The sequence below is a fragment of the Nicotiana tabacum genome, chromosome 23, assembly GCF_000715075.1.
Source record: "Nicotiana tabacum cultivar K326 chromosome 23, ASM71507v2, whole genome shotgun sequence".
Lineage (NCBI taxonomy): Eukaryota > Viridiplantae > Streptophyta > Magnoliopsida > Solanales > Solanaceae > Nicotiana > Nicotiana tabacum.
This window is the reverse complement of record NC_134102.1, coordinates 134845978-134906925: the sequence shown is the minus strand read 5'-3', so window position 1 is coordinate 134906925 and position 60948 is coordinate 134845978. Positions and strand designations below refer to the sequence as shown.

Genomic DNA, 60948 nt, shown 5'->3' with positions numbered 1-60948 from the left:
AATATGTAACTTGCCCAAGTTTATTCGCCTAATTCTGAAGAACGAAACAAGAAAAAGAATCTTGAGAAATACTTATTTAAATCAGAGTCTGAATTTTTTTCTTTTTTTGTAACACAGTTTCTGAATTCTGACTCAATGTTTTCAACATTTACAGACACATACTTTTGTCTTCATGTCTGACACACAATAATAAAAAATGAGAACAGGTAATTAGAATAATTGTACACTAAACAATAATATAAACACTATTAATTTTTATTTTTAAAATGTGAATACAAGATATTGTTAAAATGTGAATACAAGATATTGTCATAAAGGAATTCATGGGAGTAGTAGTGGTTGAGACAAAACAGTATATAGTTGTGTAAGGTAACATAAGTCAACATCATTTTGCTTAATACAAGCAAACAAAATCTCATTTCTTCCTCATTTGATGCTCCTTTTGTCTCTCACTCTTTGTTTTTTCTCTCTTTTTTTCATCTCCAAGGAATTCCAAGAACTCAACTTTGCCTCCTAAATTTTCAGTTACCAGTGAGATTTAATCCAAGAACTTTCAAGGGGTTAATGTTAATGTCCTTTTAAGACACTTTCTTGAATTTTTAGAAGGAAGAATGAACACATTTGAGAAGAATGGTTTTGTTTGTTCTAATCACACTTGAGTAAGTATTGGATGAATTGCAGTTCTGTTTTTTTAGTGGTGTACGGTCCAACTTGCGTGCAAGTCGACTGGTTAATTAGGATACTGGTTATCTCCTACAGGTATCGAATAACTCTGCACACAAAGAATTGCAGTTATGGTTTTGTTTCATGTTTATGAAGAAGTTTAGAAGCTTTGTTTCAGCTTCAAAAGCTAAATTGATTTTTTATTTTATTTCCAATTTTCAGGCTATTGAAAACTGATAATTGAGCAAAGTTCATTTGATATGGAGAAGAAGAGATCATCAAGAAATCAACAACAGACAGAGAAAAATCAGCTTAATTGTATGTGGGGATTGATCAGCAGCCTTTATATTGGTCAAAATCATAGGAAACAGAAGCTGCTTTCAAATGGGAAAACTGCAGCTAAACATGTTATAGGTAAGTGTGGTAACAATTCTTCAATTTCCTAATTCCATTGCTCATTCTTTTCTATCACCAGCTGAGAATGCAGGAATCACGGGTTCGAGCAGTGTAAACAGCCTCTTGCAGAAATGTAGGATAAGACTGCGTACAATAGACCCTTGAGGTCCTGCTCTTCCCCGGACCCCGCGCGGCGCGCATAGTAGGAGCTTAGTGCACCGGGCTTCCATTTTTCAGTGTAGTTTAACCTCTTATAGCATGTTAGTTACCATTTTTATCGGCTTACTATGTAATGTCTATCATAAAGATTTACTTGTAATTACATTATAAGTGATCTGATTGTGTAAGTACCTTTTACATCGTCTTAAACTTTTCTTAGTGTGATGTGGTCTGTATAATTATGTTAGGATTAGATGTCAACAGTGATATTAATCAGTCTTGGAGGTTCTGATCTTTGCTTTTACCCTTCTGCAGGCAAGAATCCAAGAAAGCTTGATGCTTTAACTTACTTCAGTGACCAAATTTATGGCTTTGAGGTAAGTCTCTAGCATAGAATAAGTCACTTTCTAGACTCAGCTCTTATGTCAAAGTTTCTTTGGACACCATTTGGCTATATTGCTCGGACTCTCCGAAATGTCGTCGGGTGCGTGTCAGATCTCCAAAAGTAGTGTATTTTTGGAGGATCCGACATAGATATGGTAGTATTTTGGAGAGCCTGCGCAACATAGCCATTTGGAGAATAGACTCTAGTACATCCTTTTTCTAACTGTCATAGAACATGTGGTGATAGAACTTAGGCAGTTCTATTAGTAATGTTCCTGCAAAAAAATGTAACTTTGGAGTATAGTTTTTGTTTTTTGCATGGATAGGGTTAGGAATTATTCTGATTGGCATCTCCATAGAATTTTATACCTTAAATTCTGAACAGTACGAAGGGAAGCCTTGGCGTAACCGGTAAACTTGAGTTACCATATGACCAGGAGGTCACGTATTCAAGCCGTGGAAACAGTCTCTTGTAGAAATGCTGGGTAAGGCTGGTCCGACACTTCCCCAAACCCCGCGTATAGCGGGAGCTTAGCGTCTCGGGCTTCCCTTTAAATTCTGAACAGTATATTATCCTAAATTCAGAAAAGATTGCAACTTTTGAGTAAGAGTGATAATTGCAGAGTTGTTTGCCTCAGGATGGAGCTGAAATGGAAGCTTTAGGAGTTCGCACGGGTGATAAAAGGATGAAGAATTTCATTCAAGAAGAAATTTCCGGTAGCATGCAAAAGAACACTCAAATCATAGCTAGAAATGAGCAACATAAAGAAGTAGATTATGGACTATTTGATCATATGATAAGTAAATACAAGCCATCATCAAAGAAGACCCGTACAAATCAATCACCTTTATACGATTGGAAGGATACTGAGACGGGGGATTTTCAGCAGGCTTCTGGTTCAGCAGAAATGTCTATCAATAAGTTAAACTTGGCATCCATATTAGAAGCTATTTGCAGTCAGATTCATGCAAATAATGATCAACTTGATGAGATCAGTTTGCAAGTACTTCAGACGAGTGCGAAAGCATTTATCGATAAGATGTTCATAGACAGGAAGTATATCAGCAAAGGTAGTTTGAGTTATGAGCCTGAACAGTTCTCCGACGCATTAGAGATGTTAAATTCAAATGGAGATTTGTTTCTGAAACTCTTACAAGATCCTAATTCACTTTTAGCAAAGCAAATCAGAAGCTTGCAAAATGTGCAAATGGCAAGAAATTCAGTCAAGTCCTTTATGAGTAATAAACTATCAGATGATCAGAGTAGTGATAATGACATTTGGAAGAGTGAACAGAAGCATCGGCGATCTGGGGACGCATCCAAAGAAAGTTCCAGCCCCCGGCCTTCAAGTAAAATAGTTGTTTTGAAGCCAATTCCTAGAACTGTTCGATGTTCTGAAAATGTTGCCTGCCATTGCTCGTCTATGCAGTCCCATCGAAGCACAAGTAGTAAAGGGGAAAATGTCAAGCGCACGAGCTTTTCTCTCAAGGATATTAAGAGGAAACTGAAGTATGCAATGGGAGAAAAATGTAAAGAGAAGCATTTGAGTTCAGTAGGAAGTACTTTACATAGGCTTCATAGCATTAGCGACAAGCAGATCTTAGGAGTTGATAATGAAGGGGGCAGTTCACGGCTTACTATTACTGGATCCATTAACTCTTCCACTGAATCAAACACCAAGAATGAGGCAGAGAATAAACAAGAATCCATATCAAGTGAAGCAGCAAAAGACTCATTTCTGACTGAAAGGGTGCGTAAAAAGTTGAACGTATCAACCATAAGCTACACCAAGAAGAAGGAACTGGATATATCCATAGAGGCAAAGAGACATCTCTCTCAAAGATTAAATTATGTCAATACTGCAAATGAAGTTGTGATGAGCAGACAACCCACAAGAACATTGGAAAGGATTCTTTCCTCGCCTGAACATGATCGTTTGTTCAGCTATAGTTTAAAACAGGACAGCAAAAGTAATCCTGCACAAATTAGGCACAATGGTAAGTTTTTGTTCCATTTACTTGAGAGTTTTTTGATCTTCTTATGCACATTGTCCTTTAGAATTCTAAGTTTTTAACATTCACCTCCGGCAGATACACGTATAGTGGAATTCCCCCTTGAACCAGCCCTTACTGTTATTCAAAGTCCTCAAAGAGACAAGCGTCGCTGGCATCTAAATAGCTCAATGGTGGTAAGTACTGCATCCTCTCCCACAAAACATGATTGGAATATCGCAAGAATGTTTTGGTATTACTTGTTTTCTGTTTACTTCTGCCTTTTCACTTAACCTAATAACAATAGAAGGGACTTATACTGTTGCACCAACCTCTTCAGGATTCACCTTCAGAAGTTTGGTCTCCTGGTTCTTCAACGGATGTTTCGTCGTCGAGTCCATCTAGCATTTTCAAACTAAGGGTTGTTGACAACAATATGGACAGAGGAGATTATTCAAGTCCAGTATCAGTCCTGGAACCAGTTTTCGCTGATGATATAGCCAGCCCTTCCGGAAATCAACCATGTAAGTAACACAAATTCACGTATAGCCACTAAACTTTATCCACTACAATAGTAAAGTCAAAAAATTATATATTGTCCAAAATCTTCCTATCTTCTCATTCTATCTTTAGACTGTAGTTTGAAGTAATTCATGAATATTTGCAGCTGACACTGCATTACAACCACGTCGTATCAACTTTGAGGAATGTTCGAACAAGGAATTCCCTGAAAATACCATACTGAATCGCGCTGAACCAGATGCCCTTCGTATTTATATTCAGTCAAGTTTGCAAGCACTTCACTTGAATTGCGAAGAACTATGGTTAAATAAGCCTCTTTCAGAAGAAATGTTCGATGCTACGTTATCTGATGAACTGGAGACATTAGCACTGCAATGTCATTCTGAACCTAAACTTCTGATGGACTACACAGATGAAGTCCTACTAGAAGCATATGATTTTCGCTTCAGATTTCCTCCGTGGCTATCGTTCCTTCAACCTAAAATTTGGTTCTTTCCACTGGAAAAAAATCTAGTGGAAAGTTTAATGAAAGAAGTGAAACAACACCTTGTGCCAGTAATGGAACAACTAACACTGAATGACTATGTTGAGAAAGATTTGGCGAAATCTGGTTCATGGCTCGATATCAGAAACGACGCTGAAGATATTCTGACTCAAGTCACAGATGATGTTCTTGAAGAATCAATTATGGATATTGTTGTCCAACTTTATACCTCTTTCTTGTGTAGCTAAATTTTGCTTCTTTTTCCTTTTGTTTGTGATGAGCATTTGTACACCTTAACTAGTATCTGCTTGTTTATTGATACAGACATAAGACATTATATAGAGTTCCTTTAAAAATGTTGAACTGGAGATTATAGTTGATGTAGTTAAAATACCTTTGTCTTGAGATCAAAAGCAAGAACATATTAGAATCCAGGCATTCTACAGTACTTTTGCTTGTTTGGATGGTTGTTACGTCTTGTATTGTATGTTATTGTTAATTTAAATACAATATTTGTTTTGATTGTTACTTAATTTTATTGTATCGTATCGTTAAATCCGTCGTTACGTAACGATGAAAAGTGCCACTTTACGTAATGACCGATTTGGTGTGGTCGCGTCGTTACCTAATTTTTTTATCATCTTGTCCTTTCTTATTATTAAATAATCATATTTTATCTTTTACCTTATCTTTTTATATAATAATTCAACCTCGTGCTTATTTTTCTTTTATAATATTGCAAGTTTATTCTACATATTGTGGTGTATAACATTATGAAACGACGGCAAATAATACAATATATCCAAATATTATATACATCAATATAATACAATACAATACAATGCAATACGATACATTATGAAATCGATATATAACAACCATTTAAACAAGTTGTTAGGTACAAAAGTTAACAACCATTCAAACAAGCTGCTAGGTACAAAAGTTTGCTTTATGGATAGTGAAATAAAATTCTTACTGAATGAACAAAGATTCTTAACCAATTCTTTTACTGCCTTTATCATAACTAAAAATCATATTTCAGTGTTAGCTTAATGCCTTAAAAAATTTTGAGGTGAAATTCCAACATTATTAGCTATATTAACATTACATGAAAAGTACAAAAGATGTCTTGTGACATTTTAAAAAGCACTTAAAATAAAAGTAGCGGTCACTATAACCAAACTTAACTGCTGAAAATGGAAAGAAAGATTGAGTTTGGGACTAAAGTCCTGCTTTTTAATTCTGAAATTTTAGTACATTCGTTAAATATAGTTCTGATGCAATAATTTTTGAATTTTTGTGGAGGAGCGCTTTAACCTCAATGTTGGACTTCCAAGGTGAATCCATATCTAGTTGGGTCTCAATATAGGTACTAGACACCGGATAGTAAATCAAAAGAAAAAGTTTTAAATTTCAAGAAATATGTTACCAAAATATTAAATTTGTGAAGTAGGACTCTATTAAACTAAATTAGGTGATTTTTTTTTTCAAGATGGAGAAATAGATAGAGACCTTTACTTTTGGAGTAGGTTATCTGGAAGTCAAGATCTTCATAAAGGAAGGCCTTAAATTTGTAGCCTTTATTTTTTGATAGCCTCTATTCACATGCAAGTTGACAATTTGTAAATTGACAGCTTTTCACTCTATTGTGATGCAAGTTGGCAATTTGTATATAAAGTATCTTCCAAACCTTATTTGGCTAACATTTTCTAAGGAAAATTTGAAAGAATAAAAAAAAATATTTTCACCAACAAAAGGAAATGTTGCATAGTGAAAAAGTTGGTTATTTTTCTGAGATTGTTCAAAAAATAACTTCGCTTGTGAGCTTTACAATCCTGTATAAACGTACATTGCTAATTTCTAATGCGGAGAAATGATGAGAATTTGTGGTGCTTAACAACTCGTAAAAAACATTAATTCTATTGCGACCCTACCAAGTGAAATGTTACATAGTGAAAAGGTTGGTTATTTTCCTAAGATTGTTCAAAAAGTAACTTCGCTTGTGAGCTTTACAATCCCGTATAAACTACATTGCTAATTTCTAATGCGGAGAAAGAATGAGAATTTATAGTGGTTAACAACTCGTAAAAATATAAAACTAATATGTTAAGACGTGTCTAAAAAGAACAAAATTAATATTAAAATTCATATAATTAATACTAGTTTGTGGTTGATGTATAGTTGTTGTATTGTCTTAGAAAAAAAGATTCCTAAATTATTTTCCAGATATTTTATGGCCAATGCTTTAGTCTTGCAAGCATGGTGCATGTCCAAAATGAATATGTGATTTTAAATCTTGCAAGCATGCTGCATGTCCGAAATGGATATGTGAACAAAATAAATACGTTTCAACTCTAATATTATTTTTAAATATTGCACGCATGCTACATGTCTGAAATTAATATATGACCAAGAAAAGAAAAAAACAAATCCCTTTGCAATCATTGGCCAAAGTTCCTGCTTATAAATGTTGGCTCCTTTCCACTATTTATCCTTTATTGAAAGGTGGAAATAAATAACCTAGGACCCATTTCGCTATATATTTTGACGGTTTGTTTTGAATTTTTTTTAAAAAATAATGTTTGTTCATGGAATATTATCAATTTTTTTTTAAAATTAAATTAAATTTTTAAAAACTAGCGTAGGGCAGTTTTTAGTAAAAATTTTGCTTCCAATCACAGAACTTTAACTTTTTTAAAAAATGCATGTTCAAACACAATTTCAACTCTCAATTTTTTTTTTCAACACAATTTCAAAAACTCGTTTTTTAAGTTTCAACCAAATTTATGTTCAAACGCTAGCCTAATGTGTTTGTCTCAATTGAGATTTAAACTTGAAACCTCATGATTCTCCATTAGCATCATTGATTACTATACTACATCCTTCGATGCAACTTCAATTTTTATTTACAATTGAAATTAAAATAATGAATCAAATTGTTACACAAATACTCCATTAGTCCCAAAATACTTGTCATATTTTTGTTTTCGAGATTCAAACAACATAAATTTTGACTTTTATTTTAATAATTTTTTATTATATTAATATGAGAAAAAATATAAATTATAATAATAATACTTTTCGATAATTTTAAATATTTTAAATATTAAATTTATCTAATCCAATTTGAAAGAAGTATTAGTCAAATTGACTATCCAAAAACAAACAAGAATTTTGGGATGGAAGGAGTAATTTGCAAATAATATTTTGTAATCAAGAATATTTACCCCAAAAAACATAAATTTGGGTCCATATATAAATATATATTACCTTCCCGCCATCCAAAAACCCTCCCATAAACCCTAGCCTCCATTTCTCTCTATCTTTCTTCCTCCCACCCACCACCCACCCTCCCCTAGCAATGGAACCTCAAACACAGGCGAAGAAATCAAACCTCGTACTAATCCTAGACTACGGTTCTCAGTACACTCACCTAATCACCCGCCGAATCCGAAGCCTATCAATTTTCTCACTCACCATTAACGGCACCTCTTCGTTAGACTCCATAAAAGAACTCGACCCACGTGTCATTATCCTCTCGGGTGGACCCCACAGCGTCCACGCTGACGGCGCACCGTGTTTCCCACCTGGGTTCATCGAATACGTCGAGTCACGTGGGATTCACGTGTTGGGTATATGTTATGGGCTGCAGTTGATTGTTCAGAAACTTGGCGGGGTTGTGAAAATTGGAGAGAAACATGAGTATGGGAGAATGGAAATTGAGGTTGGAAAGAATGTTGTTGGGGGGTTGTTTGGGAATACGGAAATTGGTGATAAACAGGTGGTTTGGATGAGCCACGGTGATGAGGCTGTGAAATTGCCGGAAGGGTTTGAGGTTGTGGCGAGGAGTAGTCAGGGTGCTGTTGCTGCTATTGAGAATCGGGAACGGAGGTTTTATGGGCTGCAGTATCATCCCGAGGTAAAATGTTTGTCCAGAGTTCGGGATTTTACTACAACTCATTTGATGATTTATTGGGTTTGAAGTCGATTGTTTGTACTTATTTAGTGAATTGTTAAAATACGTACTTGTTTCAACTAACATATAGACATTGTTGCGAACCTTTAGTACTAGAAAATATCATCAATATACAATCTTTATACTCTATCTGTGTACTATATCACCCACTTTGTGCAAAAAGCCTGCATTGCTTGTCCTGAGGTAAAATGTTTGTGGCTTTGGCTGCTTTTAGTATGTAGGACTATGTTTTCCATGGAAAAGTTTTTTATTTGGAAATTTATTTGGATGATAGATTATAAAGATAGTTTTTTTAGTATCTTGATGATAGTTTTGAGTACTAAAGGTTTGCTACAATGTCTAAATGGTAGTTAAAACAAGTAATATTGAGTGGGAAATGGATTATTATTGCTTGCTACTTAGGCCGTCTTGCAGCTGAGCTCGCTACTGGACTGTTTCTTTGAGGCGTAAGCTGGATTATATGTTCTCTAGTTCTCTTTTATTTGTTCTGTGATGAATTCTATAAAGCATTCTGTAGGTAAAGATATCATTTCATACCTAGTGGCCTGTCTAATCCAGATTATGTAGGTAAAGGTCCTTTCTAACTCATCAAAAGAGGAAAATAATCTTTCAGTGTCAGATTTTATTTGCTTCGCCTCATATTAGAGCTGCTTGTTTCTTGAACATTGAAGCATTCATTTGTTTTTTTTTAAAATTCAAGTTGACGACAGTGACTAGGTGCTAATTGTTGTACCGTAGAATTGTGACTGAGAAAATTATCGGGCTTGCCATTGCTTGTCTTTGATACGGTCTTTAGATTTCCAATGAATGGTCCATAAACATTTTGGACTTATTATGAAGACTGTGTAGCCATAGTTCTCTTGCATCTCTTACACAGCAGTTAAACATATCCCTCATTTTATCTTTATATCATAATTTCTTACTGCTTCATGGTGCATACAACATGATAAAACTACCATATTTTTAGTTTATTTTGCTCTATGGAACACATTTGGTGAGATAAATTCAACATATGTTTGATCGTTCCTTAATATGCGTAATTTGGCTACTGGACTTTACCCTCTCTGCTTGTCATTCTGCTGTGTTTCATATTTTAAGGAGCTGTATCAGTTGGAGAACTACTCAACAGAAGTGTTATAACCAAATCATGATGTTTAGATGCTGTTTTCGACCCTTCCTTGATATGCATAATTTGGCTATTAGAGTCGATCTCCCTCTCTACTTGTCGTTTTGTGTGTTTTCCCCTTTTTAAGGGGCCAAAATGCTTGGATGGGTGCTTTGCATAGATATTTTGCGATTAACATGATAGGAGCTTTGCAGTTTAGGATTGAGGCACAGTTGAATGAGTTTTATTGACCGATGCGTCAGATTCACTTTATATAACTTGCTAAAGAAACAGATGTTGGGACCTTCAATTAATTTCTGGAGAAAACAGAACTGGGGAAAAGCCTTCTTAAGGTAGGGGTAAGGTCTGCGTACACACTAACCTCCCCCAGACCCCACTCGTGGGATTACACTGGGTTTTGTTTTTGTTGTTGTACAGAACTGGGGAAGAGATGGAATGAAGAATACTCATAAGAACGTGCCATGACACTAGTGAACATGAAGAAGTGATGGTTATTTGGTCTTCATTGGTACATAGGATAGGACCCTCATCTTAGATCTTTCTGTTTGTTATTTCTGTGATTACCATATTATTTGGAATATTTATTTCTGACCTGATATGTTTCTAATTGTCTATTTCTGGAATCTTTGAATTTGTACTAGAAAATATTTCATCTGCACTGACCACATGAATGCTGTACAGGTAACGCACTCGACTGAAGGGATGAGAACATTAAGACACTTTCTGTTTGATGTATGTGGCGTTACAGCTGGCTGGAAGATGGAAGATGTTCTGGAGGAAGAAATAAAAGTTATCAAAGGTATGGTTGGACCTGAAGATCACGTGATTTGTGCTTTATCTGGTGGTGTTGATTCCACAGTTGCAGCTAAATTGGTACACAAGGCTATCGGGGACAGGCTTCACTGTGTTTTTGTTGATAATGGTCTATTAAGGCAAGTCTCTTGTCTAGCCATTTCCCTGCAAGCTGTCAACTATCGCATCAAATAATAGTACCACCAACTAATTCAAACTAAAAAAATCAGCAAATCTCCTTGCAAAAATCGGTTGGAGTTTTCCGTTAATCCATTAGTACTTGCTTCATATCCTTGACAGTTTGAAATTGGTTTTGCATCATGTTTTTAGGTATAAGGAGAGAGAAAGGGTGATGGAACTCTTTGAGAAGCGCCTTCATTTGCCTGTTACCTGTGTCGATGCTACAGAAGAATTTCTCAGCAAACTAAAAGGCGTAACAGAACCTGAAATGAAGAGGAAAATAATTGGGAAGGAGTTCATCAACATATTTGATCTTTTTGCCCATGATGTGGAGGAAAAAGTAGGGAAAAAACCTAGTTACCTAGTCCAAGGAACCTTGTATCCTGATGTAATAGAGTCTTGTCCTCCACCTGGAAGTGGAAGAACACATTCTCATACAATCAAGAGCCATCATAATGTTGGAGGTCTTCCAAAGGACATGAAGCTGAAGCTCATCGAGCCACTGAAACTTCTATTCAAGGATGAGGTTTCATTTTGTCATCTAAAACTTTTGCATGCATCTCTGCACTATTTTTTCCCTCCCATTCCAAATTGGATTATATGTTGACCTCTCTTGTACTCCACTTACCTCACAGGTTCGTGAATTGGGAAAGATTTTGGATATATCTGAGGACTTTCTTAAACGCCACCCGTTCCCTGGGCCCGGACTCGCTGTGCGAATTCCAGGTGATGTCACAGCAGGGAATTCCTTGGATATTCTTCGTCAGGTATTGAGTTCTCCAGTATTTAGTATCAAATTTCTCAATCCTTTCGGTTTTGGTTCCTTTTCTAAAGAATTTTGTTGTTTAGGTTGATGAAATCTTCATTCAATCAATCAGAGATGCTAAAATCTATGATGAAATATGGCAAGCTTTTGCTGTCTTCTTACCAGTGAAAACTGTTGGAGTACAAGGAGACCAAAGAACCCATTCCCACGCTGTTGCACTTAGAGCAGTCACAAGTCAAGATGGAATGACTGCAGACTGGTACTTAATTGTTCCCGCATATTTTTGGTTTTCTATAATTTGCTAGTTACATGCCCATTTTTCTTTGCTCAGATTTTCCATGTTGGTTACTTATAAGTACAAGTTTTAGGCTTAGACATCATTGACCTACAAGTTTTTGCTGTTTTGTTTTTGCACTTCAATGGATATCAAGGATGTATGATGTGTTTCAAACACTTGTCCTTTCTCTTTGCTTGCAATGCCGGCTGTTTGCCTTTAGTTAGTAAACAAGTAGAGTGCCGTTTGCTCCACATTTCAGAACAAGTAAAAATCTACATTAGTGACTTGGACAAAAAGGAAAAAAGTGGCTTAGACAAATCTTGTTTGTCGATGATCTCAGATATCAATCTGTGTATTGATGCATACCAAGCAAACACTGGTTATAGTCCAAATAATCCTATACCATGACATATCTGAAATAGTAGTAATTGGCGAAATAAAAAGACAGACTTATACAAACCATCGAAGCAATTCCATCTTCTACGGTCAACAATGAAAACCTTTTGTATTGTATCTTGGGACTTCTCTGCTTGTGAAAGAGTCAATAGAATACCCCGCTCTGTATGCTGTTATATTTATATGCTGTGCTAAGTCTGTTTCTTTATTTGAAATTGTAATTTCTTTATAGGTACTACTTTGATTTCAAGTTCCTTGACGACGTATCAAGAAAGATCTGCAATAGTGTTCGTGGTGTAAATCGAGTTCTGCTGGATATTACATCAAAGCCTCCATCAACAATCGAATGGGAATAATTTGTTATAAAGAATGCTATATTTGGTGACCAAAGTAGGATTCTTTTGTGATTTTTGGTGCATAACAAAAAGGAAGAAAATCATAATAGAAATTTAGGTCCTTTTGTTATGTGGTAGAACTGGTTCTTGGGTAATTATGTGCAATGCTCTCAACAATTTTGTATGTTTATGGGTATGATGATACCAAATTTTACTCAGATCTTGGTAGTACATTTTTCTTATCCAAGTATAGTAACATGTGGCCAGGCATCAAAAGCCTATTCCACTCACCTTCCTTTTTCCCTGAAAGATACTGAAACAGATCATTAGTATTGATATCAGAGTTATTTAGGCATCATAGTAATCAAGATATGAATCTGATTGTTAATTTAACATGCGACATAATTTAGAGATTTATATTAAATAACAACCCATGGCCAAATAGCAAATGGATTATCGTTATCATTGATATGCTGCATATTTTCAAGTTATGAACATGATATTAATGGTTTAGTGGCCCCTAGGCGAATCCCACATCGATAATATGTTGAAGAGATGCTGGGTATATAAGTAAACAAGTCTTAGACTCTAATAACGCGTTTTAAAGTCATGCGGGTCTGGGTCCAAAGTAGACAATATCACTAGTGGGTTGACTGTTACCGGTTTCCTATTTTAACAAGTCCAACTTCAATTGGAAAAGCTGTAACCATCCCTTTCCTAGCTTCTTTTAAGTTTTCTTTTTGGTGTTTAACTTTTGTGGGGTTTTACATGATAAAGGGAGTTTTGTGGCCCTTCTACTTTTCCACTTTGGTTCTTTTTTCAGATTTAAAGAAAAAGGAGGGACGCGTGAGGCCTTCACTTTTCAGGTCATCTGAAAGTAAACAAACTCTACCTTAACTTTAATACACCAACGTTCTGAACCTATTTTCTTTTTGTCCGCTTTAAAAAGAATGATATCTTTCTAAATTTAGTAACAATTTAGCTTAAATTTACAATTCTATCATTAATAAGAAGCTTTTATAACCACACAAATACGCTAGATCCCTTTTTGACTTGTTTAGGACCACAAATTCTAAAAGTATTCATTTTTTCTTAAGCTTTGTGCCTAGTCAAATAGATTCACATAAATTGGAACGGAGGGATACTAATTAGTATCATTTAATATGACCCTTTTCACTAAAGTCTTTCAATCAAGAACTTGCCATTGACCCCAATCTATCTTAGAGTTGCATTCTACCACTTCATTTACTACCTCCTTTTGTCTCAAATGTAAATGAAAGAGCTTAAGCATGTTTTAAACAGTAAAAATGCTTTAACATGAATCTAACTGCTGCTGAATTTCAAGTCTCAATAATGCTGAATGACTTGGGCAAGTAAAAAAGGGCAGCCCGGAGCACTAAGCTCCCGCTATGCGCGGGTCCGGGGAAGGGTCGGACCACAAGGGTCTATTGTACGCAGTTTTACCCTGCATTTCTGCAAGAGGCTGTTTCCGCGGCTCGCATGACAGCAATTTTACCAGTTACGCCAAGGTTCCCCTTCACGCTTGAGCAACTACTGAACCCTTTTCTATTTCTGAAGTGACCTTTCAAAGGGAGGAGTGGGGAAGAGGGAAAAGCACTCACTGACAGAAATCAATTGCAAGATTGAGCAACTCTACTTTCATGAACTTCTCAGAGGACCACAAACCAAGTGATGATCAAGAAACATGATACATTAGAAGAAAGTTACTCCAAATTACTACTTCTCTGTAGGCTGTCAAATCTATGCAAAATGCATTTCCAAAGTAGAAAAATATACACAAGCTCTAACTATCCTCTAAGGACATGCCTAATCGGCCTCGTTTTCACATGGAGATAATTCACCAATCTTAAATGATCATCAAGATTTCCAGACTACTCTCTGAAGTACTTCTCTAATTGCTCCAACTGATACAGTTTTCAATCCATTTGACTGCAAAGGGAAAAAGATCAGAGAAGAATGAATGCACATCTTTACTTGCAGTTTAACCAAAAGATACAACATATTAATCTTGGAAAAGCACACACGAGAGCTAATTTTTTAGTTAGTATTCCATGACAAACCTTGGATTCAATAGCAATGGATAAAATCCCATCAATCTTGGAAGATTGAACCGTATGGCAATCCATTTGTAGGTCGGTTAGTGCCTCCATAATCTTAAGCAACAAGCCCTCGCTCCAAAGACACCTCATCTTGAATGAGACTTCCTTATCGATCATATTGATGACAATACTATCAGCTGAACTACCTTTCAGTAATTCATTACGGCTTTCAAGTTCAATTTCATCCAAATCACATGCCTTCCTCTTTAGTGACGATCCCTTGACATCATTGAATTTGCTAGTGCCACAATTATCAGATGTCTGCTCTGCAGTATCATTTGTTTTTTTTCCTGATCTTGCTTCCAGCTCTTGAACTCTCCTCTCAAGCTCTTTCATGTATTCTATTGTCTCGTCAAGTAGTGATATTTTGTCAACCTGCAACCACAAAGGCAAAACACAATTCGTGATCAGTTTGCCGTCAAACAGCAGCTATCTAAACTTGAGAAGATCTACCAGTACCTTGCCACCAGTTGGCAGCATTGATGCAAGATGCATAAATCTCTCGTTTATCTTTTCTCTTCGCCTTCTCTCTGAAATAACACGGCTTCTATCAATGTCATCAACCTCCGGTCTCCAAAGGCAGTTCTTTTTACGATTCTCTCTGCTGAATTTATGTGTAACACCACCATGCATTCTAGGAACTTCAAGAAGTACCTTCTTCAATAGTTTTTGTGCAGTTCCTATTCTTGGCGTTTCAGTATCATTCTTCCAACCAGCAAAGCTTGACTTTTTGTTAATATTTCTAAAATGTGGTCCCAAAGTTAATTGGTCAGAGCTTTTTAAAAGGGTAGAAATGACAGCTTGATATTGAGCGTCATCTCCTTGGTGATCTAAAAGATGCAGTTTATTCTGATTGTGCTCTTGACGGTCTATTGGGCAAGGCTTAGTTTCTTTTTCTCCATTCGAAAGAGGGGACAACTTTTCATAATTTTGAGAGATGCAGTCACTGGAATTCAAAGAATTATGCACACCGTTACTCATATTATCATCCACGAACTTCCAGCTTTGAGCTTGTGAAGTTTCCCCAATAATGCCTACCGCCATTAAAGAATCTTCTGCCTCTTGATTGGCCACAAAACCATTTGAACTATCATGCGGCGAACTGTTATTCATTTCAACTGGATAAGCTTCAATTTCAAGTACATTACAATCAAGCTTTCGGCTAACGACATTCGTGTCATCTTTTGCATCGTTGGAGACATAATTTGGCCTCTTCGGAATAACAGAGTGATCAACCTCAAAGGTATTTTTAATATGCTGAATGAGGTTGGGATCTTCTAAGACCTGTAAAAAACATGTTACAACAAGGCAATATATCATTGAAAGTAATTAGTGATATCGTGCAAAACATCAGGACGACTGAAGAGACAAATTGAAACTAGCTTACAAGCTCGGTGACTCCCAGCTCAAATACGCCTCCTAAATATGGAAAGCATACGACAGTCTACAAGTTGCGAAGAGAGGAAAAAGTATTGATCAACCACATACTCTATGGAAAAGGAATGAATTACATAATCAGGAGCTGATGCATACTCCTATTTGTTAGTAGAGAGTTGTTTCATGCATTTGACAAATTTTAGGAGAAACATAACACAATCCAAAATTATTCGAGCAAGGGTAAATATTTGAATTTTTGTGTGTACAATGCTCCCTGTGTGTGTGTGCGCGCACGCGTGTGTGTGTGTGTCTGTGTGAGAGAGAGAGAGAGAGAATTAATACCTGGATAGATGCACTCTGGTGAGACGAAGAGGATTTGATTAGTAACATGGAGAAACCAAAAGGAAAGAGATTCAGAATTTTTCAATTAAATTGATATCTGAAGGTGTGCATTATCTGGGTTTAACTGAAACAACTGACCAAACAAAATAATCTGTTCTTTTGGTTAGATTTTTTGGGTATTTCAGCTGGTTTCAGTTTTCATTTATCAAGTTCTTAGTTTTTGAGGTTCGTTTTCTTTTCTAAGCTTAAAGACACAAACCAAAATGATCCACCTACTCCAATTCTCTGATCAGTTTGCCAATCTACAAACCAAAAACGAACTAAAATAACCCAGAATCGAGGAAATGCACACCCTTAAGGATATCGTTTTAGACTGACGTTGCAGTTAACGCTGATTTATGAACTATACTTGCCTTTGCTAGCAGAGAGCGAGAAAATACTCTACTCTCTGCTTGGTGAGCATTGCATAGCCAGATTGTTTGATTCGTCGCTGAGGTCTTCCCTGGCAACCTGTGTAATTATTTTACAGCAATTAAAATAGAAACTACAATGACCGAGTTCTGCCCTGCTGTTTTAAGAAGAAGAAAGATATTGACCATTTACTTTCCTATCTACTTTTAAAAGAGAGCAACACTCCACTTGAACATCAAGTAGGCAAATGACTTCAGGAGACAACGAGAAGATTGTTATTCTACATTAATTGATGAGGTTATGAACTGTGTGTTATCCTTGTTTATTGCAGCTGGATTATAAGTCCTGACCAATACATAAGAAAATAAATAATGGCTGCACAAGATTTGGAGTTTCAAGAAATTTACCCTTGGCCAACATTGAAGACGAACGACATGCATACTAAGAAATACCACTCTGTATCAGTGAGATCTTCTGGAGATAATGCAGCCGAGGGCCTTTTGGCCTGTGGTTGTAAGTCTTCTTCACTTTCACCTGTTAAGAGTGAACTATAAAGTTCTCTCAATTGCTCAGTTCTGTGCAACCCCAGCTGGTCTTCATTAACTTCCCCCGCCTGAACTGTCTTCCTAGTCTTGATATCCCCATTATAGTACCCATCACTCCATTCCAACACCCTAGAAGATAATATCCCACATATTAAGAACAATATCTTCAAAACAAATCTACAATGATACATGCTTCTAAAAGGGATATATAAGGGGAAATCTTAGTAGCTTAGATGGTTGGCTACCTGAACTTTCACCTTGTTGGTGAGAGTTCGATTCCCCACCTCGTAATTCCCTTCCCTCATTTCCCCTTCCCCTACCCAAATTTTTTTTTTAAAAAGGGATATATAAGAGGATCCTTGGCGGATAAAGTCCACTACACTAAGCCCCCGCTATGCACGGAGTCCTGGCACATTGAATCTCTTATACGCAACCTTAACTTGCAGTTCTGCAAGAGACTATTTCCGCAACTTAAAACCATGAAATCCCGGTCACTCGGCGACAACTCTTACTGTTGTGCCAAAGGTCCCCTTCTTGGGGTGAAAAATATCAAGAAATAGTAACAGGAGTTGAAATCAAATTGGCATATCTTATTTCCTAACAATGCAAGAACTTCAACTAGGAACCACCTATATGAACAAAGGGGATACCTTAAATACCATCATTCTTCACCTAAACCTCAAAACTAGTCCATATTCTAAAGATTTTCTCTACAATGAAACTCAAGCAAAATATGAAAAATAAGTAAAGGCAAATGATAGCACTTATTACCCTGGTTTTGTAACTGGAGTTGACCAGAAGATTGCATAGCTCCATTGAATTCCTCTAATAGCAAGAGCAAGCTGCTTTCTCAAGTTGTTTGGGACTCCCTCTTGGTCTTGGTGTCCCATAGCCATTTTCAAGACTCTTAACTTTTTAACTCCAAAATGACAATAAAAGAAACTCAGCTCCAAGAACACACTAAGAACAACACCAAATTGGAATACACCAAGAAAACAGAAATCTTGAACCTTGATCCCAAAATGGGATCTTAAATCTCAGAACCAAATCTATTTTGGTCCATACACTGATACACTTCCAATTTTTTAAGTACCTGATTTCATAAAACCAAGGCTAAAAAAACCATTTTTTCACAAGGATGATGCTAATGACTAAGCAACCTATTGAGCTAAAATCATATCAAGATAGTGACATGCACAACTTGGCATGTATTTACCAACCAAAACTCAAGCTACTTAATTGCTATTCCCACACAAATCCTTAAGTTATTGAAATGTACAACAAGTGGGATTTCAATGGTGGAGTAATTATGCTAAAGAAATGTACTGAAAAGGTGGGAAAAAAAGTTGAAAAAAGCAATAAAAATCAAGTCTTTAAAGTCAGAAACTGAAACACTTTGGACCTACAGTGAAAACCAAGAAGTGATTAATCTTTTTTTTTTCCTGTGTATATGCACCACAAAAGAGTAAACCAAAAAACATTAAAATTTGAAAACAAAAGAAGCAGCAACACCACCACCAACAAACCAGTATAATCCCGCTACTACAGACCCTCGTCTTACTTCCTCCAAGAAGTACCTCCTTGCTATTCGAACTCTCCCTTCTTCCTCCAAGAAGAAAGTACGTCACCTTGCTATTTGGTTGACTCGAACTCACTTGCTTAAAAACAAAAGAACCCCAAGAAACAAAGCTGGTGGTTAGTGATGGCTCTTTTGCGGAGGAAGAAAGTAAGCAAAAGATGAGTAGACAACATTTATGTGAAAAGTGCTAAAATAAAATGACTGTGACTTGGACTAAGACCAGTGGTCACATTTTTCTCCTTTTTAAAAATAATTTATATTTTAAATTAAAATAATTTTTTTTGTAGTTCTATATTTCTGCTATAGAAAAATGTACTAACAACTTTTATGAAAACCTTAATAATGACCATCAATTAATTGTTACATTTATCATTTTCTCAACAAAAACAAAAAAAAAAAGAATTTATCTCAGTCCCAATAATTTTAGATGTGAATGTGGGTATAAATTTTTCAAGTATTTAAATAATCAAATTTACATATCTAAAAATTACATAAAAAATACTAGTATAAGTCAAGTAATAATTAAAAATACTTTAAAAGGTTTGAAAAAATTATAATTAAAATTATTTGGCTCCTCAAATAGTAACAGCTTCACTCTAATCGCTCCTTATATTTTGATACTTTTACCTTATGTTACATTTACAATATATTACAAAGAAGTCTATTTTCGTTATGATCGATCCACATCCTAGTGTCGTGTGCTGAGTTATACCTTTGAAGCGAATAGAGTTATATGTTATAAACATTACAACTAATCAATTAAGAGTACTCTATACATTTAAAAACCTTTTATTCATTTCAAACTGCACAATTAAACATAGAACTTTTGGGTGGCAAGTTTTTCTATTTTAATATAGTGTAGTTTTAAATATGTGGGTCAGTCTCTTATAAATGTTAGCATGTTTTTGAGAAACAAAACGTATACATTATTCTCTCTGCTCCTTTAGACTTTAATCAAGGAAAGTAAAAAAGACAGAGGATTAAGAATCAAGAAAACGTGAAACACAATTTTTTTGGAAAAATGAAAAAATAAAATAAAAAATGGAAAGTGGTAGTAAGAAAAATACGCATTCGACCTTAGTGTCTACAAAAAATCACCTAGCTAATTCCGTTATAACTTATAAGAGTTACAAATTAAAGAACAACCACATACTATTACTTAATTATGGTGTAGCAAAAAAGCTTAATATTCAAGATATATTACTTGTATTCATTTATTTAGTGCAAATATTGAATACAAATAATGTTTTCTAAATAACAATGATAAAATGTTGTGTAAAAGCTATGGACTCATGTGAAGCTGCAAATGGGGGCCTACCATTGCTTAGATTTGAGAGCAGTGGCGGGACCACCTTAAGCTAAGTGGTGTCAATTAATATTTTTTTTGTTAAAAATTATATTGTATAGTCAGATCACAATTTTATTAATATGTATATATAAATACTATATGTTAAAAGTTCTTAATTTTTTTTATATTTTGATATCGCTTATTAAAAATTTTCACTCCGCTACCGTTTAAAGCATGCACATTACAACTTTGAAAAAGTCACTGACGCACATGTATTTTCAAGATTCAAGACTAAAAGAAATTATTATAATGAAATTGAGCTATCACGTACAATGTTAGCACATCTTAATTATTATGGCTGTCTGTCAGTAACAAATTTAGAAAAAACAAGTTGTTATATATTCATACCATTTGTAATATTTTTTCTGAAAAAGCTTTTTTTATGGTAAAGTCATATCACAGAAGTCGAACATGTTTCATTCATTTTACTCGTACTATTAGCCCGTTTGGACATAAAAAAAATTTCTTTTTTTTCAAAAAATTTTTACTTTTTTTCGAAATCAGCGTTTGCTCATAAAATTTTTAATTTTCACTTGAATATGCATTTTGAAAATTTTCGAAAATTTAAAAAACTCCAAAAAGCTGTTTTTCAAAATTTTCACTCAAATCACTCACAAAACTTCAAAAACAACCCAAAATTATATTCATGTCCAAACACAACTCTAAATTTCAAATACCATTTTCACTTGAAATTTTTTTTCCCCCTATTTTAAAATTTTACAATTCTTATGTACAAACGCCCGGTAATTTATTCAACTTAAAAGCACACGCAAAATCAAAATGACGGTGGAACCAACCAAGATATATATCGTCCCATTCGACCTTAAACTTAATGAGTCCAAGGTCATAATTATTTGACAATATGGGTAAAACTTATTTTCAAGATTTTTTATAAAAATATATCTATGATATAAGTAAAAAAAAATTGAGTTCAATTGAACATAAACTCAACACCAAAGATTACCCTTGCTTATTAGATTATGAGAATTGTCACGACCCAAAATCCACTGTAGGTCGTGATGGCGCCTAACGTTGCCGTCAGGCAAGTCAACGGTGATTAATTAACTTAGTTACTCATTTTATTATTTTTAAAATCATGAATCCCATTAAATAAGCAGAGTAAAATTTGGTACTCGTAGAAAACCCGTAATTTTATTTTCCAATTTCCGTATAAAATATAAAGTACAAGGTGGAATGATAATAATTATGTGAACTACAATAATGAACATCCATTAGGAACTCCCAAAATCCGGTGTCACAAGTGCATGAGCATCTACTAGGAATATAATAAAATGCAACATCTGTTTGGAATACAAGTTAGACAGGAGAATATAAATAACTCTGATGGAGACTCTGTATGATGCGGATCGTAACATGGAATGCAACTCACCGTAAAGTCCCTGCAACAGCCACACATTTGCGCCCAAAAAACCACCATGCATATATATATATATACCCCCACAATACGTGCAGCAAGTGTAGCATGAGTACGTAAATCAAAGCGTACCCAGTAAGTATCTAGCCTAACCCCGGAGAAGTAGTGACGAGGGGTCGGTACCGACACTTACTAGAGGTCCAATAAAGCAGTATGTTAAATCCTAAACAGATATGAAGCACCACAGTAATAGTGGAATAAAACGATAACCAACATAATCTTTCAAAATTTCTTTTAACGATATGAACTTCTCAATCTCGTATCTTATCTCAGCAGTTCGAAAAATATCAAGTGTCAATAGCAAATAAATAAGAAATACCATATAAAATGCAAGGCATCAGTGGAAGGATATTCTCGTGAATATTTGGACTGCTAACGATATAACACACGATTATGCCGAGGTCGTACGGTCCGATTCCATAAGAAATATGATAATACCGAGGCGAACGGCCCAATCCCATAATAATATGTACACTGTCGAGGGTCGAGTGGCACGAACCATAGATGCATCTATTATACTGGCGAGGCGAACGAACCTCTCCCATAAGAGTGTGGTACATAATCCTGCCGAGGCGATCGGCCCGATACCATTAGGGCAAGAAGCTTTAACATGTCCTTCACCCCACTCATGAATAAACGTGTGAGTTATGAACTTTAAGGAAAGTTTTGCGATGAAAACGCACAACGCGGGAGGAATTCATAAGGGAAGCACAAATTATTCTGCGGATTATCAAGTAGCTCGTCACATTTCTATAATAACGAGTCTATCACCCTATGCAAGTCTAGTCTCAAGTCGTAGCGCGAAATAAAGGAATTAAACGAGCAAAGATGACTCAAATAATATAATTATAGCATGGCGTGAACCTAAGTCTACTCGGACATAATCAGGAATTCTAGCATGCGCACGGACACTCGTCACCTCATACGTGCGTAGCTCCCTCAATATGTAGCACATAAGAATATAATACTTACGGGGTAAATTTCTCCTCATAGGGTTAGACAGAACATTTACCTCGCTCCGAAGTTCCATAACCGGCTCCAATGCCACTCTAACACCTCAAACCGATGCCCGCCGCTCCAAAACTAGTCAAACAATGTATAAACCAATAAAAATATACTCTAATACTCGTAATAAATCAATTTATAAAAATTCTCAACTCAACTCTAAAAGTCAATAAAGTCAAACCTAGGGACCACGTGCCCAGAACCCCAACAAAACTCACAAAATCCGATAACTCATTCAATTACGAGTCCAACCATACTAGTTTCACTCAAACCCGACTCCAAATCGACGTTCAAAACTCAAAAATCCACTCTATGAAACTTTAGACAACAACCCCCAAATTTTATTTTTAAATCATCAACCAAATGCCAAAAACGATGATAGATTCATGAAATATAATCAAAACCGAGTAAAAAATACTTACCCCAATCCATATGTCGAAAATCGCTTCAATCCGAGCTCCATAGCTCCAAATATGATAAAATGACCGAAACTCCCGAAATATAGCTTCTTCCCAAGTATTTACCCTTCGCGATTGCGAAACAAAACTTTTCTCAACTCAAAATTGCCCTTCGCGGTCGCGAAAAACCAATCGCGATCGCGAAGAACAAACTGCCCAACTCCTCCAGACTGCCTTTAGTATAATAGTCATAACGTTTTGTACAAAACTCCAAATGATAAATGATTTAATTTTTTGAAAATTATACACCAAGAGCTACAACTTTTATTTTTGGATCATCTCCGAATTCCTTATAGATTGCAAGATATGAGCTTCCAAAGTTAGCCTTGTGCAGCAGAAATTTCTTCTTCACGAACGTGAATCTGTCTTCGCGAACGCGATTCACAGACCCTTTTCTCCCATTTTTCTCTTCGCGAACACGATCCAATGTCCGCGATCGCGATGCACACTGCTGTAACAAAAAACCAGCCATTAAAAATGGCCTAGAAACGGACTGAAACTCACCCGAGCCCCTCGGGACCCCGTCCGAACATACTAACAAGTTCCAATACCTTATACAAACTTATTCAAAGGCTCGAAACGCCACAAATAATATAAAAATCATGAATTGACGACAAAAATCTTTCTTTCAACTTTCAAAATTCCAAACTTCGACGAACGCGTCCGAATCATATCAAAACATTCCGGAATGACGCCAAACTTTACGCACAAGTCACAAATCATGATACGAAACTATTCCAAGGCCCGAAATCCCAAACGGGCATCAATATCACCAAAGTCCACCTCAAACTAAACTTAGGAGATTCTAAAATTTTCAAAATGTCAACTTTCCACAATAAGCGGCAAAATACTCCTGGGCGGCCCGATACTCAACCCGAACATACGCCCAAGTCCTAAATCATCATACGAACCTATTTGAACCTTCAAATCCCGATTCCGAGGCCGTTTACTCAAAAGTCTAACATTAGTCAATTCTTCCAACTTAAATCTTCCTAAATTAGAATTTTCCATCTGAATCAACTATGAACTTCCCGAAATTCGATTCCAACTATGCGGACAAGTCATAAAACATGAAGTGAAGCTACCCAAGGCCTCAAACCGCCGAACGACGCGTTAGAGCTCAAAACGATCGGTTAGGTCGTTTCAAGAATAATCAATGATCAAGATGTTTATCATAATTACTATAATGGAATATTTTAGTTAAACGTAAGTACATGATCCTTTTAGTCGGTGTAAGATCTTGGATCTCGATTTAAGGTTTCACTTCAAACCAATTATCACTATGTTTGGTAAGCACAGAATGGAATCAATGCAGTGGATTTTGCAATAGATTCAGCAAAAGTTAAATGCTACGGTATATTCCCCACAATGAGTTGGAGTTTTGGACTCATCAAGAGAAATGACAATAATGTTTGGTGAGAATTTGCCACTATGTCGTTATCATGTTTTATTTTAGAAATTATAACTCTTATTTGCCCAAATAGTACAAAAACAAAAGAGATTCTTGCTATAGTAGTACGTTAGTCCCATTGGACATGCACACCACCACATGCTCACCACATGTAATACTGTTTGAATTGTCTTTAAAAATGGTCAAATTAGCTTTTATTATTATTATTATTATTATTTTTTTTTAATAGTTTTATCGTGACAAAGTCAAAAAATACTTAAAATAAGTTGAATACTACTTAAAATAAGCCATAAGTAATAAGCTTGGTCAACCCCAACTTATTGTCTTTTGACTTAAAAGTTATTTCTGCTGAAAATTTTACTTTTTTAAGCCAATCCAAATGGGCTCTTATTCCTTAGACTGCTAGCATTTCATGTTGTTTTCTTACTATCTTGCCGATGTTACTGGTTGTCGTTATTTGCTTCCTTCCGCCTATTTTTGATAATGCTTGTTTCTATTGTTGCTTTTCATCATTTGGTAAATACAGAATTGCCGTACCGAAACCAAAAATTTTGGTATTTGGTATTCGGTATGGTATTTGGTTTAAGTTTTTTTTTTTAAAAAAAAAATTGGTATTAGGTATGGTATTTAGTATTTTAAAATGAAATACCGACACTGTACCGAAATATATATTACATTACACAACACACATATTATTAATTATAACATAAATATAAAAAAATCTAAAATTTTACTTTTCTTTATTCTCTAAGTTTATCAATTAACTCTAAGCAAGTAACAAACATTTGTAATGATCAAATTTATTCCTTTATGTACAATTTTCTCTCGCTGGGTTGATATTTATAGATTTTGGACAAAACTTTTGTCAACAAACATTTTAGTTTTGTACTTTTGAGTACTTTAGAATTAAGAATATTACAGTCTATGACTTTATGCACTAATTAGTATTCAAACCTAATAAACCGAAGTTATCAAACCGAAATCGAAAGGAGAAAAACCGAACCATACTGAATTTAATTAGGTAAGGTATTGGTATAGCATTTTAAGAAATCGAATACCGAAAATACCGAACCGAAATATCTAAATATTATACCGTACCAACCGACGAACACCCCTAGGTCTGCGTGCACACTACCCTGCTTAGATCCCACTTGTGTAAGTGGAATGGGCTTGTTGTTGTTGTAATAGTAGTTTAATAAAAAAAGACTAAAATCCCACGAATCTTAGCATTCTGAATGGTCCACTTACCATTCTTCAGCAACCAATAAATCTAATGTTTTTCCCATAACAAATTTACCAAACAAGATAAAGAGTAACAGAAAGACAACTCATGCAATGATCTTGCGAGGTAAATTGAGGACTAACAGTAGGACAAAGAAAGCTTTTGATGGGTTATAGAATGTATCAGCCTTGCAATTCATCCGATTACACAATGCTTATTCTTAATTCTTCCGAACAAGAAGCAAGACTTCAATAGGCATCACATCATAAATAAAGCACCAGTGGTGGCACCAGAAAATATGTGCAGGTCACCTAGTCAATATTGTTCATTGTTCATCAAGACCGATCCACTCATGGGAAACGAACTAGCCTGTTAACAGCCGAGTCCAATGCATCTACATTTCTCCGGATGATTTTCCTTCGGAGAGTCAAGGAATCACGAAGAACAATTACACCATGATATCTGGATTGCTTCTAAGCAGTCACCTAGGGATTCTGGTTTAAAGCAATAAACTAATAACTATTTTTTGAATGGGATAAAAGGGGCAGCCTGGTAACACAAAGCTCCCAGTATGCAGGGATTCCGAAGAAGGACAAGACTACACTAGGTCTATCGACGTAGTCTTACCTTGCATTTCTTCAAGAAGTTGTTTCTACTAAAATCTGTGATCTTCTGGTTACATGGTGGCAACTCTTATCGTTGCATCAAGGCCCCCCTTCATTTATTTGAAAAAGAAAAAGCAATAAAACAAAAACTATGAATTAACTGGCTAATTTCCAACTGCAAGGACAAGAATAAGCATTGCATCCTATTGCCAGATTTTAAACAAAGAATTTGGTGGTTGTGCATACGGAGACTTAAGGAGAAAAATTGTTTATATCAAACCATAATCACATGGAAAGGATACAGCTGTGTTGCAAGATTATCAATTCCTTTCATTTCCTCATTCAATCTGCAAAAGGAGAGAGCTCTGAAAGATAAGCCAGAATAGTACACACTTCGCAAGATTTTTCAGGCAGGAGAGAGAGAGAGATGTAATTTTACCTTTGATACAAAAAGTAAAAAATATACCGGATTCAAAACATGGAAGTCCTACTTTCCCTCTTAGAGATTGAAGAATGCGGCTTCCCCAACCACGCACAAATGAAGTACCATAAATACCAACGAAGATATGATCTAATCATAATAGGTGCGCTAACTTGGTGCGTCCTCCCAACTTCCTTAAAGGGAGGCCTGATAGTTTTTCTACTTTTAGGAAGATACTATAGGGGAATTAATTAAAGAACTACGAAAATACTACCTCAGACAAGAGTTTATATATCGGTTTCCTTTAGTTGCTGCATCAAGTGCTGCAAGATAAACAGGCAAAAGTTAGGATGAGTGAAGCTCACTAGCTCAGCTTTGGTATATTACTTAAAACAAGTGAATCTGGTATTACCAAAATGCTGAGTGCATTAAAGAAATAAAATGAAGGAGACATTTTGGAATTATACCAAATATACTACTCTAGAATAAAAGCAATCAATCATGATAAGTGGTACTCCTATTAAGCTTTAGATTTTCTTTATTAAACAGTTGAATACACAACAACTACTACTATGATGCCTCATTCCCAAACTCAATTGAATAAACAATAAACAAATATAAGCAGATATTTTTCTAAAACAGAAACTATTAATGTTAAGGACTTCAAGGACGGAAGATCAAGGGGTTAAAAGATATACCACATTCTTGAACTCGTCCTGCAGCATCACCAAAGCAGTTCATGTGATCAATAGAAGTACTAGTAACCTGCAAAATCACTATGGCTCCTTTAAACATGGATAGAACACACACACACATGACAAAAGAAAAAAGAATAAACAAAGAAAGAAAACTTCTAATATTAAGTCTGGAATGAAAGACGTCTACTAAATTGTAATGCTTTTCGGCACGTTGCCATTCATACAGTTTGGTACTATGCCATCTATTTTCCTTAGGGTTGCACTTTGCCATCCAGATTCCCCAAAATGTGCACTAAGTCATTGGATAACTTTTTGGCAGAAAATTGTTGGAAGATTGTCATGTGACAGTCTCATGCCACAAGGATAAATAGGTAAAATAGAACTAATTCCCACTCAATAAGATTGATGGCTGAAGCAAAACCTTTATCTAATTCTTTTTAATTATAAAGTAATATTTTTATTGATGTCCCGGGGGAAGAACCCTGCACATGTAGTATACCAAAGTGCAGAATTATGGTTCTCTACTAAAGACACTCAATCATTTATACAAACATGAATCTCATGGGCACATGCCCAAGTCCGGGTAAACTCGTAATCCTTTCTCTCCAAAGTACCCACATAATTGCCAATGAAGCAACATTCCACGCTTTACATCTCATTCTTCTTCTCCCAAATGCCCAATTACATCACGCCCTTTACTGTTCCAGACATTGTCCATACTTCCATACTAATTCATCATGGAATTGGAAACTATGCATGAACTTCCCTTTGTTGCAGTCTAATACTTTGATACAATGTAAGGCCATCTCCACCCCCCCCCCCCCCCAAAAAAAAAACACACACAAAAAAAAAGAAGAAAAAAAAACAATTGTTACGAAAAGCTTATTTTTTTGAGATGAATTGTTACGAAAAGCTTATTTTAGTGAAAATATGCCTATTTGATGTATTTAACCTTAATGTTAGGATATGATAGTCGCATGACCTGATAACTAAGCGCAATATCCCAAGAGAAGATGGATAGCAAAGTACAGCCACGGGGAGCATAAACAACAAAGTGCATACCGTTTAAACTACAGTAGAAAAAGTGCCAAATGTGATGCTAAATAGTGATAACATCAAAAGAGTAAGAATTCAATGAAATGTTAATGAGTCGCAAACCCGTGCTGTATACCTAGATGACAACTGATTCCATTTAAGAAAATTGACTAGGGAAACCCAAAATCAAACAGCAGCAAAGAGCCCAGACCACCATGTTGCTCGTTTCAAAATTAGCATACCTTTCTAATCCAACTACAACTACAACTACTACTATTACTAATTTTCTTCAACCCAAACAAATTTGAAAGTAGGCTATCGGCAGAGACGGATCCAGGATTAGAGCTTTATGAGTTCAAATTCGAAATTCTACCATAACTCATTTGATTTACTGGGTTCGAAATCTATTATTTGTTCAGCACAATTACAGGGTATGAGCTAGGGTTCGGTGATCCCATAACTCTAACACTACATCCACCCCTGGCTATCTGAATCCTCAATATCCATTCAGCTTCATTTAGATCAGTTGCACTCAATACTTAACAATTTGTGGGCTCTCTAAAACTAACCTCACAGTTATCCCTCCACTGATATACAATCTCAAACCGATTTTTTCTTTTTTTGAGTTTAGTTCTATACATTAATAATGTAACACAATCAGGTCACTAATAAGTTAATTACAGATAAAAGCACTAACTTTAGGAAAGTAGCTAAAGAAATTAAACAAGAGAGACTATTACTCCAATTATGGATACCTCAGATAGAGTAGAGCGTAGGGAAGCAAAAAGAGAAGTGAAGCTCTCGGCGATTGCCATAGAATCTTTCTCTACTATTTGTATTGCTTTCAGGATCTCTTTGCCATTTATTTGAGACTCTGCATTTTGGTGATCGCAACATTCTCCTCTTTGCTGTTGTTCTTCATCTTGTTCTGATTTGGTATCGTCAGAATTCAGCCGATTCGTCTCCTTCTCTGATTCCATTTTCAGATTATCAAACCGGGTCGAAGAATTTAACAACTGTAAATTCCGATTGAACGAAGGGGCAAAGCTGCTCAGAAAATTGGGGGTGTTTTACACTGTATAGCTACTTTTTTGCGTGTATTTAAATGTTAGTCACTTTTTGAAAAATTACAAATTTAGCCAATGGTTTCTTTAGGCGGTTGACACTCGTTTTTTTATTCTTCATTCACTATGCAATATAAGGGACAGGTACACATATAGCCATTTTCAGGGATGCTATTTAGAAATTAGCCACTTATTTTGTCCTGAAATTTTAAACTAAAAATCTTTTCAAAAATTTGAACTTAAAAATTTAAATTCAGGACGCACTAGCTAATTATTAAATAGCAGCCCTTTAGAGTAGCTACCTGGTGCCATTACCACGCAGTATGAAGGAGAGCCTCGGAGTAATGATAAAATTGTCTCCGTGTGATATATATATATATATCATGGGTTCGAGCTGTGGAATCATCCACTAATACTTCATTAAGATAAGCTACCTACGTGACACCTCTTGGAGTCCGGTCCTCCCGTACCCTACGTGAATGCGATGCACCGAGCTTCCCTATTCACTCTGCAGTATGCATTTGCTCACTCCTCTTTCTATCACCTTTCTTTCTTTTTTAACTCTGTCATTAATTATCCTAATTTTCGATTTCACCATGCAAATCAATATTTCTATCTCACATCAATATTACCACTCAAGGTAGTGATTGAAGAAGGAAAAATATGGCTCCTAAGTGAAATATTGGTGATATTTACAAAAACAAATTGAAGTTGTGACTAACATTTAAATTACAGGCAAAAATAGATATACAGTGCAAGTGATTCCCCTCCGGCCCAATTTTCTGAAACAATATCACTGGGCTTTGAAAGCAAGGGAAGAATGTTGGCCTCAACTTCAGCCCAAGATCTAAGCTTTACTTTCTTTTGTGATTGTCACAATAATACTCCCCCCTTGCCCAAGAAAAAATAGAGAATTTAGAGTGTAGGATTAAATAATGTCATCTTAAGTATGTAATTTTATTAGTTGAGCAATTTTCAAGATTTTATAACTTAGAGAAAAAATAATAATCGCAATTTTATATTGTTAGAACAATTCTAAAATGATAGTCAAAGAAAAAATAAGTTGAATATTTGAAAGTTAATAATGTTATGTAAAGGGGAATAGAGAGTACACATTTCTAATAGACAAAATAAAAATTTGAGGATAATTTATGTAACACTTAATTTATAGATCTAAAAACTTTATGAATTTTTCATAGTTAACATATTTTAAGACAAAGACTGTTCAACTCTGAAACAGTAATACTAATTTATTGTTAAAAAAATGCATATCTTTTCTCCCCCAAAAAAGGCATAGTCATTGGAGAGATTCTTTGCTTTGGTAGATGGAATAGAACAAAACCAAAAAATGAATAAGAAAAAAGAAAAAAGAAAAAAAGAAAAGGTGGCAAATATTGTAAGCCCATAAGGTATGCACGTTTGATGATCGTGACCGCAACAAATACTGAAATACTTTCCGGATCTGAGGGGGTGAACCCCACCTTAAAGTGTTATTGCCACGTGTAATATACTCTAAAAATGTCAAAACAAAAGTATAATATTAAGAAATAATATAAGGCGGGAATACCATTCCAAAACATAATTGTGGGCCACACGTAATATCGAATTTGAACTTCTGAAAAGGAAAGCTAATAAAGAAAATACAAGAATTACGCAAACTGGAAATAGATAATTCAGCTAATTATTTATTTATTTATTTTTGGTTGCACTTTCACACAGTGAACACTGAACATATGTTACATACAGAAGAGAAAATTAAGGAGCAGTGATTAGAAGATCACTAAATGCAAACTCAAAACTGTGCACTCGATTATGCCATTTTGATGTATTAATTTTAGATATAAACTTTTTAAATATTTTGTTTAAAATTAATAATTATTTCAATTTTTACAGCTAGTGTACAAGTTTACACGTTATTTATGATTCATTGTTTATGAGTTTGTACTTTCAGCATAACAAAGAAAATAAAGGATAATCGGAAGCAAAAAGCTTATAAGATTAAAATTTTCTATTTTAATAAAAAGCCTTTTTATCAATGAACATCAAATGTGCCTAACTCGTCATTTTACTTGTATTTTTTTCCTTTAATTGTATAAGTTTTTAAAATAATATAATATGGGAGATTGATTGATCAAAAATCAAGCATTGATAAGACATGCCAATAAGTTTTTATATGGAGTAAATAAAATTATATATAAAAATGAGACTTATTTATAAAGTGGTTCAAGTAATTTAGCTGAATTGAAATTATTATAAGAGTTGAATACATTCAACTTCATAGCAACGAAAGTGAATATAAGGTAGAAGAATTTGTCAATTCATTAAGCTCATAACCTACAGTTATAAGTAGGTTATTACTGAAAACATGAAGGAAAAGAGGTCATTACGGAAAACATAAAAGAGTCAAAATTTGTTATTATGAGAAAAAAAAAAAGGCCAAATACATAGACAACCCATTAAACTTGGCCCAATTTTTCATTTTGGCACTGTAACTCAATCTTATTTCATTTTGGCCCTCCAACCCCATTTCTTATATTTTAATTTAACACAAAATCTGACTAGATTCAGAGTGTGAGTTGCTTCACCCTGTAGGCGCGCGAGGTAGAATTTTTTGGGCAAATTTCCTTCTCCAACGGTAATAACATAAAGGCCAAATACATTTACAACCCATTGAACTTGACTCCATTTTTTATTTTGGCACTCTATCTCAACATTGTTCTATTTTTGGCCCTCTAACTCTATTTCTTATGTTTTATTTTAACACGAAGCTGACTAGTCACATAGTGTGAATTGACTCACATGGTAGGCGCGCGAGACAGATTGTTTATGGCAAATTCCTTCTCCAACAGTAATAAAATAACTGTTGGCCCCATTTTTAATCCCACAACTTCCTTCCCCCATATTTCATCTTCATTATTTCCTTCCCTATTTACTGTTTATATGAAAACCGACCGATTTCAGTCGGTTTCTTAAAAAATAAATTTTGCAGGACACTAAAAGAGTTTCCTGCATTTTTACGCAAAAAAAAAAAAAAACGACCAAAGTTGATCAGTTACGTAAAAAAAATTTAAAAATTAAAATATTTTGAACTAAATTTTATATTTTGTGAAACGTGTATGCATGCATATCCCGAAATACCCACAAATTTCATAAACTTCCGAACCGCTAAACTTTCGAACCCGTAATGGAACAAGGTTGAGATAGCGTGCCAAAATAAAACATAAGAAATAGAGTTGGAGGGCCAAAATGGAACAAGGTTGAGATAGAGTGCCAAAACGAAAAATGGAGCCAAGTTCACTGAGTTGTCTATCTATTTGGCCAAGCACGTATGTATACGCGCTGCATTTTTACGTCGGATACAAGTTTTTGTGTTAAAATGAAATATAAGAAATAGAGGTGGAGGATCAAAATGGAACAAGGTTGAGTTAGAGTGCCAAAATAAAAAATTGGGCCAAGTTTAATGGGCTGTCTATGTATTTGGCCAAAAAAAAACTTAACTTTATAACATTGTACAGTTTTAACATGAATATGTAGGGAAAATAGAATGAGTTAGCCAGTTTTCGGATAGGGTAGTCGAAAAATAGCCAGCATTTGCAAAGTCATTAATAAATAGCCACTATTTCATGCAGATTTAAAATATGGACAAATATCCTAGCCGAAACACGGAAATATTTAGCATAGTATGCTGGATTATGGAGCTAGTGCTTATAAACTTCCAGCATATTATGTTGGAACTCCGTTATTATGAAATTCCAGCACATTATACTGGAATAGTTATGTAAAAAATTCGAATTACATCATATTATGTTGGATTTTTTTCGAATTTTAAGGGTGTTTTTGTTCAAATTATATTTTTACGTGAAAAAATGACTAAATTTCGATTACGTATTTTTTAATTATCGCTTATAAGTCAGCATATTTTTAATTTTTGCCTGAATATGTATCATCAAAAGAAAAACACGAAGATAAAATAGTGAAACGTAAAGAGAAGAAAAGTAAAGGTAAAAGTCCATTTTTAGTTTAAAATATTAAGCATTATTTTTTTGTTTTTGCTTAATTTTCTGAAAATTCTAAAAATAGTAAACTAAAACCTGAAGTCTCCAATTTAAAGACTAAACCAAAAGAATTCCTAAGAAATAGGGGCCCTCTTCTGCAATGCCATCATCATCATCGTCGCTTTGCTTCTAAAAAAACCGGTATTTCAAGAACAAACAAAAGCCATAAAAAGACCTTCAAATTTCACAGATTCAATCTGTATTTTTACAAAGCGCACCTAAAAGATTCAAACTTTCTTCGATCCAATCGCTTATTAAGCTTCAAATTATCAAGATCTCCTTAATTTCAGCTCATTCTGGTTAGTATCTTACCCACATTCTCAATCTTTGTATATTTCCCATTTTTAGATTTTTTTTATTTTTTAAGGTTTTTTTTTTCATGTAGGGTTTGTGCAAAATATCTAGTTTTTGGTTGTAGACCCATATGGTTTTTTTTTTTTAATTTTTCTTGCTTTTGGGCTATGAAGTTATTAAAGTTTCTTCCTTTTTCACAATTTGACTGATTCTTGCACTTGAAATTTTTCATAAATGGAGAAAATAGAAAACTGGGTGGAACTTTTTTTTTTTGTTTTTTTTGTTTCAGCATTATTGTGCAGTGTGTGTGTGTGAGAGTGAGGTTTCTTGATTAGGAGTACCAAAGTTTTGTTCTTTAAACAAAAATCTTCCTTGTTTTAGTTAAATCTTGCTTAGGCTGTTGCCTGTTAGTATGGAGCTACACGCTTTAGCTTAGTGTCTTTTGGTTATAAAACACAGCTCAGTAATATTCTCTTTGTTTGTAAAAAAACACAAATTTGGAGTTGAGTCATATTAGTAGTAGTTGGTCATTCTCCTTTCCCATTCTACACTTTTCATGTTTGTAATGTTGGAAGCTCTTGATCTGCTTGTATTCGGAATAGCTGTTGATTTTCTGTTTAAAGTTGTCTTTTTCCCCCCACTTGTGTTATCTTTTACAGGGGAAATCAAATAGGATAAAATGAGCTTTACATACTATATGCATACTGAAATGTTGAATTTAACATGTGGAACATGTTGTTGTTACCTCTTTCACACTAGGATAAATCTAGCTAGCGTTTGGACATAGATTTGGTTGAAACTTCCAAAAAGAGTTTGGACATAGCGTTTCCTCTCTATCCCTTCGGGGTAGGGGTAAGTTTTGCGTACACTCTACCCTCCCACTCTACCCTCCCCATACCCCACTAGTGGGATTCTATTGGGTTGTTGTTGTTGTTCCAAAAAGAGTTTTTGAAGTTGTGTTGAAAAATAATTTTGGAAGTTGATGTTGTGTTTGGACATGCATTTTATTTCAAAAACTGATCATGTTCTATAATAGGTTTTAAGTGGGGTTTAATCCACATTAACCTTTTCTTCTAATAAAAAAATAGTTCTAAGATGGCAATGGTGATCTCTTACAAAATAGTTCTTAATCTAACACAATACATTTTCCTGTTTAGATGAAAATGTTGGACATTTGAATAAAGGCATCTGTTCTAATAGAACAATATATGTACAATTACACAGTTTTCTGCGCAAATCATTATTTGGTTATGTCAGTATCAACAAATGTAAAAAACTTATGGTGTTTATGTTCATGCGTTATCATATTTGGCTAATTAACACTTGTCTAATCTCATTATAGTTGAGAGTAGCCGTCAATGTAGTCATGAGCTAGTATATTTCGTGTGCTGATTCTTGTTTTCTTTACTAGTAGTGCTCTCCGTAGTAATCCTGGCAAAACATATATCAAGTTTATCATGAATCCAGAAGCTGCAACTGAAAATGGAGACTCAGCAAGTTTAAATGAAATTCTTAACTGCGACGTGTCTGATAGAGTTGAAATTTTCAGAGGGGCTGCAGAAGGTAAATCATTCCATATCTTTCAGTATCTCATTTTTAATTCTCAGTCCTTTTCCTATATTATCCAACTATTGGCAAAGTGCTTTGCTCTGTTTTAACAATGTAATATAGAATTTGACCATTGAGCGAAACTGAAGCTTAGTTCCAGAATACTTATAATGCTGCTTCTGCTCTTCGGTTTCTGTTTTTCTTTTTCTTTTCCTTCCCTGGTTATCTTTTTGTTAGTTGGCTGAACACTGAAAATGTAAAACAAGCTGTAATAGTTTTTACACTAGAGCAGCCCTCACTTAAGGATCTCAAATTTGGTCTAGTTTTCCCATCCATGTTTATTTGAGCCCTTTTCCCAACTTGGTAGCTGGTGTCTGTTAATTCATCGCACAGTTATCATGGAGGGAAATTTGAGGTCTATTTTGGAATTTCTGAATTCTTTAGTTCCTTGCATCAGACAGTTTCACCTTCATTTATCTTTTCATTATTCATTATTGTTTTCTCCTGTTACACCTTTGTCGACTCCACTACTACTGCACTTTACAAATTAAAGAACTTTCATCACAACCAGACTAAGATCCATTACCTTTACCCCGGCATTCTTAACCTCCAGCGCGTAGTACTCTGGCTCTTCACCACATCCAACTATCTTCAAACAACACGTTTACGTGTGGAACTTCGCAGAAAATGGTGTATCAGAAAAATTCTTGTCTTGAATTTTATGTATATCTTAAGCGATTTGTCATTGGTTGTAATCTTTTCCACTGTAGATTTACTTGTCTTACTTTGAGCTTTAAATTTCAGACAATCTTGCTGGGAGTAAATTGCCTGATGGGATCCAATCAAAGCATGGTTTTGCTGATATTCCAGCTGCTAAGATCTCAGAGCTGATGAAACTAAACAGCTTAGAGGTAAAGCTGGAATGGCTCTTCACTTGGCGTTGACTGATCACCTTCTTTTATAGTGTTTATGCCTACTTCTGATTTCGTTTGTTGAACTGACTTTTATCTTCAGAGTGCCTCCACTCATTCGCTTTTCAGTGTTGTGAATAATATTTTGGATGACAGCATTGAGAGAAAGAATGGCGATATACCTCAGGTACGACAGATGAACTGAACAGGGTGACAGAAAAATGAACAAATTTCTCTTTGCTGGATTCTATTTGATACTTAATTTACTTACCGATATCTTTTTACTACTTTTTAAGTGTGTGGCCTCCCTGGTGAAGTTAGTTGTACAAGAGATTGAAGAACGAGTTTCAAAACAAGCTGATAATTTGCGAAAGGTACAAATGTTCCAATTATCAGTACTGGTTTATGAACTTCATTCAAAGGACTTAAGAGCTGTGGATCTCTTGTGGTATTACAGCAAAATGGTTTGTACAAGTCTCGTGAGGAGAGATATCAATCAAGAATTAAAGCACTTGAAACCCTTGCTGTGGGGACCACTGAGGAACATGAGGTACTATAAGTATCAGTATTGATACAGAATTGGTTTCTTTCTTCTATTTTGTTCTATCTATTCTTTTATTGAACTTCACGTTTCATTCAATCCTCCAGGTTGTTATGAAGAAGCTTCAACAGATAAAGGTGCATACATTAAATTTATCAAGAAGTTACTAATTTTTGACTTGACAGAGCATGTTCTCTTGTTTATTTTATGATGTTTCGATGCTGAATATATTGAATGTTCTTACTAAATATGTACTCTGTGTCTATTTCGTGCTAAGTGTCTAAGTCTACTGTTGTGTTTCCAAATTGCCACTGGTAATATGGAGAGCTTTTTGGGGTTTTGACAATGTCTTATTCTCCTGTATTACTTTGGGACTGAAAACTACCGCAGTTACGTGTTAGTACTGTAGTCCTTCATAGCTCCCTTTGAGTTGGGAATTTGGAGATGCCTGTTTTAAGGTTAATGTGTCTTCAATATTTATCAATTTCCCCTTCTTCCTTAGTTAATACTCGCAGATCCAAAAAGTATTTATATGTGAATGTCAAAAGTTTTCATTGCGAAACACTACTAAGTGCCATAATCATTGAGGACATTATTGATATTCCATAAATATTAAGGACCTTCTAGGTCAGGTTCTGAACAAGTGTGTGTTAATACAAGGAAAAGGGTAGAGGGTCAGGCCATTTTACACATGCATACAATTGCTAATCCTTAATCTAATACTCCCTTTTGTTCCATTTTGTTTGGCATTTTTTCCTTTTTAATTTGATCTAAAATGGACGACACCTTTCTATGTTATAAAACAATTTATTTTTAAACTTTTCATTTACCCTTAACGACATGTTTCTATAACGACAAAAGTGTCATGATATGTTAAGACCAGAAGTTCCAATAGTCTTCCTTTCAATCTTAAATTCTGCGCCCAGTCAAACACCGTCACAAAGAACGGAAAGGAGGGAGTAGTTGAGAATATATAAGGATTCCATTAAAGTCATGTTAATACTCTCAAATCCAAAATAAATTTACTTTTTTATTTTTTATTTTGATATTCTCTGATGATGCAGGTTTTAGACTAGATGAACTGCGTTCAATTTGCCAAAGTTCTCTTGATTCTCTTTTCTTTTGATCACTTAGAGGGTTTCACTACTGTTTCAGATAGTCCTTTGTCATATTAATATTTGTCCATTGATTTGACAAGATTCTGGAATCAATTTTCTGCAGGATCAAATTATAGAACACCTAGTTGAGCTAATCATGCTACCTGTTGCTGGCTTTTCTAATCATTACTGTTAGCATTGCTATAGTATTTATCAGTACCCGTGTACTTTTTTTTATTGGTTTGAGGTTAAGAAAATTTCTCAGCGTGTTTAATATATGTATGTCTTCAATTAGCTTGCATACTGTAGCAGTTGTGAATAATGTTGTATTTAGTACTCCTCTGCCTTTAACGTGACTAGGTTATAATGGAGAGTCAAACAGTTTTACTATGATTCTTGTTAACAATTTGTATTAATTTTGATTTTAGAATGCGTGACTACTATTTACCAGGAAGGGGAGCCCTGGCGTAACTGGTAAAGTTGCTGCCATGTGACCATCAAGCCGTGGAAACAGCCTCTTGCAGAAATGCAGGGTAAGGCTGCGTACAATAGACCCTTGTGGTCCGGCCCTTCCCAGGACCCCGCACATAGCGAGAGCTTAGTGCACCGGGCTGCCCTTTTCTATATTAGTTTGTAGATATAACGATTTTAATGAACACTTGATGAATAACCCCAAAGATTAGCTCAGACTTAGAGGCTCAAACTTTAGTCATTCTTTTTGGGATGGGGGATTAATTCGTGGGCGCATTGTGATATATGATAGATCTTTCTCCGCTTCTTTTCACTTGTTTATTTTGCTGTGATGTTGATTAGCATGCCTATTATAGCAACCTGTTGAATTGACAATGTAACAATGTTGCTTATATGGTTTCTTGTTATGTGTTTCTATTTTACTGGACATATAGTCCAACTAACTTCCCTTTTACAGATTGAGAAGGCCAAAATTGAAGAGAAGGAAAAACTTCAAGAGCAAGATTTAATCAGGTTAATGAAAGATAAGGATCATTGTGAGATGCAAATATCCTCATTGATAGCTGAGCTTGAATCATCCAAACATGCACATGAGAAGGATCATTTACAATTGAAAGCGCACGCGGAGCAAAGTCGGGCCGAGTCAGAGACCAAGATACTGGAACTTCAGGGTCTGCTGAATGAATCGACAAAGAAAGTGCAAGAACTTGAGGCATTTTCAGAATCCAAGTTGGTGAGCCTGAAAAGAAGAGAACTTGGCTACAAACACTTCATAGACTCTCATTTTGGATCTCTACAGGTTTGCATTTGAATTTAATCTTACAAGTTCATTCTGAGTTATCAGGAATATGACATTCTCTAATAACTCAGGAATTGAGGATAGCATCTGAGTCTATAAGGCAGGAGGTGATGAGGACCAAGGAGGTTTACGTCGAAGAACTTAACCACTTTGGTAAGAAGAAGAGCTAAATGCTATGATTACATTTGATCTTATTCTTGGTCTTGGCATCTAATCTTTGTGGATGTTTTCTTGATTAACAGGGTTCAATCTTAAGGGACTGGTTGATGCTGCTCAGAATTACCACACAGTGCTTGATGAAAATAGGAAGTTGTATAATGAAGTTCAAGATTTGAAAGGTTAGTTAAATGGAATATTAAGAACTTAGTTGTTTAAGTTTAACACAGTGTTTTTTCCTAACATAATGTCATTTATGATAGGTAACATTAGAGTTTATAGTCGAATAAGGCCATTCCTTCCGGGCCAAAGCCAAAAATTGACAACCATTGAGTACATTGGTGAGAATGGGGAACTGGTTGTTACTAATCCCTCCAAACAAGGGAAAGATAGTCACCGTCTTTTCAAATTCAACAAGGTCTTTGCACCTGCAGCCACTCAAGGTTTGATGATTTTGTTTATCAATTTGATATTTAGAATAAGTACTTAATATGGAAATACTTTACTTTCATCACAAATGAGAATGAAAAGAATGAAAATACCCTTTTTCAATGTTTGCCTTTTTTCTCTCTAACTCTATTATTTTTCAGAGGAGGTATTTCGGGACACTCAACCATTAATCAGGTCTGTTTTGGATGGGTTCAATGTCTGCATTTTTGCTTATGGTCAGACTGGTTCCGGAAAAACATATACCATGGTATGGACATACTTATAAAATTTATTTAGTAGATATAGTTGGCTTTTCACTTCTACTCATCCTTGTCCCTTTTAATTGCCTTTAGAGTGGTCCAAGCATGTCATCGGTGGAGGATTGGGGGGTCAACTATCGAGCTCTGAATGATCTATTCAACATCTCCCAAAGTAGGAAAAGCTCCATTGCATATGAAATTGGCGTTCAAATGGTTGAGATATACAATGAGCAAGTGCGTGACTTGCTTTGCAGTGATACTTCACAAAAACGATATCCTTCCTAAATTTTTTTAATGTGTTTTTTATTTTTATTTAATGTGATGATGACATGAGTTGATTTTAAATGGAAACGTGGTCAATATGTTTCATATAGTTGACCCTAACTTATTTAGGACCGAGGCATAGTTGTCGTTTTTGTTTTTGATACATTGGCTATTTACCTTTTCTTTGTTCTTTTTCTACACATTTATTTCCCTTGAAGTACTTTGCTTCGATGTAATCATATAGATATATTCAAGTTTTCCAATTCAATAGTTAGTGGAGATGTCAGAAATATGTACGCCATATATTTCCGGATGTTTTCTTTAACTTGCGCACACTTGGGATTTGGAGTACTACTCAGCCCAATGGATTAGCTGTCCCAGATGCTAGCATGCATCCTGTCAAATCAACCGCAGATGTCTTAGAATTGATGAATATTGGCTTGATGAATAGAGCTGTTGGTGCTACTGCTTTAAATGAAAGAAGCAGCCGGTCTCATAGGTTAGCTCTTATGCTAAAACTGTTTATTCACATTGTGGACAATCATTCTCATTCTGCAACGTCATCATGCTTATTTGAACTGACTGTGATGCAGCATCCTTACCGTTCATGTACGTGGTATGGACTTGGAAACAAATGCTATTCTACGAGGTTGCTTGCATTTGGTAGATCTGGCTGGCAGTGAAAGAGTAGATCGGTCCGAAGCCACAGGGGATCGTTTACGGGAAGCACAACATATAAACAAATCCTTATCGGCTCTTGGAGATGTGATCTTTGCATTGGCACAAAAAAGTTCTCATGTGCCATACAGAAATAGTAAACTAACTCAAGTTCTTCAAAGCTCCCTTGGTAGTTATATATCTCTTCAGTGTTAATTCAAGTTTGAATACATTGCTTTATTCCTTTGATAGTAGTTTTATTTCTCTTTCCTATTAAACCTTTATTTACTTGATTTTCGCTCATTACATGTTACAGGAGGCCAGGCAAAGACACTTATGTTTGTACAGCTCAATCCTGATGTGGAGTCCTACTCAGAATCCATAAGCACCCTGAAGTTTGCTGAGAGAGTATCTGGAGTGGAGTTGGGTGCAGCACGGAATAATAAAGAGGGTCGAGGTATTAAAGAGCTTATGGATCAGGTACTTCATGGCATGTTCTAATGAATATCAGCAGTTCAGTAGATAATGTCATTCTAGTTGCACTTACTTTTTCATTGCATGCATCTACTGTTGTATTGTATACTTATTTTTTGTAAATCCGACATCACATTTGTGCATTTACTAGTAAAACCCCGTCTTAATAATAATCTTGTTACACTTGACTCTTCTCTCGAGTACACCAGATTTATGATGCTTGCCATGTTTCTGTTTCCTTTGTTATGGTCGTACAAAGTACAACTGAAAATAGAATAGTAATTTTTCAGGTAGCTAACTTAAAAAACACAATTGCAAAGAAGGACGAGGAAATTGGGCGGCTGCGCGCTCTCAAAACCAATGGCAATGGTGAGAGGCGTAGTGTGAGCTCAACCAGGCATGGCTCTGCCTCTCCAAGAAGGCATTCTTTAGGTGGTCCACGAGCAAGCCAAATATTTTCTGGAGAGAGAAGCTCAAGACCTACTCAGAAAGCTGCTTCTGACGTGGACAGTAGTTCGGAATACAGCGACAGACAATCTGACACTGGCTCTCAGCAATCAATGGATGACTTTAGGCATCACAGAGATTTCTTTAGACAATCCAGGCTTGCTGTAGTAGATGCTGGTCTAAATTTGGGTGAAGAGACTGATTCAAGGGCCACTGTTAGAGGAGAATGTCAGAATCCTAATGAAGATGTGGTGCTCATCGGATTTGATGATGCAGATTCTGAAGAGAGATTAAGTGACATATCTGATGGTGTGCTTTCAATGGGAACTGAGACTGATGGTTCAATCAATAGCATCGTAGAATACACTCTTTTCCCAGAAACGGCAAAGCCACCTTCAGAGACCCCAGAGAAGTGAGTATTCTACAGATATACGTTCATTATGCCATCTCTGATTGTCTTTTTTGGCGGTCTTGCCTTACAATTCAATGGCTTTTTTCTTGAATATTGATTAATTTGTGGAAACTCTAATTCCTCCTCCCGTAGTACTTCAGGTTGAGAGGTCACGTATCTGGTATCTTTTTGTGCTGAAAAAGTTCTTTACCTGCCTTTGTAATAGAAATTATCCTTTTTCCTTTTCTCATTTTTGATCCATATTTTAACTTCACAGAAAGAACCGAAGATAGGCATCAGGTTACATTCTGAATGAGCATCTCATATAATTTGGAGTTGCACTTCCTCGTTTCTAGTTTAAATGTACTTCATGACTTTTAGATCACATCTTTTCTTAGTACAGTATTTTGTCAAAGACAGCTTACAGTTAAACGGAAAAAGCAAGAGACTAAGCTTTGGCACTGAACTCATTGTTAAAGACACCAAAGACACTCATCAAAATTAAAGGACTTATTCTCTTTTCTGGTAAATGATTCAGGCCTCCTGTACCTGCTAAACTTCCACGGCCCACACAAAAGAAGGTGCAAACAGGATCTTCTCGGTTGTCATCATTGCATAAGAGCACCCCTAAAGTCCCGAGTATGTGATTCTCATTTCTTGATTTTCGCCTTTATTTTCCTTCTTTGTCAATGCTCTCCAAATTAGAGAAGAGAAATGACAATAATGTAGCACTATTTCATTCTTTCTAAAGCATTCTTATTTTTGTTCCTAAGGAGTATCAACTTTTGCCTTTTCCTCTCTATGCTTCTCAGGTTCTAAAAAATCCACTGCCAGCAACACTTCTACAGTTAAGTCTTCCAAAAGATGGCAATAGTACAGCAGAAAATTTGCGGAAGAGGATGCTTGCAACCCTTCTTTGTATGTAGAGTAGACACCATCTTCAATTACCTTTAGCCTGTTGTGTTAGTCTTCCATTGTTGTGGAAGATATTTAGGAACTTCAGCTTGTAGCAAGCTGCACTAATCAGGTGAATTTCTGTAGGAATATTTGCTCCTCCACTCTCTCCCGCCTCCCCTGCTTGAAGTGGAGGAAAGGAGGGGGGCGTGGGGTTTGCCATTGTGTAGTGTGTACATGTAGCTCTATTGAAGAATTCAGTGATATACTTGGGCTATTAAATGGTGTTAACTGGTAACTTCTGTTTGATTATGGTGCTTATTGTGAAAGCAGAAAGATCATGCTTGGTTTTGATTATGCTTTAGCACTTAGTAACTGGATCTTTTGTTTTCATTCTTGAATTTGAGGTACTATATCTAGCCAAAACTCAAAAAAGCCAGGTGGTTTCTCTGTGTTGTGTGACCTATATATAGGTCACGAGTTTAAGCTGTGGAATTAGCTATTGATGATTGTGTCAGGATAGGCTGCCTACATCACTGAGCGGCTCTTTCTCGGATCTTACGTGAACACGGAGTGCTTTGTGCACCAGACTGCCCTCTTATTTCTCTCCTTCCGCAAGTGAAACAGACAAGGGAGAACATAGAAGTGCAATCCATGATAAATATATGAAACCTTACTTAATATAGACAAATTATATGCTTGAATCCACATAACATTGTGCTTAAATAAAAGGGATTTTTATCTTCCTATACACTATTTGAAATCTTATTACCCTCCCTACTCAAATTTCAATTTAATTATATGATCATATACAATTTACAAATTATATACAAATAAGTTTTAAATAAGTATCCCTTTATATTAGGAATTGAATAAGGAATATCAGTTATTTCCGTATCCCTTATACTTGCCCACTCTCTCTCTCCGTCTCTCTCTCTCTCTCTCTCTCTCTCTCTCTCTCTCTCTCTCTCTCTCTCTCTCTCTCTCTCTCTCTCCTTTCCTTCTCTGTTTTCCCCCCCAAATTTTCTTCATTTGATGTTCTCTATTTTTTTATGCTTTCTTGTTGTATAGAGTTTTAATAGAATTAATCAATGAATTTCAATCGTTTTAACTTAGTAATTTCCTTTCATGTTGCACAATTGGTGTTCAAATTAAAATTGTCAATCAATAAATTTTGAAGGTGTTTGACTCTCCACCATTGATAGCCATTAAAAAACTTTGAAGCTTTGAAATCGAATTTGGGTTTTCAAAAACTATTATTTGTTTGGATTGGGTGTTGCAAACAATTGAGAATATTGTCTGCAGTTTATATCTCAATTTTGAGGGTGTTTTGGTGAAGATTAGACTTGATTTTGGCTGAATTTCAGATTGAAACTCGATGAAGAAGAACACATGACATACAATATACTTATGAAATTGTAGTAAAGTTGTATTATAATTGTATGTAAATTATATTCTGTTGTAGTTATATATATTTTTTTATTTGAATATATTCTGTAGTAGTTATATATATATTTTATTTGAATGTTGTATGAAAGTTGAAAAATAGTTGTATAATGTATGAATCGTTGTATAAAATTTGTATTTAAGTTATCAATACTATCTTTTTAATAAAGTTGTTGATATGTATGAAAATTGTATTAAGAGAGTAAGTTTTGATTGGAATTTCAGAGAGGAAGAAGCACAAATCAGATACAAAATATATACAAAAGACATATTGTATAAAATTTGTATAAAATTGTATTTAAGTTGTATGATATTGTAGTTGTATTTAATTAGGTAGAAATAATGTATGAAAGTTGTAGATAAGTTATAAATAAGTTGTATGAAATTTATTTTTACTATGTATAAATCAGATACAAAATATACAAAAGACATATTGTATAAAATTTGTATAAAAATTATATTTAAGTTGTATGATATTGTAGTTGTATTTAAATGTGTATAAATAATTTATGAAAGTTATAGATAAGTTGTTTGGAGGGTGTGGTGGTGGGGGGTGGGGGTGGGGAGGACGAGAGAAAAAACGTTAACTGAAGGTCATGCCAAGAATAATCTTGTTCCAACAATGACTGCAAGGTACAGGACGTGGAATGAGAATTAAAAGAAGTTGAATAGCCTAGTATATCCTTGTAGTTGTTAACGCTTGTCATCCCGGTTTCTATACACAATAGTCTGTCAAGTGAACACTTATACTTGTTAAAACACAATATAATAAACCCCTCTGCCTTGCGTGTCTTTCAAACTCACTGATATTAATATCCACGCCAGATAAAATATTACACATAAGTTTTTATTTTCATATAGACAAAGGTCCAAATATGCCCTTGTACTATAGGAAATTGAGCACATTTGCCATTCGTTAATACTTTAGCTCAAATATGCTCTTATCGTCACATAGTTGGTCCATATATGCCCTTAGAGTTACACAGTTGACCCATATATGCCATTTTCGAAACGAAATCCACCCAAACTAATTAGCTCTTTCGTTAATTGTATTAAAGTGTATTACAAACACTATTTCCTTTTTATTAGTATTTTTTTTCTTTACCTTTCTCTTTTCTTTCTTCTTTTTTATTTTTTTCTCTCTTTTTTTCCTTTTTCTTTTTCCCTTATCCGATTTCCTCCATTACTGATATCTTCTCCATTTTCATCACCAATTTCACTTGACAAAACTCATAAATTTCAATTACTAAGAAAATTCTCCCATAAGAATATTTTTATAGATCATATGTTTTTCAATTTTTTAATTTTTACTGAACATATATTTAGTTCTAAAAAAATTTAACAAAGTAAGATTGAAATAATATTTATGTAACAAAAAATCCGAAAATCCAACAAAACCGAATAATCCAAACCTTTGATTTTGATAAAAATCGAACCAACCCATTTCATGTACACACCTAATTTACATAGTTAATAAAAATAGAAAATGTCCGGCTGAAAAAAGACTAACAACTCAAATTTATAACACTACAATTTGAACTCTAGGCTTTTAATCATTAAATTATCTTTATGAAAACAGTTTAAATATTTTGGTCTTTTGAGTATTGTTAAAGGTTGAGATATTTTTATTATTTTAAAGTTTAAACCATAATTTTTGGAATAATTTAATTTCATTTATTTAGAGGGTCAGCAAAATTGGAACTTGATTACTTTATGGGAGAATTTTCTTAGTAATTGAAATTTATGAGTTTTGTCAAGTGAAATTGGTGACGAAAATGGAGAAGACATCGGTAATGGAGGAAACGGATAAGGGAGAAAGAAAAAGGAAAAACAAAAAGAGAAGAAAAGAAAAAAGAAGAAAGAAGAAAGAAGAAAGAAAAGAGAAAGGTAAAGAAAAAAAAGTAGTAATAAAAAGGAAATAGTATTTGTAATACAGTTTAATACAATTAATGAAAGAGCTAATTAGTTTGAGTGAATTCCGTTTCGAAAAGGGCATATATGAGCCACATGTGTAACTCTAAGGTCATATATGGACCAACTATGTGACGGCAAGAGCATATTTGAGCTAAAATATTAACGAAGAGAAAATGTGCTCAATCTCATAGGACAAGTTCATATTTGGACCTTTGCCCTTTTCATATTGTACAACGCCACCCCCGCCTCCCCCAAAAGAATCTCTTCTTCCATTTTCACGGCAGCATCAATGGCAAGCCGTTGTTACAACACCGATCAAAGACGAGATAACATTAGCCCAAGTCCCAACCATACACCCCAGCATAATCACACACAAATCTATCTCCTGCAATATTCAGATCTCTCTCCCTCTCCTTAAAAGAGGACCAACAACCCCTATTAAGGTCACCACATGACCACTCCGAATACAAACAATAGAAATAAGGGGATAATGAAATTGTAAGCAATGCAACAAACAACAATAGGGAATACGACGGTACACTGAAATGGTGCTTACGACAAAGGAACAGTAGAGACATGATGCTGGCTATGAATGAATTGCTTGAATTTGATGGTAGGTTTATAAATGAATTGGTTCAAATTGATGGTGGATTCAACATATTGATCGAAATTGATGGTTATTGAAATAAGGTAATTGTAGTCGACATCAAATTGTTAAATAGTTTTTGAGAACGAAATGGTGTTGGATAGAAGAATGAATGGATTGGTATTGTATCTGACGGGAAGAAGCTTCAAATTGATTGGAGTTTGGTTTGGTTTTGTGCTTAGTGGGTTGTGGGGGTGGGGAGAGGCGCATAAACTAGAAAAGAATGGGGCAGGGGAGGAGATATTTTGTTTAACATTACTTTTCTTTTCAATTTTATTTTTAAAAATAAATTTTACTGTAGTAATTTCATCAAATTTGATGCATTAACTCGCTTTTGAGAGCGTGTAAGCACGCAAATTATCCGACTCAGTAAAAAAAAAAAAATATCACATAAGTTCGGTCAACTGTCAGAAGGGTTTAAAATACTTACTTTGATCAAGTTGGAGTGTTTGGATAAAACTTTGATAAGTAAGGAGACCGAGATGTCAAACCCGAACAAATAGAAGTGCCTGTCGGGCTATTCTGCCTTAAAAGAATTATTTTATGGGAGTGTTTAACTTCGATTTAGAGGGACAAAAGGTTTGGCAATTTTATGCTTTCTTTCGATCATCGCAATGATAATCTCGAAAGACTATAATTAGACACCAAATTACAATTTAGTAGAGACCAAATAAGAAGTGAACAATTTAAAACGTACTCATTTGTTTGGTATGAAGCTATACGTACCCAACCCGAATACAGTTGGTCAATTTCGATATCAAACTACTAAATTATAGGAAACGAAAGAATGTATAGAAAATCTATGAGGCTTTAAAGGAAAAATATTAATTGTTTTCACATCTTTTAGGCTTAACAGTTTTCTGGGGAAAATCTCATTCTTTAATAGCTGAACAGTGTCATAAGGTGGAAGAAATAACTGCAATTACTTGATTTGTTTTGTGAAAAATGTTGACCGTTGGGAGTATCTTTGGTCCCAATATTCTGGAGAGAAGAGGGCAGAGAGAAGAGAAAAAAGTGTAACTAAATCCCTTGATTGAAGGCACTAATAATGGATTGTGAGCCTTTTAAGGTGGAATATATATAATTTGTAAGTAATTCTTGTTTAGGGCGGGTAATATACAAAATTAGAATGATTTTGGTAAATAAGTTTCCAAGAGCAGCTCAATATAAGTGGGGGCCTAAAGCGAAGCTTTAAGAAAAGGCCTTAAATATTTTAAATAAAATTTCATTTATATTTTATTTGTAAATTTTCTTTTCTAGATTTTGAAATGAGTAATTAATATCCTATAATTGATTTCTTCAATAAATATTTTTTCAATTGATAATAAAGCTAATCCATTTATTTTTTTTGAAACAATGTTAGATCTTATATAAGATTTTGATTAGTTTCACTTTTGAAAATAACACTCTCTTGCTAATACTTTAATAAGAGTGCCTTTTTGAGATTGTGATTGTATTAAAGTTTCAATTTTTTTTTTGAGTTTCTAACAACATGACTCATATTTTCTAAACAACAATTTTAAAGGACAGCCTGTCATAAATCAGGATGGAAGGAATATGCAATTCATATTAATAAATGCACTTTTTTGTTTGACACAATATAAAAAGGCTTACGAAAAAAGAAAAGAAAGAGCATAAGTATGAATATGAATTAGGAAGACAAAATTAGAAGGAAACTTGTATTGCCAATAAATCAAATTTTTATATGCATTTCATTACAGTAAGCGTTCACTATGCTCTAATTTTCTTTGAGCTATTTTTTGGGGAGGGTCAACATGAATTATAAACTTTACAAATTCATTTTACCTTTTTTTCTCTAAAAATTTCAATATTTTCTAAATATCTTTAAACCATAAAGCTAACTATAAGAAATTTTGCCCCCCTAGAATTTGGGGTTACTTGCTTTGGCCTCAAGCCGCCCATGTAAGTTTCAAATATTGTATAAGAACGAAAAAATCCCTAAATAAAATACACCTGCAAAGATATGAATTCTATTTTCTTCTTTTTACTAATTAGTCTCGTTTTCGACACTATTTAGATAGAAGATAGGCACGAAACTTTACTCAATGATATTGCAATATATCAACCACTTCTATTTTTCTTGGTGACAGTTGTATTACAAAACTAAAAATATACTAATAATTAAGGTTACAACATGGTACTTATGAAATAGTGAAATACAATAGAAAATTTATCTTTTGAAACAAACTTTTCACAAATATTCTTTTTGCATGAAGCGAGGTATGTGTTATATTATAAACTACAAGTGAAGTAAACGTTAAAAAATAAAGTTGTGAGAAATTATGCAAATAGTTATTGAAATAAAGAAATTTAATTTATATTATAAATATAGCCAAGTTTAGCACACAAGTCTGGGTGGTGTAGTCGGTTATCACGCTAGTCTCACACACTAGAGGTCCCCGGTTCGAACCCGGGCTCAGACATTGTTTTTTACGCTCTTGTTCTATTTTGGTTTCTACTTCGATTTTGCTAACTTTTAAGAGACAATTATACCTTTTCCCCCCCCTCAAATTACATGGGATTTTGATGAGAATGAGATAAATGTAATTGCCAAATAACTTGTCATATTAGATAAAATCAAGAGAGTGAAGTTTATAGGAAGTATGCAAATCATTTGTCTTATTACTTCATCCATCAAAATATGATGCCCTTTTATAGAGAAATTTTGCGATAAAACTGCTAGTACCAAGTGAAATGATATTGATCAAAGTTTAATAATAATACCATAGGAAGTATTTCTGGTCCTAAGCTATATATTGACCTGCTTCGGAAAAAAATGGAACATAATTTTTAAGTAGAAAGGAAATTATTATGTGCTAAGTCAAAACTTATACATGATAGATACACAACTACAAAATCAATATTCACACCCCATTCATCACATAAGGTGCTCCATTACCCTCTTGTTCTTGCTCTTTCATGTTCTTACAAAGCTCCAACCCCTTTGTTTCAGGCAGAAAAATGACCAAAGATCCTGCAATTGATATCATAATTCCAAGCACCAAATATGGTAAAATCTTGCTTCTATCTCCTCCTGCATCAACCAAAACTGGACTTACCCCGCCCCCGAGCACCACAGACTGCCAAACAATTGACACAGTAGCATTCCTTATGCTAGTTGGGAACAACTCTGAAGTGTATATCAGCAACAAGTCACGATGTGCTCAGTGTGGTAAGCAGCATGCCGGGCAGTGCCTTATGGGGTTGGGTGTTTGTTATACTTGTGGTTATCCAGGCCACGTTATGAGAGATTGTCCGACGAGATGTGGTGCAAGCATAGTTCAGCCAGCGGGATCTGTAGCTGGTTCGTCATCATCAGTACGTCCCCCCGGGCAAGGTTCACAAGCACCAATGGGTCGTGGTAGAGGCAGAGGTAGAGCATCTAGCTCGAGCGGTCCTCAGAACCGTATTTATGCATTAGCAGGCCGATAGGATCAGGAGTCGTCACCTGATGTTGTTACAGGTATATTATCAGTCTCCTCATATGATGTATATGCATTGATTGATCCAGGTTCCACCTTATCGTATGTCACTCCGTTGGTTGCTAGTAAGTTTGGGATTGAACCTGAGTTGATTAAACCTTTTGAGGTGTCCACACCTGTTGGGGATCCAGTGATAGCTAGACAGGTATATAGAGAACAGTGCAAGCACTAAAGAAGGAAATTAACTCCAATACTAGCTGTAACACTTTCCATTTGTTCACTATCATGCACAACATGCCACAAACACCAGCTAAAACACTTAGTCCAACTAGTGTGCTTCTTTCTCTTGCATTTTTCTACCAAGAAAAAGATTATCAAGAATGCTGGTAATTCTAGCAACGCGTTTAGCCCGGTACTCAAGTAGAGATTTAAGCTAAAGTTTCCAAGTCCTAGTGGCATGCCATAGTACATCAATCCAATACCAAAACCTGTTGACACAACTAGCAATAGCTGTCCAAGAATCCATCTTTTCTTCACCAAAATCTTGATCAATGGTTGATTAAAGTCATTGTCAATCTTCACTTTGTGGTCATGTTTCAATACCAGGTCATTTAAGCTTAGGTTCTTGGAATGAGGTGCTATACATGTTTTCAGGACTGCAAAAGCCTCTCTATTTTTCCCTTTTGAAAGTAACCATCTTGATGATTCATAAACACAAAACTGTAGTAACATGCAATAAATTATTGTTGGAAGAGAAGTCCAAAGATAAAGTACCCTCCATGAGTAATTCCTACTAAAATAAGCCAAACTTGGTAGTGATAAAAATCCAAGTGTAGACATAAGGAATCCAACAGTTCCAACTTGGCCTTGATACTTGTATACGGTCAAAACCGCTTTTGCCCTTCATGTAATTAGTCGAGATTAGAACATGATGGACCGAGGGTCGTCATCGTAATTGTCACGACCCAAACCAATGGGCCACGATGGGCACCCGATACCTTACTCAACCGAGTACTAACGTAACGTATCTTTCGTATCATACTATCATAGGTAATTGAGCCGGAGAGGCTGTCGTGAGATAAGTAGAATAAAACATGAAAAAATACTCAATATAGGGTGACCCAACTTGATATACCGACTTATACATATTACGTACTGGCCGATAAGGTCATACTAGTATCCGTATACATGACATCTGTCTACAAGCCTCTAAGAATACATAAATATTATAAAGGTCGGGACAGAGCCCCGCCATACCAAATAATATATATTCAAATCATACTAACCAAATAAGCAACTCCGGAGCAAGTGGAGTGCACAAACACCTTCTGCTGAGCTGATAGCCTACTAGGAGAACTCTCAACCTGTCTATCGGGACCTGCGGGCATGGAACGCAGCGTCCCCAGGCAAAAGGGACGTCAATACAAATAAAATACCGAGTATTTAAGGCATGGCAGTAGTATATAAAAAGACATGAAAGAAACATGGAGTAAAAACTCAACCTGAAATTCTGAATAGCTCTTTGAATCATGAAAATTTATAATGTCATGCATGTGCGTATAAATGTCATACTATGCATAGGTATATGCGTTCATAACATCATCAAGCCTCTGAGGGCATCCCATCATATCATCTCGGCCACTGTGGGCAAAATCATCAACGTATACCAGCTGATCAGGTGGTGGTGCGTATATAACGCCTTAACCTTTTTTCATATCCCATATACATATAATATACGTGTATATAACGCCTTCTGGTCATGGGTCAATGTACATGTATAAATGCATAAAATGCATAAGAAATATGTTAATAAGATTTTTCGAATATCATAAAATCAATATGCCTTTCGGACAAACTTTATCAAATACGTATTTTTCTGAGACCCATGAACAGAGGATATAATAATAATTCACATGGGGAATCAAGAATATAGACATCCCTAGTATTTCTATGAATAGAGTCATTTATGAAAGTTGCACATTTTACTCATTTCGTTTGTATCATTTGGATCATGCCAAAAAGAAAGAAAGGATAGCCTTAACATAACTGAGTCGATTCTCTTGACAATCCATCTAACACGTCTTTTGCGAAAACACGTAACAGAAGATCGAAGTAGGAAAAACTCCGTATGATGTCCTAAGTCCGCAACTTAAACTAGTAGTTCGTTTACGTAAATTTGGGCAGCATCTCCCCTGTAACTAGGCCCTCCTCCAATACCATATACCAACAACAACAAGAACACGATAATAACAACATGTGAGCATCATTTTCCAACCTTATCTCCATCATAATATACCACAAAACAGCTCACACACCCTAATTACTTTATACGTAAAACGACAACCAAAGTAGTGTCAAACAACTTCAAATAATGTAACGATGAGCGACCAGCCCACCATTCCGTCATTATGTGGTATTTATCTATACCATTTATCCTTCAAAACTCCATTAAATAGTAGAAAAATATACAGCCCAAAGGCAACACGAAACAACCCACAAAATAGTCTACTACAAGTCAAATAACTCGAACTCACGGCTTTTGATCACCGTCCCGTAAGTTCTAACTATTAGGAAATGAATTTATCAACCTTACTTGATATTTAAACACTTAAATACAGAAAGTACACGTTTTCTTAACTATGAAATACCTTCCAAAACTCAAACCACAAAGAAAAAGAGAGGTGATATAGCAATGTTTACATCGTAGGGATCGTTTTAATGTTATCGCTTCTTGATTCCGTGCCCGGGATAATAATAATGCTTGAAGCTCTTATAGAGGGCTTAAGAGTAAAGTTAGGGGTGTTATTTGGGCGAGCTCTATGGAAAATTGGAGAAAGAGACGAGATGGGATGCAAATATCCTAATTGTTTTAAAAGTCATAAAGGTGATACTTGGCACCCTTTGATTGGCCCTTCTTCCAACGTTTATAACTTTTTATCCGGGTGTCTTATGAATGAACGGTTAAATGCGTTGGAAACTACATTCCAAGACCTTTAATTTGATATATAATATGTCCCAAAAATACCTCATATAGTACACAAAATATATTTCTCAAAAAGCTCTATTACATGACAAATCCTTAGTCGGTGTTTCCGCAACTTTAATCCGTTTTTCTTAAACTTCATATTTTCTATCCAAACATCATATATAGCCATATTATGACTTTAAAATTATTTAAATCATGATTAATAAGTCTCATATTCATTACGTCACCTTAAGACGCACAAGGTGTAACAGTAATATCAAGATAAGATCCGAAACCAGATTATCGAGCTCAAGAGTCAGGGACCAATCAATACCGAGCTCGAATCGATATCGAGCTCAAGTCAATACCGAGATCGGCCAATATCAAGCTCGAGTCAACATAGAGCTCGAGATCCAAGACTGTCCAAGATCGAGCTAAGAGATAAAGAGCCATTGTAGCCGCATTAGGGGAGAGAATCTCGACGGGAGTTAAGTAAAGGCTAATTAACTAATCTATCATGGGATACCCACTATGTATTTTTAATTATATCCAAAGTAGGATTCCTCCACTATATGAAGAGTGGCTATCATTTCTGTCAGTGACATTCAACATTCAAGACTTAGACATTAATACACTCTCATATTAAAAAGATTATTACGTTGATATATAGCAGAGATTATCCTTTTTTGAGTTTGGATATTGATTCATCTTGCTCGTTTATAAATTATTCTCTAATCAATTTGGTTTGTATTTCATTCTTTTTTTTACAGTCAATATTCAATATATATTTCTACTTACTTTTTCAATTTATACCAAGTTATACCACGTATCCTTAGAACTACGTATAAATTCAACTATATCCGTTTTTTGGGTAAACAGTTTGGCGCCCACCGTAGGGCTAAGGATCATAGTGGTTATTTGGTACGAATCTCTGTAAAACACACTATTTCACGCTTGTTCTTAAAAGTGTCTTCGATTTCAGGTTAAAAACGATAAACTCTCAAATAATGGCCCTACCTATCGACAACGAAGCTGGCTTTCAAGATGAGAATAACAACGTGACTCCCAGGGATGAAAGGCCACTCGTTGAACCCGTTGGAACTCGGGCCGTAGATCCAATCGACGTTAATTTACATATGGCCATTGAGGCGAACCATCGTTCCGACCCAGAAAATAATATTTATGGTGGAACTCGATCTGCAGTTTGAAATACACAAAACGCTGGAGAGGACGGGATCAGCTTGCGTATGATTTTTGAATGTTGCAAGCTCAACAAGTAGCAATAGCCCAGTTGCAGAGCCAAACCCATGCACCGAGCAGGCTCGAGCCCAGTCCACCCCAAGAAGTCACCCATAAAACGGGGCTAGTTATAGTGAGGTCAAATGAACAAGAATCGGGGACTAATCCCGAAATTATTAAGACGCTCGAAGAACTGACAAAACGAATAGAATCAGGAGAAAGGAAGATTGAAGAAAACGACCAAAAGGTAGAAACTTATAACTCCGGGGTTGATCAGATCCCGGGGGCACCACCGATATTGAAAGGCTTGGATTCCAAAAAGTTTGTGCAAAAGCCTTTCCCCCCGAGCGCGGCTCCAAAACCGATCCCCAAGAAGTTCCGCATGCCCGAAATTCCTAAATACAATGGAACGACCGACCCCAACAAACACGTCTCCTTTTACACATATGCCATCTAAGGGAATGATCTAAAAGATGACGAGATCGAATCCGTATTATTGAAGAAGTTCGGTGAAACCCTGTCAAAGGGAGCAATGATATGGTATCATAATTTACTGCCTAACTCTATCGATTATTTTGCTATGCTTGCAAATTCCTTTGTAAAAGCACATGCCAGAGCCATAAAGATAGAAACCAGAAAATTTGATCTTTTTAAGGTAAGGAAAAAAGGTAACGAAATGCTAAGAGAGTTTGCATCTTGTTTCCAAATGGAACGAATGGATCTACCACCAGTCACGGACGATTGGGCTGTTCAAGATTTCACTCAAGGACTGAACGAACGAAGCTCGATGGCTTCACAACAATTTAAGAAAAAACTTAATAGAATACCCTGCCATTACATGGGCCGATGTGCATAATAAGTATCAATCGAAAATCAGAGTCGAAGATGGTCAGTTCGGAGTCCCTTCGAAGCCTATTTATCCAGCTAGGAACGTCGAAAGAACCAAGAGAGACACCGATCGTGGGCCAGGGTCAAGCAAATATCGATATCGGCCATATAACAAAAATCGGAGGAGCATCGGACCTAGTCGGAACCATGTGAGAAACGAAAGAAGAAATGATCAAGGTCGAAATAATCAGGGGTCATGACCAAAAACGACTTCGACAGGCCTGTCAGGAAGCACCGAGGCTATCGTGCCTAACAATTGGAATGTAACTCACCTAAAAGCGATACTACTGCTGAGGTACGACCCCTGTTCGTTTCTCTTTTTGATGCTTCAAAACTAACAATTGTAGGTAACTTAGAACAGCGGTTCAGTGTTAAATGTTGCATCAACAGTATCCAAGGCTTCTCTATCTGATCAACCTCGAATACAGGGGGCGTCACCCTCAGATATCAGCTGTTTTACACCCCATGTTAACGTACGTGAAAGTACACCATAAGTAAATTGATGGAAGCTCGAAAATGAGATGTTACATCCAGCATTTTCGTACGTTAAAGTTTCGTCATAAGTTAATCGACGTAACCTCGGGAATGAGATTATTCTGAGGCCAAAAGTATTATGCTACTTCAAATAAGTGATAAGTAAATTTGTGAAGGTGAGAGGGTAAGCAAATCGAAGAAAATGAGTTTCGTCGAAGTTTGACATTTTGGGATAAATACGGTTCGAGCTATAATACCCGGTATTTATGGACTAGTGCCATACAAGGTACCACATGACCATGATAGTAAGATGTATGAAGTGTATTAAAAGTGAGTAAGATTTTAAGTAATTTGAGATAATTCCTAATTACGTGAATAATCAGGTAATTATTAATTTTAGTGGGAGATTAACAATTAATTAGAAGTTTGTGGTTAATTATGTAAGTACAATTTTGGATAATCATTAGGGAAAAATACTTCCACGTGGGATTCTAGAATTGTGGCAGCAAATTGCCATCTAATTAGGTTCTTAAGGAAGTGGTGGAAATAATTTAAAGACATGGGAACCTTATCTCATTCTTGTTGAAGAATTATATTCAAAGACCTCTATTTAATTCACAAAAATGGAATGGAAAACATGATTTGCTTCAGCAAGAAAAGCCATCCAAGATTATGATCAAAATTTAACAAAAGGCTTCTTTAATATATAGAATGGAGATGCTTGCATCCAACCTCCAAGTAACGAGCCTTCAGCAAAAGAAATTATCCGAGGATATATTAAGAGACTTCTTAGAATATTAGCAATGGGATTTTTGCGATTAGAAGGGAGTACGGTGCAATCTTTCTCAAGAATATCATACGAATTTTTTCCTACTTCGATCCGCCGTTACAAGTTGTCGCAATCAACGGTGTTAAAAGGATTGTCAAGAGAATCGGTTCAGGTATGTTAAGGCTATCCCTTCTTTCTTTTGGCATGATCTATATGACACAAACGAAACGAGCAAATGCACAATTTCCATAAATGACTCTATTCATAGAAATACTAGAGATGCTTATGTTCTTGATTCTCCATGTGTCATATTATTCTATCATCTGTTCATGGGTCTCAGAAAATAAGTAAATTGATAAAGTTTATTTCATGACTTTAATCAAAGGCATAATGGTCCTATTACGTTCTGAGAGATTTTATTAACGTATTTCATACGTATTTCATTCATTTATACATGTACATTGACCCATGACCAAATGGCGTTATATACGCGTTTATATGTATATTATATGTATATGGGATATGGAAAACGGTTACGGCGTTATATACGCACCACCACATGATCAGCTGGTATACGTTGATGATTTGCCCACAGTGGCCGAAATGATATGATAGGATGCCCTCAGAGGCTTGATGATGTTATGAATGCATATACCCATGCATGGTATGACATTTTATACACATATGCATGACATTATAATTTAAATGATTCACAGAGCTATTCAGATATACATGTTGAGTCTTTTCCTCCATGTTTCTCTCATGTCTATTGTTTACTGATTTTCATTCCTTATATACTCGGTACATTATTTGTATTGACGTCTCTTTTTGCCTGGGGACGCTGCGTTTCACGCCCGCAGGTCTTGATAGACAGGTCGAGAGTCCTCCAAGTAGGCGATCAGCTCAGCGGAAGATGTTGGTGCACTCTATTTGCTCCGGAGTTGCTTATTTGGTCAGTATGATTTAGATGTGTATTGTTTGGTATGACGAGGTTCTGTCCCGACCTTTATGACAATTATGTATTCTTAGAGGCTTGTTGACATATGTCATGTACGTAAAAGATTGTATGGCCTTGTCGGCCTATGTTCAATGTATAAGTGGTTATTTTGGTCTTATAGGCCCATATGTCATATGTATAAGTTTGTATTCCCCCATGCTTTACTTCGGTTCATTTATCTATGATAGTATGATACGAAAAGATACGTTATGTTGGTACTCGGCTGAGTAAGGTAACAGGTGCCCGTCACGGCCCATCAGTTTGGGTCGTGACTAGCTGCAACAAAGAAAAAGATTTATGCTAAAAGGTCTTCGAGAAGACAAGATTATTGTACGGGCTAAACGGTCAAATGAACCATGCCCGCATAGATTGCTCAAGCCTTAAGCATAAAACATGTACGCATGTAAGATTATTTCACACAAGAATGAAAAGAGGCCCCTCCAAGAATTTATTGCATCCGATTTCTATGGATATATCGATCTTAGAGGCAACTTTAATTTGAGTTCGAGAAATCATTCTAACTCGACTACAAAGCCCAAGGGCTACCTTATATCAAGTTCGAGCAAGTCCTCACTCGACCATACGGCCTAAGGGCTATATTACTTCGAGTTCGAACAAATACTCACTCGACCATTAAGCCTAAGGGCTACATTATTTCGAGTTCGAGCAAACACTCACTCGACTATAAGGCCTAAGGGCTACATTACTTCGAGTTCGAGCAAACACTCACTCGACCATTAAGCCTAAGGGCTACATTATTTCGAGTTCGAGCAAACACTCACTCGACCATTAAGCCTAAGGGCTATATTAACTCGAGTTCGAGCAAACACTCACTCAACCATAAGTCCTAAGGGCTACATTAACTCGAGTTCGAGCAAACACTCACTCGACTGTTAAGCCTAAGGGCTACATTAGTTCGAGTTCGAGCAAACACCCACTCGACCATAAGGCCTAAGGGCTACATTACTTCGAGTTCGAGCAAACACTCACTCGGCCATTAAGCCTAAGGGCTATATTATTTCGAGTTCGAACAAACACTCACTCGACCATTAAGCCTAAGGGCTACATTAACTCTAGTTCGAGCAAACACTCAGGTCTAAGGGCTACATTATTTCGAGTTCGAGCAAACACTCACTTGACCATTAAGCCTAAGGGCTACATTAACTCGAGTTCGAGAAAACACTCAGGTCTAAGGGCTACATTATTTCGAGTTCGAGCAAACACTCACTCGATCATTAAGCTTAAGGGCTACTCTGACTTCGAGTTCGAGCAAACACTCACTCGACCATTAAGCCTAAGGGCTACATTAACTCGAGTTCGAGCAAACACTCACTCGACCATAATTTCTAAGGGCTACATTATTTCGAGTTCGAGCAAACACTCACTCGACCATTAAGCTTAAGGGCTACTTTTACTTCGAGTTCGAGCAAACACTCACTCGACCATTAAGCCTAAGGGCTATATTAACTCGAGTTCGAGCAAACACTTACCCGACCATTAAAGCCTAAGGGCTATTCTTATTTCGAGTTCGAGCAAACACTCACTCGACCTTTGAATAGTTATTCAATGCTAAGGCACTTTTGACCTTTGTATAAATTAACAAAAAACAAAAGATTCGGAAGCTATAAAAGGGAAAAAAGTTTTATATACAAATATTTTACAAAGGCATCTCGACCCGAATGAAGTTCTTTACAAAGACCGAAAGCAGCCTCAAAAGAAATAGCAACAACTACTTAAGATCCTAAATGGCTTAGTCTTCATCGGAGGTCGCGTCCTCGACATCTTCCCACATTTATATTCGCTCGAGCTATCGGAGTCTTCCTCAGGGAAGGCCAGCCTTCGAGCCTTGTTTTCCTCCGCCTTGGCAATTTCAATCTCGGCCCCAACATCGAAGCCCTGAGCACTGACCTCCTCGAGAGCTTCTCTCCGAGCCTGCCATTTAGCGTGCTCGACCATGCTCTTGGCTTTGGCTTGGTTGATCTCAACATCGATCCTGAACTGGGCCACTTTAGCATCAACTCTTTTATTGGCCTCGATCACCTCAGATCTGGCTACTTTAAGTTCATCAGCCAAGCTTGTTTTATCAGAAATAGCCAAATCTAACCGATGTTGAAGCTCCTTCATCCTCTCGATCAGCCCCGAGGCATTTTCTTTCGCAGATAGAAGTTGGGCCTCAGACAACTCCAACTGAGCTTGAACAACTTCCTTTTTCGAGGCAAGGATATCCATATTCTTTTTAAATTATTCCGCCTCGGCCAGTAGCCCATCTACCTGTGAGTTGAGCAGTCTGATCTGCTCGATTCTCTGCCGAACCTACAGAATCAGATCGTTAGTAGTTATCTCCAATTCATTTTCACTATCATGGAAAATTCAGAATACCTGCTCAGCCATCTCCTCGTGCTCTTCCCGAGCTGCTGTCAAATCTGCTCGAAGTTTCTCACTAAGAAGCTTGTAAAAGTCACTCTTCTCAGTGAGGTTCCGAACCTCAGCCTCGTGCTCCTCTCGGATTCGGAGGAAGGCCTCGTGATGCAGCACCGAAGCCTACAAACATAGGAAAAATGTTAGAATTAACTACATATCTGAATATAAAATAAACAACAAAGATGTCATCGAAGTTACCCGATTCAGAGCATGCTGGGCCTCGTTGAAAAGGCAGGCAGGTCTTACCGCACTCATCACTGATGTCATTGCCCACTTAGTTGAAGTTCGGAAAATCATATCGTTTCTCACCACATTTCTTCCGAGAAATGGGGGGACTATTTGTATATGGTCAAAATCGGTTTTGCTCTTCATGTAATTAGTCGAGATTGGAACATGATGGACCGAGGGCCGTCATTGTAATATTAAGATAAGATCTGAAGCTAGGTTATCAAGCTCAATAGTCAGGGACCGATCAATACCGAGCTCGAATCGATATCGAGCTCGAGTCAATACCGAGATCGGCCAATATCGAGC

The 60948-nt window shown here is 35.8% G+C and overlaps 5 protein-coding genes and 1 non-coding gene across 17 annotated transcripts; 4 read left to right on the top strand and 2 right to left on the bottom strand.

Moving 5' to 3' along the window:
* Positions 1–381: 381 nt before the first annotated feature.
* On the top strand, positions 382–5032 carry LOC107764379 (uncharacterized). 4 transcript variants are annotated; one of them, XM_016582933.2, is made up of 7 exons: positions 382–759; positions 886–1077; positions 1534–1595; positions 2241–3600; positions 3694–3791; positions 3935–4118; positions 4262–5032. In XM_016582933.2, the coding sequence occupies exons 2-7, from the start codon at positions 924–926 to the stop codon at positions 4846–4848; spliced, it is 2445 nt and encodes an 814-aa protein (XP_016438419.2). In that variant the 5' UTR covers positions 382–759; positions 886–923; the 3' UTR covers positions 4849–5032. The 4 variants fall into 4 exon arrangements, with proteins under 4 accessions (XP_016438419.2, XP_075101534.1, XP_016438420.2 ...); XM_075245433.1 differs by having other exon boundaries at positions 383–759; positions 2226–3600; XM_016582934.2 differs by having other exon boundaries at positions 385–659.
* A 2863-nt stretch (positions 5033–7895) lies between these two features.
* Positions 7896–12632, top strand: LOC107764380 (GMP synthase [glutamine-hydrolyzing]-like). The gene is made up of 6 exons (NM_001324843.2): positions 7896–8519; positions 10384–10634; positions 10825–11200; positions 11310–11441; positions 11524–11699; positions 12346–12632. Exons 1-6 carry the CDS (start codon positions 7962–7964, stop codon positions 12467–12469), a joined length of 1617 nt encoding a protein of 538 aa, NP_001311772.2. The 5' UTR covers positions 7896–7961; the 3' UTR covers positions 12470–12632.
* A 1451-nt stretch (positions 12633–14083) lies between these two features.
* LOC107764381 (transcription factor EGL1-like) lies at positions 14084–18986 on the bottom strand. 7 transcript variants are annotated; one of them, XM_016582940.2, is made up of 9 exons: positions 18805–18986; positions 18015–18154; positions 17106–17372; positions 16701–16797; positions 16288–16302; positions 15956–16012; positions 15028–15852; positions 14530–14943; positions 14084–14398 (listed from the first exon to the last, which is right to left on the bottom strand). In XM_016582940.2, the coding sequence occupies exons 2-9, from the start codon at positions 18137–18139 to the stop codon at positions 14327–14329; spliced, it is 1872 nt and encodes a 623-aa protein (XP_016438426.1). In that variant the 5' UTR covers positions 18140–18154; positions 18805–18986; the 3' UTR covers positions 14084–14326.
* A 6821-nt stretch (positions 18987–25807) lies between these two features.
* Positions 25808–29532, bottom strand: LOC107767196 (uncharacterized). The gene is made up of 5 exons (XM_016586123.2): positions 29216–29532; positions 27426–27492; positions 27002–27050; positions 26609–26653; positions 25808–26118 (listed from the first exon to the last, which is right to left on the bottom strand). The coding sequence occupies exons 1-5, from the start codon at positions 29438–29440 to the stop codon at positions 26052–26054; spliced, it is 453 nt and encodes a 150-aa protein (XP_016441609.1). The 5' UTR covers positions 29441–29532; the 3' UTR covers positions 25808–26051.
* Positions 29533–33638: 4106 nt separating this feature from the next.
* Positions 33639–43541, top strand: LOC107767195 (kinesin-like protein KIN-14J). 3 transcript variants are annotated; one of them, XM_075245466.1, is made up of 20 exons: positions 33740–33878; positions 34633–34725; positions 35288–35436; positions 36226–36332; positions 36436–36519; positions 36629–36706; positions 36790–36882; positions 36981–37010; positions 38899–39240; positions 39312–39393; positions 39483–39578; positions 39660–39839; positions 39987–40093; positions 40179–40357; positions 40684–40848; positions 40943–41196; positions 41323–41486; positions 41771–42339; positions 42857–42957; positions 43131–43541. In XM_075245466.1, exons 3-20 carry the CDS (start codon positions 35331–35333, stop codon positions 43190–43192), a joined length of 2799 nt encoding a protein of 932 aa, XP_075101567.1. In that variant the 5' UTR covers positions 33740–33878; positions 34633–34725; positions 35288–35330; the 3' UTR covers positions 43193–43541. The 3 variants fall into 3 exon arrangements, with proteins under 3 accessions (XP_016441607.1, XP_016441608.1, XP_075101567.1); XM_016586121.2 differs by lacking the exon at positions 34633–34725 and having other exon boundaries at positions 33639–33878; XM_016586122.2 differs by lacking the exon at positions 34633–34725 and having other exon boundaries at positions 33663–33878; positions 35285–35436.
* A 6047-nt stretch (positions 43542–49588) lies between these two features.
* On the top strand, positions 49589–49662 carry TRNAV-CAC (transfer RNA valine (anticodon CAC)). The gene has a single exon. It is a non-coding gene; the product is annotated as a tRNA-Val (tRNA).
* The last annotated feature ends 11286 nt before the right edge of the window (positions 49663–60948 follow it).

What these genes read in the sequence shown, in the direction of transcription:
- LOC107764379 (XM_075245433.1), top strand. Translation starts at nt 924, where the DNA reads ATGGAGAAGAAGAGATCATCAAGAAATCAACAACAGACAGAGAAAAAT. An exon ending in ATCTAAATAGCTCAATGGTG is followed by an intron (nt 3,792 to 3,934) that starts GTAAGTACTGCA and finishes CAACCTCTTCAG; the next exon opens with GATTCACCTTCAGAAGTTTG. An exon ending in CCCTTCCGGAAATCAACCAT is followed by an intron (nt 4,119 to 4,261) that starts GTAAGTAACACA and finishes GAATATTTGCAG; the next exon opens with CTGACACTGCATTACAACCA.
- LOC107764380 (NM_001324843.2), top strand. Translation starts at nt 7,962, where the DNA reads ATGGAACCTCAAACACAGGCGAAGAAATCAAACCTCGTACTAATCCTA. An exon ending in GGCTGCAGTATCATCCCGAG is followed by an intron (nt 8,520 to 10,383) that starts GTAAAATGTTTG and finishes AATGCTGTACAG; the next exon opens with GTAACGCACTCGACTGAAGG. An exon ending in CCTTGGATATTCTTCGTCAG is followed by an intron (nt 11,442 to 11,523) that starts GTATTGAGTTCT and finishes TTTGTTGTTTAG; the next exon opens with GTTGATGAAATCTTCATTCA.
- LOC107764381 (XM_016582940.2), bottom strand. Translation starts at nt 18,139, where the DNA reads ATGGCTATGGGACACCAAGACCAAGAGGGAGTCCCAAACAACTTGAGA. An exon ending in ACTCCAGTTACAAAACCAGG is followed by an intron (nt 17,373 to 18,014) that starts GTAATAAGTGCT and finishes ATTATCTTCTAG; the next exon opens with GGTGTTGGAATGGAGTGATG. An exon ending in CCATTGCTATTGAATCCAAG is followed by an intron (nt 14,399 to 14,529) that starts GTTTGTCATGGA and finishes TTCCCTTTGCAG; the next exon opens with TCAAATGGATTGAAAACTGT.
- LOC107767196 (XM_016586123.2), bottom strand. Translation starts at nt 29,440, where the DNA reads ATGGAATCAGAGAAGGAGACGAATCGGCTGAATTCTGACGATACCAAA. An exon ending in AGGACGAGTTCAAGAATGTG is followed by an intron (nt 27,051 to 27,425) that starts GTATATCTTTTA and finishes TTTATCTTGCAG; the next exon opens with CACTTGATGCAGCAACTAAA. An exon ending in GATAATCTTGCAACACAGCT is followed by an intron (nt 26,119 to 26,608) that starts GTATCCTTTCCA and finishes GACTCTCCGAAG; the next exon opens with GAAAATCATCCGGAGAAATG.
- LOC107767195 (XM_016586121.2), top strand. Translation starts at nt 35,331, where the DNA reads ATGAATCCAGAAGCTGCAACTGAAAATGGAGACTCAGCAAGTTTAAAT. An exon ending in TTTCAGAGGGGCTGCAGAAG is followed by an intron (nt 35,437 to 36,225) that starts GTAAATCATTCC and finishes TTTAAATTTCAG; the next exon opens with ACAATCTTGCTGGGAGTAAA. An exon ending in TGCACCTGCAGCCACTCAAG is followed by an intron (nt 39,840 to 39,986) that starts GTTTGATGATTT and finishes ATTATTTTTCAG; the next exon opens with AGGAGGTATTTCGGGACACT.